This window comes from Dermacentor andersoni, chromosome 2 (genome assembly GCF_023375885.2).
Source record: "Dermacentor andersoni chromosome 2, qqDerAnde1_hic_scaffold, whole genome shotgun sequence".
Lineage (NCBI taxonomy): Eukaryota > Metazoa > Arthropoda > Arachnida > Ixodida > Ixodidae > Dermacentor > Dermacentor andersoni.
Window position 1 is genome coordinate 138,667,813 of NC_092815.1, and position 55,219 is coordinate 138,723,031.

Sequence of the window (55,219 nt, forward strand, 5' to 3'; positions counted from 1 at the left end):
GTCCTACCAAAACTTTGTTGGATGTCTTAAAACGTCTTGTAGCCGTCGTGAAGACCGTCTAATGCTCCGCCAAAACGTTTTGCAAGACATCTTGTAGCCGTTTTAAAAGTGGCTATAAGACGTTTTGCGAGATGCTTTGCAGCCGTTTTGGAAACGGCTATGAGATGTCTTGCAAAACGTCTTATAACCGTTTTAAAAACGGCCGTAAGAAATTTTGCGAGACGTTGTGTAGCCGTCCTAAAGATGTTTTCCCGACAGAACAAACGAACAAACTTGACGAGCAAGGTACGATACCTTCGAGTCAATACTTGTGTAACGTAGCCCTACAATTTATTAAAGCAATTTGTTGAGTGACAGGTCGTTTAAGGCCCCAAGCTAACGAACGTACAAACCATTCAAAATCTTCAAAAAGTGGCGGAACTTCTAGTCAGGAATATTATAACATTAATTTCAAGCATCAGCACCTTAAAATTGTATCGAAAGGTACCACTTGCTCGTTGGGATAGGGAGTAGTTGCAAAAACGACACCAAGACCAACAACCTGTCATATTACCGTGGGAACACCATTGCCAGGGGAAGCACTAGCACAAAGGCGACATTTTAAGTAGTCTCCTGACTCTAAGATTTAGTCATAACATTGCAATCCAGTGTCTGTTTCCTTCCAAATCAACTGTCCAACGAAATGATGCTCAGATTCAGTGATCTGGCTATAAACGGTATACACTGCACGTATGCGATGTTCTGGCAACACCCAAGGTAATTTTCCTTACCTTGTCAACATTGTTCGAGATTTGCGGGTGGAATAATATCAAGCACTCCAGCAACACTATCACAGAAGTTTTTCTTCTATGGATGCTTGGCACAAACATGAATTTACGAACACAATACACCCTTCCACTATAGCATTAATTAAAGGAATTGAGTGGCTCCTGACCGGCTACATGGGCAAATCAATGGGAATGTTCCTAATCCTCGCAATATTGAAAAGTTTGGCTGCACCGACAGAACCAATGCCTATGGCCTATTTCTTACAACCCACCATAACACCAATGAAATATTGGCAAGGCCACTAAAGCGACAACGCATGTTAAAGCCACGCTTAACATAAAGAGTGATTAGTCACACAAATGAAGCGCTGAAGTGGCCAAAGGTTTCAAAGAATTTTTAATAAATAAAATCAATAAGACCACTACATAAGCGAAATATTTCTAATCCACCTTCTAGAGATTTTCTTTCTGATTATGTTATCACAGATTGGTCACTTCATTATTCAGGGAGCTGGCTTAGACAGTTCCACAGGCTGATGCACCTACAGACAATGTAGCTTGTTCCTTATGTTGCTTGAACTCAGATTTGTCACCTGTAATTAAAAGATAAGACAAGATATCAACACATGTTACAATCAAACTTCGTTATAACTAAACGGAACATAACGATTATTGGATGTAACAAAGTGAAATCTCCGTAGATATGCACGTTTTAAAACCTTCTTTCAACGAAGTAAAATTATCCTGCCAATAGATTTGCCGAACTTGATTTGTTCCCGAAATACTTTATTTGTCTCTCAAGCAAGAAATGCCCGACCTTTGCAGACTCAATCGCATTCCGCGGGGTTCGGCACACATTCGGTTCCAAGATTTTTAGGTAATTGCGTTGAATGCACCATCGAACACTGTTCCTTCTTACCTGCGCGTAGCTGCGCATAAGCAGAGGCTGATAGTATCGCCATCGCAATTTCTCCAACTACGGCACCGCGCAGGCCACTGCAGCTAGGCGTGGCCTCAGAGACTGTACCGATTCAATCTCAGAAACCACGCCTCCTTGTGTGGCCCGTGCTGCTCGAACGCGACAAATGTTGTTGGCGTCGCAGTGTGCAACCTATTCAACCGCGCCGCCATTTCGCGATGCTAGAGACAAGCCAATTGAAAACGGAAACGAAAGACCATCACATTGGAACAGAAGGCAGCTATTTTAAAAGCAATCGTGTCAGATGCTAAGAAGTTGTGTGTTGAGGACGCCGAAATTTCTTTTGCTGCTTTCTGTTCAGCGCACTTGGTGGTGTAAAGTTTCTACTGGCCGCAAGGCCGTCTTCTTTGCAAGTTGAAATTTGTGCATTTCATTACGCATACAACGCAGTGAACGGCAGTAATGAATGTAATGAATTTCGGCTCCCCTTCAACGTGGTTATAAAGAGATTTGATAGCATGTGACTGATAAGAGCTCCCACTCATTTGTAGGAAGCACCTAGGATACTGACGTGAAATTCAGATTCTTGGCGATAACGAAAGCTATATCCAAGGCCAATATCATGGTTAGTGCCTGCCACGCCCTCCGCAAGTACGTCGCCAGCGACATTTTTTGTTTTCGCATCATACACATGCTGCTTGATGCACTTTTTTAAAATGCATCTTTGTTCAGGTAAACGTAGCCAAAGTTTGCGCACGGCATACGTATACCACGCCGGAAAACCATTTTACAGCATGACCTTCACGCGTTTTCAAAAACCTCCATATCGCGCATGTGAGCGCTCTGCCATTAAGCTATGGGCGCCATAGTAACCGGTTGTGCGTGCTCGGTTCATTATTCGTTGGGAGTGCGTTACGCATTCATACTTCGTACTGGCGACGCGGCCTTGGTGGGAGAGGTGTTCGTTAACCGAGGACGCACACATCGCACGTTCGGCACGGCAGTTGTATCACGGTGCACTCAATAAACTGAAACTTCCTGGCTTGTAATCAGCTACTTTGCTGTGTTGCATCTATCTGTGTGTACTCATAACACAGCGGACTTGTAGCTCGGCCATTTTACTAACTGAACTACTTTAGTACGAAAGTGGAATTGCTCAATTGGCTATTAGCATTCCACATGGCTGTATTGCCTTAAGTCTCTTTGTACCTTTATGTGACTCGCTTTACCGCTCCGGACGCGCAGTATTTTTTCGGGTGCGCTGGTTTACTCAGTGTGGCCGTGGATGGTAGTAATTTGTTCGTGAGTGGTCGCGTGCATCGGTTATCTTCACCGAGAAGAATATCAATGGTGCGCGCCGGTACTCTGGAACCACTTTTGATGCGTAGGAATAATGTCCAGCCGATAACCATTCAAAATTGTGGTTGACTGCTACAAAATCAGCTACAAAGATCTTGCCCATTCCTACCAATGCATCATAATAATGGAAAGGTTTTAGGCAGTGATATGACAGGCCCCTTGCGCATGTCCTCGTTTAGTCTCAATTTAATTGAGTGTACTGTTACTGGCAAGCTAAATCTATACGGCTAAGTATCTTGAGTTTACCATTGAGGCGACGATGCCAGGAGAATGTAGATAAGTCATTGCGGCCTCGATAATGAAGTTGGACTTCAGAGAACACACGGATGGAACGTCCTGTTGTGTGTACTTATGTTGTTCGCGTCTTTAAATAATTAAATTGATAAGTGTGTCCTGTATGTGCGGCATATGTATTTTTGTCATGATCTTTTTTGTACTTCATTATGGAGGCCGCAATGACGTATTTACTTTCTCGCATATTCACCTCAATGGTAAGCTCAACCTACATCGCGGTAGATTTAGCTTGCCGGTAACAGCACACACAATCGAGACAGAACGTGGACATGCACAATGGGCCAGTCATATCACTGCTTCAAACCGTCACGTTATTAAGCTCCTTTCTATGAGCACTGGTGGTAATGGTCGAGAGCTTTGAAACTGAGGAACCCGCCGTGGTTGCTCAGTGGCTATGGTGTTGGGCTGCTGAGCACGAGGTCGCGGGATCGAATCCCGGCCACGGCGGCCGCATTTCGATGGGGGCGAAATACGAAAACACCCGTGTACTTAGATTTAGGTGCACGTTAAAGAACCCCAGGTGGTCCAAATTTCTGGAGTCCCCCACTACGGCGTGCCTCATAATCAGAAAGCGGTTTTGGCACGTAAAACCCCATAATCTAATTTTTGAAACTGATGTTCTACCAGTCAATAATAATTTAGATGGTTATCGGCCGGACACTTCCTATGCATCAGAATGGTTCCAGAGTACCGGCGCGCACCATTGCTATTCTTCTCGATAAAGATAACCGACGCACGCAACCACTCACAAACAAATTACTGCCATCCGCGGCCACACTGAGTAAACCAGCGCACTCGAAAAAATAGCGCTGTTCCGGAGCGGTAAAGCGAGACACATAAAGGCACAAACAAACTCACGGCAATACAACCGCGTGGAATGCTAATAGCCAATCAAGCAAATTAAAGAAAATTAAATTATGGGGTTTTACGTGCCAAAAGCACTTTCTGATTATGAGGCACGCCGTAGTGGAGGACTCCGGAAATTTCGACCACCCGGGGTTCTTTAACGTGCACCTAAATCTAAGTACACGGGTGTTTTCGCATTTCGCCCCCATCGAAATGCGGCCGCCGTGGCCGGGATTCGATCTCGCGACCTCGTGCTCAGCAGCCCAACACCATAGCCACTGAGCAACCACGGCGGGTCTCAAGCAAATTCGCTTTCGTACTAAAGTACTGCAGTTAGTAAAATGGTTGAGCTAGAAGTCCGCTGCGTTATGAGCACACACAGATAAATACAACACAGCAAAGCAGCTGATAACAAGCGAGGGAGTACGTTTCAGTTTGCTGAGTGCACCATGACAGAGCTGCCGTGCCAAACGCGCGAAGTGCGCGAAGTGCGCGTCGTCGGTTGACGATGACCTCTCCCACCAAGGCCACGTCACCAGTAGTGAGTACGAATGCATGACGCACCACCAACGCATAATGGAAAGAGCACGTACTACTAGCCCTGATGGAATTTCATCCTAAACTACGCACAACGCGTTATTATGGCACACAGACCTTAAGGCAGAGCGGTCATACAGGTATGCGCGACATGGAAGTTCCTTCCTTCATAATGCGAGCGCACGTACTGGCACGTGGTACTGGATTAGATTAGCTCAGTGACTCTTAAGATCATTAAGCCTTATGAATGGCAGATGTCAAGACACTCTTCGCATTAGCTGGTAGCGAGTGCCACCTGGCGCCGACCATAACTCACCTTCGCCGTGGCCTCAGAGATTGCGCGGCGCGGCTCATTCTGGAGAAGCTTTAACGGAATGTAGCAGATTTGAGCAATCGTAGCAGCAATCCCACCACTGAGTTTGTGTTGTCATTCTACATGGCACTTTCTTAACTTAACCAAATTTTTAAATTGTCTGTGGCACAGGTAGCACAATCCTAACCCTTGTACTAAAATACTCACTGAGGCGGCGTAATACTCTTGCGAAAATTAAAAATGCTTAATTGAATCATTGACATAATTATGCTAATTAACTTTTTATCAATTACTTTACTGCCCATATATTAATCTACGTATTGTAGGTAGTGATATGCAAAGCATATCGACTTGGAACGAATTCTGAGGATGGCACTGGTTTCAAGATAGACGCTGTCAAACTTGCGGTGACAATGCACTGTTTAATTTAATTTTTAAGGAAACGCTGTTTGATGCACTGAAGCACAAACTACTTTAAACTGCAATGCACTTCGTTAGACACTATAAGATTTATCTCCAATTACTTGGAAGGATTTAGAACGTGCTACCTGCCACAAGCAATTATTATAAACCTGGTGCAGCTAAAAATGAAGCATCGTTTATATCGGAACACATAATCCGCTTCGCAACAAAACAATGACATCGAGTCAACACAAATATATTGCCTAATGAAATGCAGACACTTGTAAATTACCTTTCCGCATGCCTATGACAGAAGAGTATTAAGAAATGACCTTTTCGGCTTTGCTAATAATCTCCCGATAAGAGTGGCCTATCGTTATCGGAACATCACAGGGAACAGCTCCCTCACGCATCGTTCTGTTTACCAGCGCTTGAGGTTGCTGATGCAACGCTACAAGCCTCTGATATTTCTCAACGCTTGACGCTACGTGCGAGTAGGCACAGATACCTTAATTTAATTATTCAGATACCTCACAAGTACCCACCGGAACACTGATTGGAGAAACATTCACCATATGCCACTCGACCACTGCGCTACCGTTTCCGCCAGCTACGAGCTGGTTTACGTGCATTATCTAAACCACGCCACGCATGCAGCTGGCGCAGCTTAGTGAGCATGCACCGACCGGGCTTGCGCCATAGACCGTCTCGGCAACGGTATAGAACGCTAAGGTGACTGGGCGTTTTGGTAGGACATGAATACAAGTGTTTGCTCAAAAGACGAGGACAAACACGAGGCTGTGACACACGCGCGCACACTCCCAACAGTGGTTTATCTTGAAGAAAGTGACCACGTCTACAGCAGAATCTGTGACACATCGCGTGTGCGCCACCCGCAAAAAATTCCCATCCCTACGCAAGAAGGATAGCTCCTTGCTGGAAAGGGCGATAGACGCTTTTGACATGTGCATAGGTGTCACCACACCTGTCAGTCAATTAAAAGAAAAAGTAAATTATGGGGTTTTACATGCCAAGACCACGATCTGATTATGAGGCACGCCGTAATGGGGGACGCCGGAAGTTTGGACCACCTGGGGTTCCTTAACGTGCACCTAAATGCAAGTACACGGGTGTTTTCGCATTTCGCCCCCATCGAAATGCAGCCGCTGTGGCCATGATTCAATCCAGTGACATCGTACTTAGCAGCCTAACACCACATTCAGTAAGCAGCCACGGCGGGTATCAATCAATTCCGCTTCGATGATTTCTCGGGTTAACTGATTGCGATTTTTGCTGACAATTGAGCATGCACTAAATACCGGTTCACACGTGACCGTATTTGTGGCGTCTGCCTCATTACGCACACAATTTCTACAGTGGGCATCCAAAAATCCGCCTCTCACTTGGGTCCAATTATGTTGATCAGAGCGGACGATGTCTTAATGACAGGCTATAGTATACGGCAGCATCGCTACAATGTGACAGAAATGAGAGGGGTTTTTTTGGATGCCCACTGTAGAAATTGTGTGCGTAATCAGGCAGACGTCACAAATACGGTCACCTGTAAAGAGGATATAGCGCATGCGGAATTGTAAGCAAAAATCGTAATCAGTTAACCCGAAAAATCATTGAAGTGGAATTGATTGACAGGTGTGATGACACATGTGGCGTCAAAACCGTCTATCGGCCTTTCCAGCAACGAGCTATCCTTCTTGCGTAGAGACGGTAAGTTATTGCGGTCAGCTCACACGTGATGTGTCACAGATTCTGCTATATATGTATGTGGTCACTTTCCTCAAAATAACGCACTGTTGTTTGTCCGCACTTGTGTCTCAGCCTCTTCTTTGTCCTCGTATTGTGCGCAAAAAGCTGCATTCAGGTATAGAACGATGTAGCGCTATGCTAAACGTTTGCAACAACCTTAAAATTGCAGTTCCTGTCCGCATCGCGCTATATATTTGCTATCGCCACAGGAGTGTAACACTTCACCGGCCATCCCATGAAGCGCTGCTAAAATAAAAGGCAAACAAGAGACGAAGCAGCAGTTAACAACAGCGTGGAAACGCGTTGCTGGCCTGGCAGGATTTCCTCACCCAGCGAAACCCACACGAGCACAAGGAATCGTACAATGGGAGCGAGCTGTAGATGCATATGTGTGCACCTCTCCAAATTCACAGATCAAAGAAATGCCCGTCCGTAAGATGACGGAGCATGTATCGCAGTTTATATCTGGCGACAGCTAAACCATACAGCATGTTTCATTCTGCATGGCATCAAAGCATTCTGCAAGGCATCATTCTGCATGGGTGGCCTTCAATGACATCGGCTAGAAATTCTAAATTGCGACATGTGCCGTAAGGTAAGTCTTTTAAATGGTTATTCAAAATTGTTAATTATTCAAATATTTTGATTTCTCGAGCAAATAATGTCGGCTACAGAGTACTTGAGCTCAAGAAGCAGAATTGTGGTACATGCCACGTGGGATTCAAAACAAGATAGCCGCATATTACGTACGAGAGCGCGCACGTCGGCACGGCGCTATTAACACGCATTTCGTCGGAAGCAGCTGCTGTACAGAACAGCAGCCCTGCAACTGATCTTACCCCGAGGTCGCCTAGAAGACGTAGGATCAAATCCCGGCCACGGCAGCCGCGTTTCTGTGGGGGCGATATGCAAAAACACCCGTGTGCTGCGCATCGGGTGCACGTTAGAGAGCCCGAGGCGGTCGAAATGTCCCCCACTAATGTGTACCTTAATATCGTACTGTGATCCTGGCACGTAAAACCCCGTATTTTCATTAACTACAAGTTCGCCTAAAGTTTCGTTATCATGAGTCCGCGAGATTGAGCAGATTTAGATTCGTGACTGGCTGTACGAACGCCGATGCCAATTAACGTAGGCCAACCACAATTAGTGGGTCAAATGGGTGGCGCCAAAGAAAATCGTGCGCGAAGTGGCGTCCTCTCATCATCCTTCCGAGAATGCGACCATGAGCAGTCAGCCACGAACATCGCAGTATTTTGGTAATGCCGACCACCAATTAGGCGATTCGAAGCGTGACTGTAGGTCGACCGAATGTGCAGTACATGGTCAAAATAAAACAGGCGTGGCACAGGCAAGGAGCACAAGTTTAAACGAAACACGCTGCCGTAACAGCAACATTACGTTAGAGGCTGGAATGTTTTTGAACGGCGCTGCCGCAGCAGTCAAGTCCAGATGTACAGCGCAGACCATGAGTAATGCGTTTGCAAAGTTCAAGTTGTGAGGAGGTAATTGGCGCTTTTGGAATAAATTACATACGCAAGTGCACCGGAGCGTTATGAGTGTATTACAAATGCCACAAGAATACAAAAACCTAATTTACCAAGATAGAGCTCACTACCTATTATGAAAAATTTCTTATTGAAGTCACATGCGCGTGAGTCATATAAAGCCTTGGCAAAACATTTTTTTCAGCGAGTGTTACAAAGTGTCACGCAGCCGTTTTCAAATACGTTTCCCAAATGTCCAAACGAAGTGTGCATTACAGAAACGTTATATTCAGTAGAAATGGGAGCCACCTTAAATGCACTGTTTCGCAAAATTTGAGTAATTCGTAACCAATGATTAGCGTGGCAAATTATTATTTAGCCCATCCTATTTTTCGATGTCTTATTTGGACTTCTCCCCACGTCATCGGTGAACTAAGCAAGGCACATTCATGTTTGCTGGATGTAAGCAGCGGGTGTTGCGTGATGCGCAAGCAAGATTCAATGTGCGTGACGTAATTGTAGCCTTTGCAAAAAAATACGTGTCCAAACGCAACGGGCCATTATAAGTTCGGCTTACAAGTGGTGCAGAATTTAGTTTGCTCATTTGCCAGAACTATAACTGCAACCTAGATCAAGCTCAGAGAAAATTGGTGGAACGTGACAGCTAAACTGCGGGCGATTTTAAATGCGTGTTCATCAACTACAGCTTTAAAAAAAAAACCTAAAGCAGTGGTTCTAAAGTATCATACAGCCGTTGTCAGCCACGTTTGTCTATGTCCTGAAATACGTTACGCCATCTTTATACATTGTTGAAATGGAAAAATGCTAAGTGCTTTGTGTGATAAAGCTTTTGCGCTTCTGAGCTAATTAGAAACGCTACAAATATTTATAACCAAGATTTTTTTCTCCTATATAAGCGTTATACCAGCTACGTAGTAGGTTTCAGAACTGTTCTCGACGAAGTAAACAAGACACATTATTTTCATTTGTTCAAATTTAGGAGTACAATATGGGTGATATCTAGGCGAAGTGCACAGTGTGTGGACTAATGCCGCCTTTCTAGTAGATGGCGTGTGCGAACAATCCGGAGAGTTGTAGGTGCGTTTTAAGAAGAATTCAGAATATATGCCGCTGCCTCGGCAGAACTGTGAGCGCCACTGAGATAGAACTTGTGGTGGGGAGGAGAGGACAATAATGTAGTGGGGAGGAGAGGACCCTATAACCAATGTTCTGGCGGAGTAAAATGGCCATGTAATAATTCCTTTCATTGTAAAACAGTTTTCTATAGGACCTGTCATAAAGTACATACGACAACATTCTAAAGGACGTGATTTAATTAGCGGAAATTGATATGATTTCTGCAACTACTGAATAAAAACTGCTTCGCTAGAAATTGGGTTCTGATCCTTGAAGGTCACCCAAGCCTGATGAATTTTTTCAGGTAAACAATGCGAAAGGTGAAGCCTCATAGAAATTTGGCTTCCGAAGATTGCCTATGTTGGTGAAATACACGTGCAAGAAGGGATTCACGTTTTGGACAGGCACACTTAAACATGCAGCCTTCTGGTGGCTTTCATATTTGGTACCTTAGTTGCAGCAAAAAAAAAAGCGTATTTGTTTGTAGGACGGCAAGTACTGTTTGAGTGAGCCAATGAAGTATTTGGTGACCTTCTTCATGTGTAGCCCTGATTGCATTAGAGTCAAGCAACGCCCAACACGCCGTAACAACGCATTTGTTTGGTGGGCCCCAAATAAGTAGAATAATAGTGGGCTAAAAATAGTTACGGACAGTGGCTGCTTGGTGTAGTTTTGATACCACAGTAATGGTCGATTCGCTAGCATGGCGCTGACAAAGCAACAACAAAGAACCATGCGCTAGTATGCTATATCCTAAACCTTATTTATTTAAAGAAAGCAGGAACTGCTAAAACATCAAGTGGCTTTTCACCAACGTATACAATAGTTGTATATTGTCACTGCTTACCATAATATCAAATTTGGAATTACGTATGCAGAGTGAGCCTTCCAAGACAGATTTAATTTCTATTTAGCACTGTACTCCCAGAGCCAGTATCTTGCTAGAAATGCTGGCTGCAAGGTACTACAAAGTCATAAAAATGCATGAATGTAGGACAATTCATACAGCATAGAGAACAGCACATTATCAGCTGAAGTGAACGCAATGTTTTCTTGTAAACAATCTAATACTCTAAGAGTGTGAAAGAGAAAACCGTTCATGAAGAGAACTACTTGGCTCATGAACTCGTTAGCATTGTGCAGGTCGTTTATTCGTGAAGATGCATAGCAAGACAGTAGTATATGGTAACATGATTAACACCACTTATCAACGAAAAATATAAAAGCATTTCAAGTTTCGGCCATTTCTGCGCGTCTTACCCCGCTCAAGCCACACTGCCATATTGTGAATAGTTACTGAAAATTTCCTTGAACGCTGAAATTGAACATTTATTATTTATCAATGTGCTTGCTCAATCATGGAAACCCACAGCTGTACGAATATTATTATATACAGAGCGGACCTTATGTGGCACAGAACCATTCCCTTTAGACTTCACCACATTGCAGCAGTTTGTGCAGCAATTTTTGTTGAAGCTATATACGTGTTTAAATCTGCACACAAAGTAAAGGCAATAACATTATTACTCTGTTCATGTATATTTCCAAGCACTAATTTAGCTATGTGCGATAACTACATCCGTAAGCTGACACAGTCTCGGGTAACACGTGCATTCAAAGTAAAATATTGTAGGCGGCAATGACACGTTTCTCTTGTTCTCTTGTGGTCAACGTTGGCTTCTTTTCTTATTTCACAGAAGGACAATCTCATTAGGCACCTTTGTGTGAGGCGATTTTTAAATTACGTTAAGAACCTACAGAGGATTGATAAAAAGTGATGACGGCAAATGTTTCTCGGGTGAGCTTTCACAAGCAACCATCCAGTGTGTGATCGTGTTGCTGTAATTTCCTTCAGAGATCATTATCCAAGAAGAAGCATTACTACTTTATTACAGAAACAATGAAGGCTGTTGAGCGGAAATCGCCGGCAAGCTATTCTCGAAAATTTAGGAATACATTGCAGGCCCCAGAAATGTATATTTTCACGGTGCTAGATCTGGGTGTGAACGGCATAAGAGAGAACATAATAGTTTATTCCCTCTGTTGGAAACATAACGTGTTAGGAAATAAAATAAAGCCAAATCCTACAGACGATGTTAATAATGATGTATATCACTATACAACTGAATACAGCGGTATTGTATTGTGCTAGCATATGTGCTCTGAAATTACAGTACGCAAACGATGAAGAAGGTGGCAGACTATGATTGTTTACGCGCTAGGCACCGACGACTGCCGGAGGAGGGGAGGATGGAAGGCTCGAGCCTCCCCCCCCTCCCCTAGATTAGCGATGGGGTCAGGGGGCAACCTGTCTTCTTTCGAACCGCTTCGGAGAAATCGACTAGTTGCCTAAAAAGTTTAAAGAACAGCACAGCATTAAATTGCCGCGTCTACATAAATTTTTCTCGCAACAACCAAGGAGAAGGATGACAATGCCAAGAGTTTTAAATTCAGTTGACCATCACGAATTCCGACTGGCAACGACAGCTCTTCGAATACCTACTGTTCCAAGTCTATGTGCGGAATCAAAGGAAATGCTACTTGATAATTGCAGGTGTGTCTTTTATGCACATTCTCTTCTAAAGCTTCCGACCCTTCCCGAACACCCAAATGAAGTCTTTACTCAAAGCATCAACTATAGACTTCACAAATAATCCAGGCAGATAATACACCTCATCGTTGCGAATATAACAAAAATCGTTTACAGCTAATTGAATGGAACTCCGACTTCCGTAATAAACTCCACAAAATTAAACTCATCTTGAGCGAATGGCCGAGCGCCAGACACTGGGAACGGTTCTACGAGGTGAGAGCGAGAATTTAGGTGCATAACTACAGGTTCACTGGCCTTCCACCATCACGGAGTTGATCGGCACTCTATTTTTTTTCTCTTATAACCACAACATGCCTCTGACACTCCATTGTTTGGTGGTCTTACCTTCGTTGTATTGTATTCCAGGAAACCGTGAAAAACCACGGACAGATATCTCATCAAGAAGAACAGACCTCCCAAACAGGATGACTAAAGAACACGCACTTCAACTGGCATGGGACCTTCGGCGTCCTCTTCTGAACCTACCGAGGTTTGCCTTAGCGGCACAGACTTGACATCTGCCATTGTAACCACTGCCTCTGCGCGCATACGAATTGTCAGTGAGGGTCCAGTCCTTAACGTTAAAGCGCAACAGGGACGACATTACCAACCAGCTTGGAAATATGCGTGCATGCGGCTTCTGCATGACGCCTCAGTGGACAAGCTATTTGGTGACACCTGTCGCGCTGTTTGTGTGATGGACATTTTTCTTTCAAATAACCCAAGTTCCAGGCATAAGGACTATTACTTGAAGTTTGTGCAAGATAGGTTTTCTGACTGGAAGAAATCACTTATAAGACTTAGTCATAAGGCCTCGAATCTGCACCATGCGGCCATGAGCGGCACCGCAGCTGTGAAAAAGGGGGTGAATGTAATAAGTGCTTATGTAACTAGGAAGCAAAACGAAATGAAAGACGCAAGGAAAGCGCTGCCAGCTGCATCTTCACGGTAGTACTTATCATTCCAGGGATTTGCAGTACGTGGTCGTGATGATGCACAAAATAATCTAAGAGAGCTTCTGCAACTTCGTGCCAATGACAATCCAAAACTGTAATAATATGTTTCTGAAATCAAGTGCAGGTGGCTCTCCCACAAAATTTTAAACCAAATGTTGGAAATCTGGGCTCATGATGTTCTCCGTTCACTCACGAATGAGATTCGTGTAGCGGAATGCTATGCCATGATCATGGACGAGACTGCGGACTTGTCTGCCAAGGACAAATCTCCTTTCGTATTGTCCAAAAGCACTTCGAAACACATGAGCTGTTCAGTGGATATTATAACGCTGCGGGCACCAGAACGACCAGTCTTATTACCCTTTTAAAGTACGTACTTTGCATTTTTAATCTTAGCACTGACAATTGCCGTGGGCAATGCTATGATGGCACTGCATATATGAGAGGGCAGCATGGTGGGCTGCAAGCCCTCGTACAACAGGAGGAGCCGCGAGCACTGCACATAGTACACTGTCTTGCGCACATACTTAACCTGGTGCTGCAGGACATGAGTCAGAAGGTGGAAATGTGTTGCAATTTCTTGGGCATATCAGAAATTGTAAACGTTGTTACGTGCTCCCCAAGGGACCTAGATATGGTCCAGTCATTTCAGAAAGAAGATGAGAGCGTAAATTTGCGGAAGTTTTGTCCCACGAAGTGGACGCTAAGGGCCATTGCTCTGCATTCGATTGTTTAGAACTATAGCCACCTGCTCTCGTTTGTTCATGGCCTATCGCATCAGAAGAGCGGAACGGTGCCAGAGCCGAAGCCAATGAATTTTTGAAAGTGCTGTCGAAATTAAACGCACACTTTATCCTCAACCTCCTGGCACTCGTGGTTTCGCGATGCAGAGATCAACTCTGCGTAGAAACACATTATTGATTGAGAGGCAGCCTTTGTATGAAAGTACAGTATGTTTACCACAGCATAATGCGCCAACTTTATTCAAGCTTTCACAGTCCTTGACTTTAATTCATCCCCTCCTATAAAATGCGCATTTTTATGTATATTTCTATATTCGCAAGCATGACGTGTAGTCTCTGCTGGTATTATTTGTAAAGGTAAATTCACTTTTGATGTTTCGAGTAAAGAGTTGATTTGGTTGTTCGGGAAGGCTTCGAAGTCTTAAAAGAGAATGTGTATGAAAGAAACACCTAGTCTTATCAGGTGGCCTTTTATTTCATCCCGCAGAGAGAATTGGAATAGGAGAGGTTCGGATAGCTGCCGCTGCAAATCGGAATCCCTGATGGTGACCTGAGTTGAAAGCTCATGGTGTTGTCATCCTTCACCTTTGTTGGCGCGAGGCAAATATTTGTAGCAACGGCAATTTTAGGGTGCACTGTTCTTTCAACATTTAGCCAACTGTGGTGATTCAGCCGATTTGTCCAAAACCGTACTAAGGGAGACATGATGCCCCCTGACCCCATCACAAATCTCCGGGAGCGAGGGGGAGAGGTTCAAGCCTTCTAGCCCCCTCCGCGTAGTCGATACCAAGGACGCAAACACGTATATTCTGTCAGCTTCTGCATCATTTGTGTTCCACAATTTCAGAGCAAATATGTTAGTGCAAAACAGTATCGCTGTATTCAATTGTCCAGTGATATACAACATTATTACATCGTACCCATGATGCGCCTTTAATTTCTAACATGTTAGCTTTTCAATAATCTCTCATAAGCCTCTCACACCTCGACCTACCGCTATGAAAGTGGGCATTTCTGCAGTCTGCCATATGTTCTTAAATTTAGGAGAATACCATGCAGGCGCTTTCTGCTCAACATCCTCCACACGTTTCGTAATAAAGTAATCATGCGTGTCATTGGATAATGATCTCTCAATGAAAGCATCACAGCCGGGATCATATGCTTGATGGTTGCTTGTGAAAGCTCTCCCGAGAAACATTTGCAGTCGTCAATTTTATTCATCTTCTGCGAGTTCTCTAGATAACTTACAGATGGTCTCACACAAGTGCTTCTAATGAGATTGTCCTTCTGTGAAATAAGATATCGTCAACAGTGACGACAAGAGAATTGTGCGATTGCCGTCTACATTAGTTTACTTGGCATGCACGTGTTACCTACGAGACTGCTTCAGCTTCCGGGCGTAGCTAGCGCACATAGCTGAATTAGTGCTTGGAAAAATACATGAATACAGTAATAATGTAACTGCCATTACTTTCTCAGCAGCGTTAAACACGTACCTTTAACAAAAATAGTCAAAGCGACAGCTTTTTACAAAAGACGTCGCAAACGAGCTTAAACAATTCAGCTGCGCCCATGTGCGCTGACAGCTAAAATTAACGTCGCCTACGTTGCCTATAAAAGGGCAGTTAGGAAAGCGTGAATATCCGGAGTACCACAAGTTTAACTGCCCTTTTCTAAGCTCCTTGGTGACACGACAACACACACTTGCTCAAGCCTAAAATGCGTGGAGCTTAAAAAATTCAGCTACGACCGCGCGAGATGGCTGTGCACACACATTAACGTCGCCTATACGTCAATAAGAAAGCGTTTATGTAAGCGTAAACATCGGAGTACCACAACTTTAACTGCCCTTTTCCAAGCTGCTTGGTGACGCGACAACAAACACACTCGTGCTCAAGCATAAAATACGCGTAACTGCAACGTTTAGAATGTAAGCTGGCACTTACCAGAAATGAAATGAACGCCGCGCACTGTGCAGTTTGGATAATTTTTGTCAGATAAGACCCTGGCCTCCATGTAAAATATGAGAACCATGTCGTAGATATCGGCCAAACTTTTTGTTTCGTTCTATTGTGCGCTATGGGGTAACCACTAAGCGAAACGCTCTACTTACAAAAAAATATGCGGATCCCACGCACTGTCGGCATCGAAGTAAGCGAAGCTTTCTGTGCTGTTTGCTTTGATTGACGATAATTAGCGGTGATGTTGACTGCGATGTTTAATTTCGTCAGTGTTTAGTGCGAGACGAGAATGGTGAGTTGATGCTAGTACTTTGCGTGCACCACTGCTGTTTGTCTCCGTATACAGTATACATTACACACAGAGAGACGTGTCTGCTTGAGGTATAGTTGTGCGCGGCTGCTCATAACCTCCGAGAAGGTTAGTATGCGATTGCTTCACACGGCAGATTTTATCGTTGCGGAAGTGTGAAACATTGCTTGAATTATGGGACTGCACCTGCCAAAACCACAATCGAATTATGAGGCACGCCGTAGTCGCATACTGCATAATACTTTTGACCCCTTGAAGTTATTTAATGAGCACCTAAACTCGAGTACACGAGCGTTTTCTTTTTTATTTCGCCCCCGTGTAACTGAGGTTGCCGCAATCGGGATCGAACCCGCGACCTCTAGCAATAGCATAGCCGCAAAGCTAACACGGCGGGCACAGAAGTGATGAACTGAATTGCGTTGCCTAAACTCTCCGATGCTGCGATGTCGCTGAGACGCTATGGTGCTTTAATGCAGCTTTGAGTCTGCACGCCGTGCGTCAGTTGCCCGCTTGAGAAATTTACATGGTGTTTATTTTTGAGAAATAGCATAAATGTAACATACTGTACCTTGAACTTAAATTCATCCAGTTGGTCCGCAACTGCTGTCGTGTCTAGGTGGTAGCTAGGGTTTCTCGGGGGCGCGCGCATGGAAGCACCCAAACAGTAGCGTTTCCTCGCCTTCTCACGTCGCCTTTTCCCTCTCCCGCCCTCCCCTAATGTGTGCTGTGGAACTTTCGAGTGAAAAGTGCCAAGGCACTCGTTTTACTCGATTTGTGGGTGCGTCGGTTCTATCTACTCTATGCCTCCTCTCCCTCTTCCTATCTACCATTCTATTCATCTCCCCTCTGGACTTACACGTTAGTAGAAAGGCAAGCGCTACAGTTTCTGCAATGCTCTTGCGGGGATCACGCATAAATATAGCTGTGAAGAGGGTATTCTTGCGACGATCAGGGAACTCCAGAAGGCGCTGAGCATATTCTACGTCGTGAAAAGCTCCAAGCGAGTTTCTCGCATTGCCTTTCCTCTCGGAGACGCTCCTACCGTGTTTATATATGCAGGCTCTGAGGCACCTCCAGGTATGGCGTCCAATACAGCGACAGTATCTGCAGCAGCAGTGGAAAAGTCGAAGCATGAAGGAAAGAAATGTTCACTTTCAAACCGCTTCACCACTTCCTCCGCCGCACCGGCAGTGGTGGCGTAGTGGCTGAGGCGTTGTGCTACTAATCCCAAGTGCGCAGGATCTAATCCCGGCCGTGGCAGCCGCATTTCAATGGGGGTGAAATGCAAAAAAAAAAAAAGCCAAGTGTACCATACATTGCGTACACGTTAAAGAACCCCACGTGGCCAAAATAAATCCGGAGTCCCTTACTATGGCGTGTGCCTCATGACGAAATCGTGGTTTTTGCATGTAGAACCCCAGACATGAATTTTGCTTTCTTCGCCATCTTGACCATATTTAGAGGGACACAAAAGCCAAATATTAAGTGAAGCTAAAGTGAAGCTAAAGTGATTATCGCGAACAGATCCTTAATAATTGAGAAATTAAGGTAAATGCAGGACATGATTAGAGGCCCTCCCGGAACATTCAAGTACTTGCCCAATGACGAAAGCACTCCTCAGTTAAATTCGGTCACTGGTACTCAATCACTCGTTGCAAAAACATCCTTGTATTGTATTCCGAGATTAAATAAAATGCTGCTTCTTCAGTTTTATTTCATTTTTAGAAAAATGAACTCATTGAAATTTTCTTTGACGCGGGTGGTCAAAATGTTTCGTTCTCACTCGACTCTGCACTGTCCACGCTTTCGCGTTTCATTAGTTTCGTTAGCGCGTGGTACTGCGCAGGTTTTGCTGGCTCAGTGAAACTCGCACAAACTCCAAGTAGCATAGAATTCAACTTCCATATGATTTTTGCGGGATGCTCGAAAGGTCTACACCACTTGACCGAAACGCAGCTGCAGCGGCGAACACACCGCTCTGTCTTGGCTCGGTGCCACCTTCTGTCCGGCGCCGCTTTACTCACCGACGGCAGCAAACGGCGGTGATGACGTATGCAGCGTCACCACTCCCCTGGTTGGGGGGCAGGAGATTCGAATTTTGAAAAAGGCCATTCGGACCCTTCAGATGCAATTTTATCCTAAACTAACTCTTTTCTTGGCACGAAACAAGCATTTTCAGGTTTCTGGAATGGTATTTAAACAGTCCACGTCGAGTTACTATTTGGCTGTATGTCCATTTAACATGGAGGCTATGCAGTTTCCTAACACACAATTAGGGTACTGGCCACTTACACTGGACGCCGATGGGAGTGCAGGATGCGTCCAATCACAATCATCGGTTCTTGGTCACTGCTTGTAGGCTTGTTTAATTGCCCTCTTCTGAAACTGCATGTGTGTGTGTATATTTATTTATTTATATATATATATATATATATATATATATATATATATATATATATATATATATATATATATATATATATATATATATATATATATACTGACAGTGCACTTGCCTATGTTTTCGCACAGCGCGGGACGCGCCTGCATGTATCGGAAGTTTCTGGAATGTCGATGCTTCTATCCACTGTCTGTTGTCGCCGAACCTTGCGTTATCTGATTTCATCAGGTGACGCGAATGGTGTAGAGCTTTGTGGAAGACACGCGGGTCCCAGCGATTAGTCTGGAACATTCAACGACTGCTGTATAAAAGCTGACGCGCTTGACCCGCTGATCAGATTTTGACGATCGCCGACGGTGTTCGCCGTTGTCGCCGTTCTTTAAGTGTAGCCTGTTTTTGTGGGCACAGGTTCGCCCAAGAAAAGTTAGTTTCGTCTTTCACAGTTGTGCTGCTGTGTTCTTCATACGTCACTACACGTGTCAATGTGTATATATATATATATATATATATATATATATATATATATATATATATATATATATATATATATATATATATAGAGAGAGAGAGAGAGAGAGAGAGAGAGAGAGAGAGAGAGGTGCTGTATTCACTGACGACACGCCCAGGCTGTGGCACACGGGCTGATGGAAAGGGCGCGAGCTGTTTCCGCTCTTTCGGTGCGCCACGATTTTGGCCTCTTTGCGAAGCTCGTCAGTCCGCGGAGAAGCAGCTGACCTGTAGTGCAGTAGCAGTGAGTCGCAGCAAGCGTGGTAATTTGCGCGGTTTATGGATGCAGCAATAGGTCGTGGCGAAAAAACAGCGAGAACACAAACGAGGTTAGGTTCTATGGGGTGCCTTCAGTCACCTACAACCAACGCAGCAGGACGCAAGAATTGTCGGAAAGGCGTCGTGCCGAGTGGTTCCGCCGCATTCGCGCTGACGTCGACAAAAATTCTCCAAACTGCACAGTGCGCGGCGTTCATTTCATTTCTGGTAAGTGCCAGCTTACATTCTAAACGTTGCAGTTACGCGTATTTTATGCTTGAGCACGAGTGTGTTTGTTGTCGCGTCACCAAGCAGCTTGGAAAAGGGCAGTTAAAGTTGTCGTACTCCGATGTTTACGCTTACATAAACGCTTTTTTATTGACGTATAGGCGACGTTAATGTGTGTGCACAGCCATCTCGCGCGGTCGTAGCTGAATTTTTTAAGCTCCACGCATTTTAGGCTTGAGCAAGTGTGTGTTGTCGTGTCACCAAGGAGCTTAGAAAAGGGCAGTTAAACTTGTGGTACTCCGGATATTCACGCTTTCCTAACTGCCCTTTTATAGGCAACGTAGGCGACGTTAATTTTAGCTGTCAGCGCACATGGGCGCAGCTGAATTGTTTAAGCTCGTTTGCGACGTCTTTTGTAAAAAGCTGTCGCTTTGACTATTTTTGTTAAAGGTACGTGTTTAAAGCTGCTGAGAAAGTAATGGCAGTTACATTATTACTGTATTCATGTACTTTTCCAAGCACTAATTTAGCTATGTGCGCTAGCTACGCCCGGAAGCTGAAGCAGTCTCGTAGGTAACACGTGCATGCCAAGTAAACTAATGTAGACGGCAATCGCACAATTCTCTTGTCGTCAATGTTGACGTTATCTTATTTCACAGAAGGACAATCTCATTAGAAGCACTTGTGTGAGACGATTTGTAAATTATCTAGAGAACTCGCAGAAGATGAATAAAATTGACGACTGCAAATGTTTCTCGGGAGAGCTTTCACAAGCAACCATCAAGCATATGATCCCGGCTGTGATGTTTTCATTGAGAGATCATTATCCAATGACACGCATCATTACTTTATTACGAAACGTATGGAGGATGTTGAGCAGAAAGCGCCTGCATGGTATTCTCCTAAATTTAAGAACATATGGCAGACTGCAGAAATGCACACGTTCATAGTGGTAGGTCGAGGTGTGAGAGGCTTATGAGAGATTATTGAAAAGCTAACATGTTAGAAATTAAAGGCGCATCATGGGTACGATGTAATAATGTTGTATATCACTGGACAATTGAATACAGCGATACTGTTTTGCACTAACATATTTGCTCTGAAATTATGGAACACAAATGATGCAGAAGCTGACAGAATATACGTGTTTGCGTCCTTGGTATCGACTACGCGGAGGGGGCTAGAAGGCTTGAACCTCTCCCCCTCGCTCCCGGAGATTTGTGATGGGGTCAGGGGGCATCATGTCTCCCTTAGTACGGTTTTGGACAAATCGACTGAATCACCACAGTTGGCTAAATGTTGAAAGAACAGTGCACCCTAAAATTGCCGTTGCTACAAATATTTGCCTCGCGCCAACAAAGGTGAAGGATGACAACACCATGAGCTTTCAACTCAGGTCACCATCAGGGATTCCGATTTGCAGCGGCAGCTATCCGAACCTCTCCTATTCCAATTCTCTCTGCGGGATGAAATAAAAGGCCACCTGATAAGACTAGGTGTTTCTTCCATACACATTCTCTTTTAAGACTTCGAAGCCTTCCCGAACAACCAAATCAACTCTTTACTCGAAACATCAAAAGTGAATTTACCTTTACAAATAATACCAGCAGAGACTACACGTCATGCTTGCGAATATAGAAATATACATAAAAATGCGCATTTTATAGGAAGGGATGAATTAAAGTCAAGGACTGTGACAGCTTGAATAAAGCTGGCGCATTATGCTGCGATAAACATACTGTACTTTCATACAAAGGCTGCCGCTCAATCCATAATGTGTTTCTACGCAGAGTTGATCTCTGCATCGCGAAACCACGAGTGCCAGGAGGTTGAGGATAAAGTGTGCGTTTAATTTCGACAGCGCTTTCAAAAATTCATTGGCTTCGGCTCTGGCACCGTTCCGCTCTTCTGATGCGATAGGCCATGAACAAACGAGAGCAGGTGGCTATAGTTCTAAACAATCGACTGCAGAGCAATGGCCCTTAGCGTCCACTTCGTGGGACAAAACTTCCGCAAATTTACGCTCTCATCTTCTTTCTGAAATGACTGGAGCACATCTAGGTCCCTTGGGGAGCACGTAACGACGTTTACAATTTCTGATATGCCCAAGAAATTGCAACACATTTCCACCTTCTGACTCATGTCCTGCAGCACCAGGTTAAGTATGTGCGCAAGACAGTGTACTATGTGCAGTGCTCGCGGCTCCTCCTGTTGTACGAGGGCTTGCAGCCCACCATGCTGCCCTCTCATATGTGCAGTGCCATCATAGCATTGCCCACGGCAATTGTCAGTGCTAAGATTAAAACTGCAAAGTACGTACTTTAAAAGGGCAATAAGACTGGTCGTTCTGGTGCCCGCAGCGTTATAATATCCACTGAACAGCTCATGTGTTTCGAAATACTTTAAATCCATGATGTGACAATGACGTATCAGCACAGAAATTTCGGGGAGATGCTCATACAATTTAACGTTAAGCTTTATTTTCTCTAATAATCAACCTACTAACAAGAAATTACCAGTAGTATATATTTAAAACGATGCATATTTAGTTTCACCCTTTCAGCCCTGGCATTTTGTTAACATGCAGATTTTTTTCATTGTTTTGTCTGGATTTACTACCGCCTAAGAAACACCAAAATATTTATTATATTCGGAGTACTCCATCAGTATAAGATATGGCGTCATGTCCTATATATAGGACACCAGGGCTTAGTAGTTGTAAAGAGCAATATAATGTATTTCAAAGTTCCATATTCTTCTCAGACGCATCAACACTTAAATTTTAAAAAAACTTGCATGATGGAAATTTGACAGTGGTTGTTTGGGGGAAATGCCTTAAAAAACATTCTTTGTGTTCGTTATACAAGCTCATCATTGCACTTGAATGGCCTCCATCTACTTGATAGTCACTTAGCCGGACGTACTTTCGTTATAGGTGGCGAATTCTCCGGGTACTATGCAGCAAAACTGCTCCCCAAGCCAGCAAAAGCAAACTCTATATCCTTTTCTTCATCCTCATCGTATTCTACATCCAACACGCACACATCCTTCATCATTGCACTTGAATGGCATCGATCTACTTGATAGTCGCTTTGTCGGATGTATTTTCGTCATAGAGGGCTAAGTCTTCCCCCACTGAGCAGCACTTACTACTCCGCAAGTCTGCAAATACAAACTGTGTATCCTTATTTTCATTGCCTTCTACCTCCAACACACACATTACCCATGGCGCAGCAAACATATTTGGGTACTTGGTACACAGACGTTTCCTTATAGGAGTCCCCTTGCCATTGAATACAGCGGTTATCGCATCTAGAATGAGAAAAGAAGAAATCGAAAGATGTCACAAGCAACAGCACCCTCACTCTATATTCAACTCATGCATAAGCCTTGACAACCACTGATCCCTGGTGTCCTATATTTAGGACACACAGACCATGGCGTGCTGTGCGCTATACGCAAAAGAGAAGCGAAAATTCCCGATATAAGTACACCTCGAAACACATCAGAAACCACAAAAAATTACGAGCACCACCGAGACAGAACGTATTGAGTAAAATATTACCAAAGGACGTGGATTCCGCTGCAGTCGTCTTTCTTGCCTTCCGCCATTTTCTTTTCACCACTAGGGCTCTCTTAGGTAGACAAGGACGAAGAAAGTATCGCCTGTGCTGGCGGAGATGTATGGAAAATAGCTCAAATTATTTTTTGAGCTTGCCAACTGTTTGCGTCACCGTATAGAACAATTTCTTTTATGTCCTTTTTATAGGACACCAGGGTCTAAAGGGGTAAATTGATTTAGGGTGTAATTAGTGTCCCCTTAATACAAAACAATGAATGCGCTTGGCTGAATAATAGGATAACATGCGTTACTGGTTCTCCTTAAGCTAGGATTGCCAGTATAGCGGAGGGAATGTACTGTCTGATCCAGAGAGGAGCCCTACCACCTCCCCCCCCCCCCCCAGCCTCCCAATTTCCAATTAATTTATGAGCAGCGATCCGGTTTCTGCATCTTAAAGAGACACAATACCAAGGAGATTCATGCCACGCTTGCCACAATATGTAGTGACCGGTACTGCACACCAGCTCGGTATGAATGTTTTTAGTATTTGGCTCTTTAAATGCAGAAAGCTCGCATCACTGCTCGTTCTTCAGCCAACTTTCTCAATAGGTGCTACTGTTTTCGGTTTGACGCCCTTAGCAGTGCACTGCTGTATGACATAGGACATAATACATTTATTCTGCTAGAACTACAAAGACGTGCGCTCATATTGACCCTTAAAGTGTACGCTAAGTTACTGAACGCCCCTCATATATCAGGAATATACTCTGAAAAGGCACATTCTACCCTTAAATTGTTCACAAATGACACTGAAATTTACTCCCAGTTCCGGCACAGTTGCAAAGTCTCTGAGCTGAGTGCTTCAAGCCATCATGTCTGATGTTAAAGGCACTGTGCACCAATTGATCACTCGAGGAAATGCCTGCGGTTGCATCAGCAATGTTCTTCTGGTCCCTGCAATGCACTTTCACGGCATCACTGCATTTGATCACGATGACGCTGGAGAATGAATGGCCAAAGAATTCACCTTTCGCGTTGTGGCTGAGGTGCCTGCCAGCTCATTTTGAATATGAAAACAGAGGTTTGTATTAAAATATGAAGTCACAATGCGCCAAAAGCAACAATAAGCTGACATAAATGGACGAATGTAAATGGCTGATTGAAAGCATTAAAGTGCCGCTGCTCTTTCCACTGGCAGTGTGAGGTGGGCAAATAACTTACTTCTAATTGCTGTCCTTACTTTAAATATTATTTCTCCTCATCTACTTAAATGTTGTGGCCACATCTTAAAGGCAGCTCCATCATATAAAACCACAGTGCTGCATTTTTTACGCTCACTCTACCTGCTGCTACTGAAGTTTTACTTACCCTCAATAAACTATTTCTAGAACTGCTCCACCGACAAAGCACTGTTCCAAGCTGGTGGCAAAGCGTCATTTAGTTCACAAGGACGCGCTTCCCTTTCACTCTGTTCTCTTTATAGTGTGCGAATTCAAAACAGCTTTTTGACATAAGTATTTACTTCTATGGTCGCAAAAAAAAACTTTTATAATTTTTGACGTTCATGTTGTCGATCACGCATACACGCCGTCTGGAAGCACAATGGGACGAAACGGCAGATATGCCCGGGCATCCCGTTCGTTACTGCTTTTAGCACTTTGTTAAATCAATCAGTTAATGAAATGTCAAACGCTGAAATTTCACGCGATTACATTATTTTGCATGTTCCATCCCACTAAAGTATAACCTAGAGTGCCATGGAATCTGCCTTTTCCGTGAATGCAAAGAGCGCCTACGCGAAGCCGTTTGAGCGAAGTGCTCTCCAGAACGGAGACCACAGAAAACAGGAAGTTGAACGCGCGCGAACTGGTCGAAAACAAAACACACGCGGTTTGCAAGGCGCATAACTCGATGATTTGCACCATTCGGCGGCACCACCCCGATTTTATCTCACCTACCATATAGAAACGCATGTACACCCTTGAAATTCTTCATTATTATCGCGCCATGGCCTGCTATATGTTTTCTGATCACGCGAGCGTCAACCGCACGGCGTGTCAGCGGCCTTGCAGCAACGCGGTCTGAAACTAACAGCGCAGCAGAATACATTTTCGCCGATCCCACCGCCCCTCGCTGCAACAAGCCCGCTCACACGCCATGTATAAGACGGCGCAACACGAACGAAATATTTTTCATTCCTGTAAAGTTTGCATAATTTCACGTAGCACTGTTCTTGCGTCCATTATTAAGGCTCACTCAATCGGTACTCGAATACCGCACCAAAAATCGTGGCATACAATACGCCCTGTTTTAGCTGGCACCACATTGCTGCTTTACGCCGGCAGAAGCGCACTGTGGAGTTAAACCAGGACAAAACTTCATGTTCAATACCACAAATCTACTGCGGTACAACCGATTCTCGCAACGGAGTGGTAGCACGAGGAACGAAAACGAGCAAATAGGCGCGCGGAAGACATGCACAGGAGCTGTGCGCACTTTCGCGCTTTTGTTCACCGCGTCGCAATGGACGAACAAGGGGAATTCCGAACACTCACTCACCTTTGATGTGGCTGAGTCAGAAGCGGTCATGGTGATCTCCGAGGAAACAAGAAGCTCATAAAAGCGAGCAACACGCAGGAATATTCCAAAGTTGCAGAAAAGTACGCAAAGAGAGCCGGAAACGCAGGATGCTGTCAAGCAAACAGCGCGCAAGGATCCGGGGAATGCGCCAAGGAGTGAACAGCGCAATTGCGCATTCATAAAAGTACAAGCATTCAAATACACGCTTACATTAACATGAATTGTAATATTTATTACCAATTATGTAATATAATGTTACTGTTAATAAATGCTGCGATTTGCAAGTCTATGAAAGTTTTCTGCATGGCTTCTTTGATGAACTACTTTCTTAATCGCAGTAACGAAGTGCAGCGGCTGAAGCTAACCGAGTGCGAGCGAAATGGCGCAAAATTCAAACCTCGCAAACGCCGCGCCATGGGTACGCGCACAGTTTTCATCGTTTGGATTTAAAATAAGAATAATGCGTGCAACAACCATGTGAACTAAACTATTGACCAGAGAAGTAGAGAATTGTCGCTGTTTGTGCTTGTTAGTTCGACATCATGGCAAACTGCAGACGGTCTGCCATCCCGTTCTTTAAACATTCGTGCGTGTGTTTCTGCGCTATAGGATTTGTAACCGAAAAAGTAAAGCAGCGCAAATTGTGTTTGTTGGCCAAGCAGATTCCCATTATCAGTGGTTGTCAAGGCTTATGCATGAGTTGAATATAGAGTGAGGGTGCTGTTGCTTGTGACATCTTTCGATTTCTTCTTTTCTTATTCTAGATGCGATAACCGCTGTATTCAATGGCAAGGGGACTCCTATAGGGAAACGTCTGTGTACCAAGTACCCAAATATGTTTGCTGCGCCATGGGTAATGTGTGTGTTGGAGGTAGAAGGCAATGAAAATAAGGATACACAGTTTGTATTTGCAGACTTGCGGAGTAGTAAGTGCTGCTCAGTGGGGGAAGACTTAGCCCTCTATGACGAAAATACATCCGACAAAGCGACTATCAAGTAGATCGATGCCATTCAAGTGCAATGATGAAGGATGTGTGCGTGTTGGATGTAGAATACGATGAGGATGAAGAAAAGGATGTACAGTTTGCTTTTGCTGGCTTGGGGAGCAGTTTTGCTGCATAGTACCCGGAGAATTCGCCACCTATAACGAAAGTACGTCCGGCTAAGTGACTATCAAGTAGATGGAGGCCATTCAAGTGCAATGATGAGCTTGTATAACGAACACAAAGAATGTTTTTTGAGGCATTTCACCCAAACAGCCACTGTCAAATTTCCATCATGCAAGTTTTTTTAAAATTTAAATGTTTGATACATCTGAGAAGAATATGGAACATTGAAACACATTATATTGCTCTTTACAACCACTAAGCCCTGGTGTCCTATATATAGGACATGACGCCATATCTTATACTGATGGAGTACTCCGAATATAGTAAATATTTTGGTGTTTCTTAGGCGGTAGTAAATCCAGACAAAACAATGAAAAAAATCCGCATGTTAACAAAATGCCAGGGCTGAAAGGGTGAGACTAAATATGCATCGTTTTAAATATATACTACTGGTAATTTCTTGTTAGTAGGTTGATTATTAGAGAAAATAAAGCTTAACGTTAAATTGTAGGAGCATCTCCCCGAAATTTCTGTGCTGATACGTCATTGTCACATCATGGATTTAAAGTATTTGCATAAACTTGGGTCGTTTTGGTTCAGTAAAAGTTCATGACGCTTTTTAATTTCGGTCTTTGGCCTTTTTGAAATACACTGAACAACACCTTTATTTGTAAAACACTTAGCTACACCTGAGCAGGCACCATCAAACTCCATGACTTCATAGCCAGCTGGTGCGGGAACTTCAAGGCAGCAGTGCCACCAATCTTTCCTCTTGAGTTCACTCAGACCCTTGTCACGGTACGAGTTAATATTTTGTATTGTAGGAAAATCACATAGAAATATGTCTGAAATTATTTTTCTCTTTAGTCCTCACCTTGGTGTGGTCGGTAAGCGGCTTTGGCACTGCGCTGCAAAGCACAAGGTAGCAGGATCAAATCACCACATCTTGATGGATGCGAAATGCAAAACTACGTGTGTACCGTGCAAACCCAGGTGGTCAAAATAATCTGAAGTTCCCCACTGTGGCGTGCCTCAAAAATCATGTTGTTATTTTGGCACGTAAGACTCTGGAACTTAATTATTTTAATGTTTCTTTAGTGCTCATTTAACCTGTAGTATTCATTATCTCTGCAATAACTCATGCTCAAAATATTCTTCATAAAGATTTAACAAACATAGCAGATATAAGTGTCTACCTATAATTGTATTTAGTGGTGATATGTGATGAGTATTCTTCTGATGGTGGAACTAACGACACAGATAGAATTGTGATACAGAGTGTGAGGGCGCGATGACGCAAAGCGAAGAAATGACTGTCTCCTTCGAGGTCCCTGGCGTGGACATCGACTGACTGCAAGTTGATGGTGGCAAGGGTTTCGTGCATCTCAAAGGTGTGCTTGTCCACAATCTTCTGAGTCCGCTCGGTGACCTTGTGCAGCCTGTGCTTTGCGAGTGAATTAATTTAATTGATGAGGTGGTGTTTGCAGCACGCTGTCTTTGTTGCTTATGTACAGCTCGTACAGCAGAGTAGAATCTCACCTACACAATCTCTTCTGGACCACAGCAAGCCAGCCTGATGTGTAATGGTAATCTTATTAACATCGACAGTCACGTTCCTCTTCGAGCTCACACTGCTGCTTGCCAACACAAGCAGCAGCAGTTGCCCAATATGGCGTGAAAGAGGTTCATTGACGGGTGGCACATGCGCAGGGTCACGTAGCCAGTGACCGTAGCTGGTCCGACAGTTGATTATGAACCCACTTCCCGCAACAAAAGCAGCCCGATCTGTACCTATTAGGCCATGGACAGCCTATTGACACAAGTTGACGGGAAAATAGAGAGAGGCATCCGAAAGTATGAAGTACCCTAAGAATGCTAATCGCATTAAATAATACTAGATGTTTTGGATACTTTGGTTTACTTATTTTTCTTGTTTGTGCTGGATAAATCCTCGTTTTTCTGAAGCACGTGGCATCCAAAACAGGATAAGAAGCTCGTAAGAAGTCAAGTAAGATTAGCATTCTATATATGACACAGGTACTATTGTGATTTATTTTCAGTAAGGGTGTTGTGTAAATGTGTTTAAAAGGCTTAAAGCTGCCTTGCTAACTTTTACTTAAAGATGCAGGTTCACATATTTCGGAGGAGTGCAGACTGAGAAGGTTATCCTGGCACAGGTTACCATGACCTGCCATATTGGACCAGGAAAGTTTGCAAGGGACTTGCTTGACCATATGTTCACTGAAGAGGAGCTCATGGGCTATTTACTGTTGGGAAATAACACCAAGGGGCAAAAAGAGGCCCTTGATCCAACTGTGATCAACGCTGTCATAGGCAAGCACTGTGCATCCTTTCCCGTTGCGTTTTTGCATTCGCATTCTGTATCTGAATTTAGCAACTTGCCATTAGCAAACAAATGGCTTCAACTAGCCCGTGTCTGCAACTGTGTGCTACAATAGCCTACCATTGGGAATGACTGTTCATATGATCTTAAGTGTCTAATCCCTCCATACTCAAAAGCTTCTAAAATTTAAAAGCTGCCTTCACTGAAAGAAGATTTTGCCGACTCCACCAGACGAAAGAAGGTGCATTTGCGCATTATTACTGCTACTTGATTGTTATTGCAAGGATTAGTCTGTAAAGCACGTTCCAGATCTAGTGACATTGATGACATATTTAAGTAGCCTGAAAGTGTTATTATAATACAGGAATTGTGGAGAACCTATGCTCAAGTGCAGTTACTGCTCAACTCGATGAACAGCACTTCCACCAAATTTCAGCAATAAGAACGGCTCTCCATGTTCTCTAATGCAAAACGAGGGTTGGTCGAATTTTAACTGGCGCAAAAGCTGACTACCTCCTGCTCCCCCTTGCCATCGTTACTCAAGTGGTGGCCAAGTGCAAAATAATGTGATAATGTGTATTTCCGTTTTGAGTACAATGTTATTTTTGTTCTGCAATGTTTTTTTTTCTTTTTTTCAGTAGTAATGAACATGTAGCGCATTTCATATACTTTTGTGCAGGTTTATAAGTAAGTTCTTGTTATTTTTGCTTGGTATGGCTGTCAATAAAACAATTTTAGCAATTTATTCCGTTTCTGAAGTATTTTGCATGTCATTTTTCTTGCCATTGTCAGTGGATTTTCCCTTTCTTAAGTTGCGCGAATTCACCTGCGTACTGCATCACGCTTCAACGCCAACGAAGGGGCACGAATACAACGCTCACAATAAAGAAAAAAAAAGAACGCAGCGCTCACGGAGCTCTCAGCACATGCCGCACGGGCCTCGTGGCCGCGCCAGACGTAGCCGCCGCGGGAGCACGGTTGATCGCGGTTCGTAATGGTTCACTGTACCTAATAAATGTTGCATATATTTCCTTCATTTGGTACATCTCTCTTGTCATTTCATTCTACGTCCACATCCACTGCGGGCAATCTCTAATACCAGTGATAATTGCTTCTACTCGCTTCTTCTACGCCGTCTCGTGCAATTCTCACTGAACAGTACGGTGCGCAACCACGCCTCTCCGTTTCACGGCTCTTTCGCGGTTGTTCTCGCAAATATACGAAACACTCCATTATACTACCACGAAACACCACGTCAGTACTAGGAAGGCTCGCGCATCACTCAGCTAAATCCCAGAGAAGATTCCGCGCGGTTTTTTTTTCTTTGTGTGTGTGTGTGTGCGTGCGTGCGTGCGTGCGTGCGTGTGTGTGTGCGTGCGTGTGTGTGTGCGTGTGTGTGTGTGTGTGTGTGTGTGTGTGTGTGTGTGTGTGTGTGTGTGTGTGTGTGTGTGTATGCGTGTGTGTGTGTGTGTGTGTGTGTGTGTGTGTGTGTGTGTGTGTGTGTGTGTGTGTGTGTGTGTGTGTGTGTGTGCGCGTGTGTGTGCAGACGTTCCGATTGCCAGTTCGCCTCATTTTACTTTCTTCAATGGATCGGTTTTGCATTTTCTCTACTCGTGAGCCATTTTCCGGCCTTATTATTTCGCTTTTCTTTTTTGTCACGAACCGGTTTTTGCAGCACACACTCTAATCAGGAATAATAAATGGCGCGAAATACAGCTGCGCGCGCACTCTTTCGATGCGGTGCTAGCAGAGCCGAGATTTTGAAATATTCTACGCCTATTCCATTGCTTATCGCGTTTCACGCGTGGGCAGAGCGGCGCTTCGGCCGCGCTGTCAAGGGTTTTTTGTTATCAAAGTGGTAAGTCAGCCGTGAGAGATGGATAATAAATGGGCCTAGAAATGAAAAGAAGGGGAAGCTGCGAAGCCTGCTGTTGGTGTTCCTTCCACAACATTATCGAGGTGATGTGCTGTCTCTTCGGGTGCCCGACAGGCAAAGCAGTTGCTTTCAATCAGCTTGAGGGCGCTGCTTTATCATCCGGAGGGGAGTGCAGTTACGTGGTATTTTTAATTTTGCGCAGGGTTTCATTACCAGTCGGAAAAAGATAGTGTGTGTAGTGACTTTTGAAGGAGAGGAAGAGAGAAGTGCAGTGCCGTAACTGTCTCTCAGAGGAGGACACCTCAACAGCACTGCACAGGGAAAGGGGAGTGGGAGAAAAAGATCAGGGAGAGAAGGAAAAGAAGGCGGAAAAATAAATAAGAAGCGTGAAGAAGCAATGCGGGGCTTACAGCCGCGCTCTCAGCTGCGTGTCACAGCAAAAGTCAAGTAGGGCAGGAAGCACTTTCTTGACAATGGAAGGGTGGGCTGCCGGAAAGAGAAGTGCTCCCTCCGAGTCACAGGGCAGTCCCACACTACGGTATGATGCAAATAGCGCAGTGCGCTCAACATCGAAGGCCGGGAAGCGGAGCAGAAGGTGCTCAAGCGTCTCCTCGCCGCAATCCAAGCACGCGGGGCTGCCTCTTCCGTTCAGTCTGTGCATTCTGGCGGCCGTGTTGTAGCAGCCGACGCGCAGCCGAAGGAGAAACGAGCAGTCCCAGCGGGAGAGACCCGCGCGGGGGAGGAGGCGAGGAGGCGTACCTGCAGCAACGCGCGGAGGATGCGCAGCATCGCCGTCTTGGCCACGTCGAAACGGGTGACGGAGCTGGCGAGGGGGAAGCGAGTCGAGAGAGCTTGCTTCGCGAGGGCGTAGGCCGCTTCTTTCCCGGGCAGGCCGATGTGCGCGGGGACCTACTGCAGGAAAAAGATAGTACGCAATTAGTACGTCCCTGAAAGCACCTGAGTTAGATGTCATTTGGGAGTGGTTACAGCTACGGCGCGCTTATTTCGGCAGCACTCGGGGTGTCCTCTTCTCGTCTCGTGCCCCGTCTACGTTTTGCGCTGTTAACACCAGGATGGTAAAACCAACAAGCCCAAGCTGCTATTCTAGGGAATTCTTGCCGCGAAAGCGCCTTTCGCAGCGCGCGTTTTTAAGTGCGCCGCCTTGCGCGCGCTTATTTGCGCAAGTGAGGACGCACGTAATGCGGACGACGATCGTGCCGCAAACGTCAAGCGTATGTACCTTTGGTTCGATCATCGCTACCGGCTCTCCGCCCATCTTAATTGTGCGTGATTTCCACATAGGCGTGTCTCCGCCAGACGGAATGTGGTTCGTGGCGTTTCTCTTTGAAAGATTGGGCATTCAGTGTTACACAAACATCAGTGTTCCCACGACGCGTCATCGGTCAGGTATAGACTTCACATTCGCCAAGAACCTTTCCAGTGCAGCCACAGAGCCACCGGCCGCATATCGTAGCAATGACAAAGTGGTGGTCACCGTGGTGACCGAATAATAAATTCAGAAAAGCAAAGAGAATTAAGTTAAATATCAAAAAAGAATTGTGCATGAAATTTATTAAAACAACGAAAAATCGTGAAAGAACGAAATTCATTGTTGTATGTGTCTTTTATTTAAATTACATATTTATTATTAACACATTTATCGCCATATATAAACCTCAGCTGGTGGTGCACCTTCACAGAGTGGAATGGCTCTGAGTATTTTTCATGAGCATTTCAAAATGTGTTCATTGCTGACAATTTCTAACGTGGTATTTATCAAACCCGTGTTGCTTATCATAATAATCACCACAAAAGGTCAGGTGCAAATATAGATTTCAAAGCACGTCATTTAGATGAGAGACAGTGTCTTCAATATGTTCTGTTAAAGTGCGTCTTATGTGGGTTTATTGCAGGAACGATCTTAGTAGAAAATGTTTAGTCATAGTTTTTAGTCAGACTGACTCAGCGGATTCTCGCTGTTGTATTGTTATTGTTATAACAGACTCTCATTTGTGTCAGAGTCAGCAATCAGTTATGACAGCTGACGAAAATGTCAACCTTGACATTTTCATGCACTGATTCTAAACGTATATAAGCTGCTTGGATGTTATCATTATGAATCTTTGTGAACTGCTCCAGTGGTCAACATCAGTAAGTGTGAGTTTTGTTGGCTTGTATTCTCTAGTATTGACAGGCGTGTCCGCGTGGGGAAGTGGAAGCGAAGAAAAGCTGCCAATAAGAAACAACTTGTTCTACCGCTTTATCGTCCCTACCTTACTGTTAACGAAATATTTTTAGGGAACAATTCAATCAATGTACTACTAATGCTAATTGCTGCAAGTATCCGACTTTGTTAGATATCATGTATTGCCTAGGCTGCACATCATGTTTAGTAATATACTCAATGACTTAGAATATCACTCTTTAGCATCCTGTAGGATGTATCCTGTTGATTTCGAAATTATTTTATTAGTCGCGAAAGATAAAACGGTTTATTTGAGCAGTTATAATACGTTATTACTTGGGTGTTACGCTACGGCAATATTGGACAGTAACAATTCCACTCCTAACTTACACAAACGAATTCGAAAATACGTATGCACATAGCAGCTGTCTCTTTTTGTGAGAAAGAGTTTCTCTGAAACAAACTATAACTAGACTTATGTCGTTTCTGTAGTTAAATCTGCGTACTTAGAAGAATGTAAGCTACAAAAATTTTTTTCGATAAATACGCTAATTACCTCAATTACACTCATAAGATTCTTAATTCCTTACATTAGGTTCTATGTTTTAATCGGGAAATTGAAGCCCAGGCGAATTAAAGTCATGTCTGCGTAGCAGGAATCTCAAGACTAGAGCCACCTTCGACAGAAGTGTCTTCACATTTTGCCAAATAGCAAAATGCCTCGTCATTCAAGTTAAGATCACCTGTACCTGTTAGAGGCAGGCATGCTTTTCAGAAACTGTTAAGTGGAATGCCATGCCATTTCGTAGCGCAGTTTATGGCTGGCTGGGGCCTATATATGATAATCACATTCAAAAGTAAGTTTTCCGTATAACAATAACCACATGGTATAGTGTATGAGCTCCAAATAAACAAGAACTGTTGTGTTTTCAGGTTGAAGTGTTGAACTGCATAATTGTATATAAACATTCCGCACTCGACACTGTAAATAAGATTCGAACAGTGCATACTCATGGATGCCAAATTACTATAACATAATGATAAGAAACCAACAAACACTGACACCGAGGACAGAATAGGGGAAATTACTTGTGCTTAATAAATAAAATAAGGAAATGATAATTTAATGGAAATGAAAGTGGATGAAAAAGCAACTTGCGGCAAGTTGTTTTTTCATCCTCTGCCTACTCTGCCTACTCTCTATCCTCGGCCAACTCTGTATATACCAAAGCTGGTAAAAGAGACCTCACTGAATACATGTGGTTTTATGCTAACTACGCACTCAGAACAGCACTTGATGCGGTATTTTGCTCATTGGACACTTCGCCTTCACTTTTCGCACTTTGTGAAACAACGTAGAAAATTACGAGGAAAAAACTGCTCTAACATCACCCAAACAGTGATGTGTATGCCATAGAGTATGGCAGCCGACTTTCTATAAACATTTGCAGTGGCCACTGACAAGAACGTAATAAAGTAAAATAAATTTTGCCACAATGTCGCAACTTTTCTAACATGTATTGCAATATTGCATTACGAGGTTGCAAGATTCACTAAAAGGTGCGGCTATGCCGAGTTCCTGGAACTGTACATGCAGACAGAAACAGCTTCTTTTTAAATATCTTTCCTAGGGTTCACGGCTTTGCAGCCATTTTAGAGTACCCTGAAGCAGTCGTTCATGCTTGTCTTTCTGCTGCCTTGTTCATGAGGTTGTGTACAACGTTTGATGCCAAAACGTACAAGTCTATACCTTAAAGGTGTACCTTAAAATACTTAATATAGTAAGCGAGTCGAAGATGCTACATACGTCACTGTCATTCGTTAGTTCAATGTATAGTATCTATTTACAAAAAATGTTTAAAACCCTATAAAATCAACTCGATTGTCTCGTTACGCGTAAATTATGTGCCCATGTGGGCATAACTTCTATAACTGTATTACGGGGGATGCTTAGAACTTTCTAAGAATGTGAACGCGAAAGCCTAGTTCGACGTTCTGTTGATCTGCTGCTGAACTTTGCGGCTCGTCTTCCACGTGCTGCAACGGCCTCTTTTCCCCCCAATTCTGCATTTTCAGGAGACCTGCATAACATTAGGACCGCACGTTGCTCTCGTCGGGCCGCTGCCGCTGCTTCATCCATAGCCACTTCCTCGAGACGGCGCTTACGACGAGCTGTATTTGGTGCTGCTCTATCTTCTTCCGCTGTGGCGTAATTTCTCAATCTTCCCTGCCCACGATAGAACCTGGTGCGTCGCCACCCGTAGCGATGTGGAATGACGCTCTCATCCCTCGCGGCGACGTATGCAAGGCGGGCGAGCGTGCGGCGAGCGTGCTGCCGCTTCTCCAGAAGGTTTCACGGGCGCCGCCGTTGACATTTGCCTCCTCCTTCTCAGCGCACCGTTGCCTTTTCCCGCAAACACCTCCCGAGCCACCGTTGACATTTCCCTCCCCCTCGCAACCGCTGCTGTTGCCCTTTCCCTCAACGCCACCGCCGCTGACATTTCCCTCAACTGTCCGATTGCGCCCCGTCGCCCTTTCTGAGAATCCTCCTCCAGCGCTGTTGTATCCCTTTTCCGACGCGCTCCGTTTTTCTGCACCTCGCAACGTGACCTTGAAATATAGACATCTAATACCTGTGTCACACGGGCACATTTGGAATGCCTTCCAGTCGACGGCCTCCGAAACGCCACAACTCTATCGACTCAAAGGAGTTGTCACGCTGCTACACAGCACTTTCGAAAGGCCGCTGAGTGGTTCAGGTGTTTCTCGCAAAATTATGTGGCGCTGTGGATTTTTATTTTCGTTTTCATGTCACGATAAGTTAAACAACATTAAAACTACTTAAAAGCACTATAATTTCTTTCATGTTTGTCAATACATCTAAAAATATTGTTTATACATTGCCATACATATATGTTTAGTTTTTAAGTTTTTGAGTAGCGGAACTGCGGCAACGTTTGCGTCGCTGCACGCCGCTGTTGTGGAGAGTACGTGCAGTTCGCACATATCAAGTGGCAAAAATACTTTAATGAATAATTAATAGCACTCATATATAGTATTTTAGAGCATTTTGGTTTGATCTGTTCTTTCTAACCGTGAGTACGAGCACCCTGTGAACGAGAGGGCATGTTCGCGCTGTTTCCGTTTCCGTTGCTCAAAGGCCATCGAGATTTCGATAGAGTTGTAAGGTGCTCCGTTGACTCGATAGTCTATTGACTCGGTGGCCTTCGAAACCGCCCGTGTAGCAGCTCAAACTTGACCTTTGAGCCAACTGACTATTGGTTGGAAGGCCTTCCAAACGCCCGTGTGACACGGGTATAAGGTTCTTGCCTTAAAATCACAAAGTATGTTTTTACTATTTAAAGTAAGTACAATAATTAACTGTGCGTTGCCATCCTGGTGGGCAACCGGGCCCGGTCATCCGGACAAGCGGCACCGGTCGTGTGGACAGCCTCCTTCTCTATATTGTGAGGAAACAACGCAAGAACACGCACATGAAGACGAATTGTTTATCATCTTCTTTGTCTGCGCTGTTCGCTCACATTACGAAACCAAGCTAACTAGCCCCACTCTCATTCATGACTGCTTTGCTGCATCATTCATCAGGTTGCTGTAACCACTTTCGTGTACACACGGGGACAGGAGTTAGCCTGCTTCTTGCCTGCCTACAGGATTGCCACTTAACGCAAAGGACGTCTCCACTCCAAGCGGTGTTAGATACGGGACCTTTTCCTGAGCCTCCTTCGAGTTCACCAGACCACATCGAATTGCGTCACACCTTACTAAGGAACGCAGAAGCACATCTACCACGTTCCTGAGGCGCAGCACGTTCAAACAAGTTGGCGTCCCCCACCTCGTGCGCCGCATGTGGAGCTATTCACTGCTTGATTCTTCCCGAAAGTGTAGCGGGAGCCTGGCACGGTTCCAGGTAACGTGGGTCCCGAGCAAAGCTGCTTTGTGGCTCTGAAAAGTCGCTCAAGAACAAACCGCCTACCCCCGCTGAGCGCTTGCAAGCCGCGATGCAAGACGGCTGTAATGCACCGAGAAGCCCTGGCAGCAACCCCCCCATCCGCCTTTGTGACGGCAGTTGCAGACCAGGAAGGCAATACCGCAGAGAAGTGCTCCCTCGGACAGGTGGAGACAATTGAGCGACCCTCTGCGCCGGGTGTGACTTACATTCGCACGGGCGCCTACCATTGGCCGAAAATGGCGCCATCTGAGCGGGCTCGCCGATTGGCCGAAAATGACGCCACCTGAGCAGGCTCGCCGATTGGTCGAACGGGACGTGACTTCGAGACACAGAAGGGGTTAAAAGCCAGAAACCGGGAGCAGCAAGAGAGCATAGCTTCATTCATCTCTTTCGAGCTTCTTGCCACGGGCCGCAGCGTCCGAGTTGCTGCCGGCCTGTAATGACTTTATGCCTGTTAATTTCTTTGTAATCTCACTGTAAATAATGTAAATAAACCTCCAGTTTTCATCTCAAAGTCCTCCTCAACCTCGGCCAACTCCCGCACCCAACGGCAAGGTCCAATATCTGGGGGACAGCAATTAGGATTGTCCTCCAGATCCAACAGCGGCCAATTCCTCGCAGATTTCCACATACGATCAGCGCTCCTTAACTTAGAGCCTTATACTGCGCCGCAGCCTGCGCTGGGTTTTAATGGCTCTTGGTAGAAAACAAGCAGTTACTGATGCTGGCTTTCTTGCGTATACAAAAGTGGTCGTGGACGTTCATGCGTGCCACCTTTTCTGACATCACCCCTTTCTGTTAACGGGGTGCTTTCTTCTACCTGATCAATAGGAAGAGGACAACGTTCTCGGAATTTTGCACTTGACAAAATTATAGGTGATTTACCTGTAATTCTAAAACCTAAACCGAGGGAATGCCTGTCAAAAACACCATCAATCATCACATTGTCTCTACCCTGCCCTCTCCCGTCGGCGAGGCTTTGCTATCGCTCGTCATGAATTCATTACAGAGTTATACATAATACGTCCAGCCTCTAGCGACTAGCCCTTACCTATTCATATGGTCCCAAAGAAAGTGTATGGGGGTTATTGTAAAGCTTAGCGCTAAGACCATCCACAGCAGATATCATTTTCTTCTTATTCACGCCTACACCGCCGGCTTTTACCGCTGCACGTTTTTTTTTAAAAATAAACCTTGTGAAACCGCCCATTAGATTCCTCTACCGCCAACTGACAGTCCCTAGACGGCCATTACGAGTACATCCTCCGTCACGGCTGTCAGGAGCGTTAGAGTGGTGTGCTGCTGCTTCTGATGCTAATGAAGATCATTTAATGACATACGCTTTGAAACGGGGCGGTGACAAATAGCCACCTAGCCTGCTTGAGCTAATCAGGTATGCTATACATGTTTTTCATTCTATCATCCTTGCGCCTCAAAGTCTATTAGCGCTACCTACTGGAGGAAGCTTGAACGATATACTTGCGGTGTATTAGCGGGCATGCCTTCATCCCTTGCAGTCCTATATCAATTGCTTTGCGCAGCTCCTCCTCTTTGATGATTCGGCCCGGGGAAAGGGGGAGCCCCGATGGGCGCCAGGCGGCTGAAACGGCTTTTTATAGGCGCAGGACTGGGGCACGATAAGACGCTCTGTTACTGACATACATTCGGCTGCATGGCCGACGTTATGCACCCTGTTCACTCTCTGGAATGTTGTCGCGAGTTCCCAGATAAAAAAAGAAATGTCGCAGTTTCGCCCGAAAGGAGAGGCATCGATTGCGTTAGCAAATCTATACGAAGTAAGGATAGTAGTTTTATCAGCCGCATAAACATTTAAACATTATAAGCATGGTGTCACGCGCGCAAAGGCAACATCAACACATCTGACCTCAAGACCGCGGAAAATCGCTGTCAGTAAGCTGGAGTGAGGAAGCGCGGCAGCAGCAGCGAGCGAATTGACCTTCGTGCTGCCTCTTGCACCAACGTGATCGAAGCCTCGAAAACACAGCGCCCGGCGGACTCTGCCTTCGTCGCAGGTGGCTTTGAGGATAGCGTGGCTCGGGCGGGCGCGCGCGGATACGCAGGAGCCGTTCGATTAGAACGCCCCCCCCCCCCCCCTCCTTCCAGAGCTGTGTGCTCGACGGAAGACGGCGCACTTCCTCTGCGCTTTCCTCCCTTGCTTGTGCGAAGTTGAGCCACCATCGCCGGCTCAACGTCGCACGCTTACACTCGCACATACAGGAAACGGCGCGCGGTGGCGATTTTATCGCCCTTAGACTTTATACGGAACCTCACGGTACCCCGAACGGCGATGGCAAAAATGTGCAGGGAGTGTCTGTATAATTGCTGTCGCAATAAAGAAAGTCGTGTCGCCAAAGGGAAGCATTGGCAAAAAACGTTCTGCGTTTTCATCAAGATCACAAAATATGACTTGGAGCTGCAGACGTTTTTGACGAAAATTATTTTTTTGGCTTTGACAGCTATATTCTGAATAGAGCGCTCAGAAAAGAATTTAGCGTTAACGCGCAAAAGTGCAAGCACCACACTTACAATTCCGCGAATTCATGATAGTGTTCACAGTTAGACACGATGTCAGTTTGTAGACAGGCTGAAATAATGTCAACGTGAGAAGCTTCAATGAAAAGCTAATTTTTTTAACGTCACTTTGAGGCTGCGCAATATGGCGCTGAGCGGCACTGCACAGATTTGGCGTCATAATTTCTGGTGCCACGGGCCGCGCTAATGAGCGGCCACAAGCAATGACGACCTATAGGGATGTGTATCACCGCATTTTCATCGTTGTCTCGAACAATCAAATTTGTCCGTTCGAATGAATGAATGAAACCACGTTTATTCCACATTAAAATGCGCCGAATACGCTGCGGTGGAAAGGGGAGGGGTGATATTGCAAAAGGGAAGGGTAAGGCTGCCTCCGTTTTATTAACGAACGTCCTGGAGGCAGCTAAGTGGGGGCCGCATGACGCTTGTGGCTGTCGCGGAGCCGATCGCCGACAGGTGGTGCCGCCGGGTTCGAGCTGAGCGTTTTCATCGCGGTCGGGTTGCATGAGGTTTGTTAGAAGGTATCGTTTGCTAAAAGAAACGTTAAAAAATAATATTGTTGAAATGGCAAAAAGCTTTCGCACTTTTCACATGTCATTTGTACTATAACCAAAAATAATCCTTTTCTTTTTTATTAGAAGGCATGACAATGACGTTTTCTTTAATATAACAGAACTGTACGCAAGGCGGAGCGGTCAGATTTCCTCAGGTATAGGTGCCTGAACCTAAGCAGCGAACTGAATCAGAAATGGCGGTACCGGCGCTCGAGGTGTTGAACCTGTGGTTTTTGCTCATCATTATAGACAATATTTTACAGATTTTTATAACTCATACTCCTGCTTTCATACAATAGAGTCATGCTTCTTTTCAGAGCTCTACACTGAACCTGACGAAAGCTTGCACTGGGGCTAACAGGTAATACTGTGTTGCTTGCGTGGATGTTGCATCCAGTCATGGGGTGAAACTTATGAGCTATTTGCTGAAATAAGAGGGCACACGTACGTCATTTGTATGAGCACGTCTTATGCTGCCCTCCATGTTTAAAATATATAAGCAAATAAATTCTTTGTAATCCCGCAAAGAACGTATCATTGAGGGAATATTTTTTATTGATCCGAGTGCAATGTGAAGTCACAAATGAAACACATACGGGTTTGTCAGAAAGACATTCCACGGGAAAAATTTGTCCGGGTATGGGATTTCAGCCCATGACCAACTCCTTTCCAGTGTGGTCGCCCTACTATCTGGGCTGACCAGTGGGTTAGGAGATCGCAGTGCGAGTGAGAATTATCCGATAACTAGAAGCACAAGGGGGCAGTGAATATGTTAAATTGGTTCTGCGGAAATCCCGCAAGGGGAAGGAAGCATCATGAATGTGAAAAATCACCTTTGTAGCTTTGTGACCAATTTATTGGTCCCGAAATTTGGCCCTCTCTCAATGTTATGCGCTTATCTATTGATTGTGACAACGTTTACGCTCGCCTAGGATTTCTAGCTGTTGGACCTTTCTCGCGTTCTGTGCATTTGTAGGCGTCTGTTCCTATTTTCATGCATTTGTGAAACACATTGCAACCATAGCCTGTTCACTGACCGTACTGCTCAAAATGTTTTTTTAATGCGTAAGCAATCTAGGGCGACTTTCCTCGGAAATCTGTTCGTCCGTCCGTCCGTCCATCTGATCGCTAACGCCTGACACGATGCGTTGCATGGCACACAAGGAGTCCTACCGGGACATCTACTGCGTGTCCCAGCTAATGGCTGTCAAGCTGTTGAAAGAAAAATTCAATGGTAGCTCCTAGAAGCAGAGCTTAACGCTTCACTATTGCAGCATTCACTGTTGCACTGCTGCACTCTATGTCATGCAGGGCAACAGTGGCGAACACGGAGGGTTTGGGGGAAGAGGTCTGGGCAAAATGCTCATTGTAGCAAAGAATTTCAAGTGTGTATTAGGAGATAGTAAGCCCTGTCCTTTAATTTAAATGCTGCACTTTTTATGAGTCGATGTTCACGTTGTGATTATAAACTGAGTGCAGAAGGAATAAAGCTTTGAAACAATTCTTCAGAAAGGCCACTGGGGCACACCTTTAATACTTCTGTCTTTTCTTTTCAGCCAACAGTGGTGTACCAAGCGGTCATTTACCATGAAAATGGTCCTAACGATACTCCTTTTTGCATGCAAGATTTCATTTGTCCATCCATGTAAGTAATTTTTATGGAAGAAGCGCAGAGACACTGTTAAAAGAGTGTGGCAATTATGTAGTGTTGTAATGCTGATGACTGATAATCTAAATAAACTGAAGCCACGCAAATTCCTGAAGGAGAAATTTCTATAAGCACAATAGGCACAAAACAAGAAAGATGACAGTAGCAAGATGGTGAGTTGAAGAAAGCAATAGTTTACAAAGCAAGTGAACTTTAAGTGGAACTGATTATCTGGCTTTGCAACTTTTCTTTGTCAGTGCAACAGCTCTTTTCCTTGGTAGGGTAAATAATTGCATCTCCGCCTTAAACCCGAGAACCCTACGCAGCTAGCGAATAGTAAGGTGGGAGCTTGGTTAAGGCAAGCGAGCATTGTTTGCAAATGGAAAACTTCAAATGTTATTTTTCTAAAGCGGCCAAAATAGGCAAACCAGCTGCAGAGAACCATAACGAATAATTGCCGATACACCGTTATATGGAGCAAGGGCACTAACGGTGGCCTTGTAACTTATCTTATGTCTGTTTTGTTTGTAGTTTATTCGAAAGGTATTAACAACGTTAAGGGAACACATCATGGAAGGCCACACTTTTAAACCAAACAGATTTCGTTCTTGCGGAATATGAAACACGTGGCATTTCTGAACAAAGATAAGTGAATTATTTGCGTAATCACGACGTTTTTTTTTTGCGAGGAATTCATCATTTATGTATACAATAGAAGGCCGGCAACGCCCCCTTTTTACCCTTTCCGCAGCATGTAGCCAAGGCTACATAAAATTATTCTAAACTGCAGCACCCCATTTTTATATGTATAGTGCGGTTAGCAACGTTCTTGTACAGTAACAAAAAAAAAAAAACTACAGAAAAAAACGTTCTCAGGCCAAATTAAACGTCTGACTGTGCCTTATTTTACTGTACCACTTTGTTGACATGCTGGATTCTTTCGCGTACCATTTCGTGACACAGTGTGATTTGTTTGTGGCTTCGCTTTCCTATCTAATGGCGCAGTGTGAACAACGCCACGAGGAGGTCAGGCGACAACACGATACGCTAGATCGTTTGCCTTCTTTGTGTAGCTGTTCGCCCTACGCTACTCTATACCAAGATTTCATATGAATAAGTGCGAAATTTCTATTATTTTAACGTCCATTCTGGCTCCGAACTTACAGTTTGTAGCTTCATGACATGACCACATAAAAGAAGAATTTCCAAAGCGGAGCTTCTGGGGCAATTTGTACGCTTGGAGCCGTCATCGTTGCAGACACTGGCAGTGCGGCCCGAAATGATGCGCAGCTTCCACAACTTTCCAGCCTTCAGAGCTCTGTAGTCAGTAGCGCTCATGGACGGCGACGTAATGACCGTTACTAACTATGGCTAAGCGCTACGTAACATTTGGCTTGTATGTTCTGTTGTCACGGAAGGTTCTTGAACGTCAAGCCATAAAGAAATGTGACAATGCACTTTGGAGTGACGTCTACTGCGAGCAGCACTGCTGGAAAAATGTATAATGACATTAGTCAGTACACATTATTCAAGCACACTAAAACACGTACAGGTACACCCAGGGCTCGGTGGCTTTGCCGCGAAACTGTCCGCTAAACTGCTGCTGGTCAATATATATGCAGGTGTTCATCATCGCACTGATCGGCTCAGCTCTGCCCGTTACCATTTCAGCTGTCCCGCAGGCAACCTCAAGCTGTCTGGAACCATGCCTTGGCCGTATCCCTGCTGCCTTTTGTCAAGTCACGCTAGCCACTCCAACGCTTCTACGAGCGCCACCTGCGACGAACGCGATCAACCCTGCCACCAGGGAGTTGCTTACATCAGCAACATCCGTTGCCGGGTCAGCTATAAAGGAGTGTACGCTGTTGCGCGAACCTGTGGGCTCGGTGGCTGTGCCACGAAACAGTCCGCTAAACTGCTGCTGTTCAATATGCAGGTGTTCATCATCGCAGTTATCGGCGCAGCTCTGCCCGCTGCCATTTCGGCTGTCCCGCACGCAACCTCAAACTGTCTGGAACCGGGCACTGGCTGTATTTCTGCTGCCCTTTGTCAAGTCACGCTAGTCGCCCCAACGCTTCTACCAGCGCCACTTGCGACGAGCGCGATCAACTCTGCCACCATGGAGGTGCCTACGTCAGCAACATCCGTTACCGGGTCAGCTTTAAAAGAGCAACACCCTCGCGCGCCAAACAGTGAGCTCGGTGGCTGTGCCACGAAACACTCCGCTAAACTTCTGCAGTTCAATACACAGGTTAGTCAATGTTATAGCATCTACGCTAACAAATGAAGCGACTATATTTTGTTACTGCTGCCGAGCCCCCAGTGTCTGTTTGCCATCGCCATGCGTTGTATTCATGTCTCGCGCTCCTTGCATGCTACTGTCGGGCGACATCGACACTCACCCCGATCCTGAATTTAATGCTGTACTAGCTCAACTACAGAAGTGTCCGCTGGGCAATCGCAGTTAATTCACGAAATTAAAGGTCCAAAAAGCGAACTAGTACATAGTTTGCTTAGTAGTAGTAGTAGTAGTAGTAGTAGTAGTACGATATCCAAACTAAACAGAAGCATGCATGCCGTTGAGAGCCACTGTCAACACATAGATCTGCAGCAGCAGGTTGAAATGTTTACGACTTCAGCGGCCGTGACGACACGGGAAATCTCCGATATAGAAGCGCGGATCAATGACGTAGAATGTAGAGCCCACCGCAACAACCTAATCTAATCTTCGGCATCCCCGACTCAAGTGCATCCGAATCCGCCGCTCAGGCAGAGTAAAAAATTATTCGGCTTTGCGCAGATCACATTAACATGACCGTGTATCTTAAGGAGATTGAACATGCGCATCGTCTAGGCCGCCATTCCAATAACCGAAACCACCCTATAATTGTAAAATTCGTGTGTAATAAAACAAAGTAAAAACTTCTGTTTAACCGGCATACGTTGAAAAGGCCTATTTATAGAATCGGCAAAGGCTACTCTTGTACTGTACAAAATGCCCGCAAACATCTTTTGGCTTTTTCGTCGACGAAATCGGTTCCATTTTCATTACGCTACAAAACTCTGTTCGTAGCATTTGCTAAGTACATGTACGACTAAACTATGAAATGGGTAAAAGAAGTCCAGTAGCAATCGCTACATCACCGTCAATCAACACAGCGTTTGATAGCGACAACCCACCCTAACACAACTATTTCAGCAATCTATTCTAGCATACGTAGTTTCCTTTCCAAACGTGACGTTGTACCTAATCTGATTTTATCATCTAGATCTAACTTGTTGATACTGACCGAAACCTGGCTAAGCGCCGACGTATCCCACACGTGGGTCATGTGTGACCTACCCAGTTTCCATGTTTTGCGTAACGATCGCCAGCACTCTAGAGGCGGCGAGGTGCTCATCGACACTACGCCGCCGGGGTTGCAGCGCCGTCCCGGTGAAAGCGATTATGGCCAGGCAAAGGCACGCACGTAGGGCTTTAAACGGGAGACATGAACAACATCGGTTCTTTGCTGCACGGACGACGGGACTGGCTCTTCGGGAGCGATCTCGTACGTCACATCCGAAAGCTGTCGCAGGATTCGGTAAGGACATGAATATCGCTACAGAAGTTTTTCTGATAGGGCCACATGACGAGATCTTGACCAAATGAGCTCGGGAAGCCAGGTAAATATTGCACGTCCCAATGGTGGGTATCGTAAGGGGACTTATGGGAAGCCTGGGAATCAGCGAGGTGAGGGTGGGCAATCTGGCTGGCCTGTGTTGCCACAGAACTCGCATCGCGGGCATAAGCGGTGTGCGACTGCGTGACTTGTGGAAGTACAGTGTCCAGGGGCAAAACGGGATCACGGCCAAACAGTAGATAAAATGGCAGTAACCTTAAGGTGACATATGGCAGAGCGACGTGTCGGCGTGTACATGGCTAGCATGTCGTTAAGCTAGCCATGTACACTCGCTCTGTGAGACTGTCTCTGTGGATGGTAAGCAGTGGCTATGTGATGCTTAGTAGAGCATAATCGCAGGATATAATCAGTGACATTTTACCAGAAGTAATGTCGGCGATCCGTGAGGAGCTAAGGTGGAGTACCGTGGTGTAGGATGGCGTTGGTGTCGGAGGAAATCCACGACGTCAGTGGCATAAATTGTAGGTAGAGCTCCCGTAATGGACGTCAGACTCTGGAGTTTTGCAAGACGCGTAGCGCCACCTGCCGGTGCGAAGAGGCAGTAATTGAGTAGTGCGAAGCCCGACTCCCTTGCTAAGTTGCCTATGCAGCTAGCGACTGTGAAACAACGATTTAACTAGATTTTGGTCCATATGGCGAGCGTTTTGCGCATTTAACACCCAGACAGAGAGCTATGAATTTCTACGCTAGTCGGACGCGCCTCCGAACTGCCATAAAGCGCTTGCTGGCTCATTCGTCAGACTGATGGCGGAAACGACGGCAACAGCGATAGCTCCGCGCGCTACAATGAAACGCCGCAATCGACGCTACTGTTGGGTTGTAAATTGCCATGTACGTGAAGGACGGAATAACAACGTTCAGTTTTACCGATTTCCATTGCGATCGTATGAAGGGGAAAGGTGAGAGCGCTGGATACGGGCCGTTCAACCTGTTGGGTAATCGGATTACTTGCATTCCCCACAACACAGCGGCTCGCATGAGAAAGTGCGACAATTTTGTCCTTCTGTAATTGTGTTGCGTAGCCCTGACGGAGGACCGTGGTAACTAAGCGAAAACTCAAGAATCTACAGCCGCCACTTCGTTGATAACAGAAAAAACAACGTTGCGAACCATCTTGCTTATGTGCCATCGATATCTCCGCCTCTTAACAGACGTCCGTCTCCACTTGACTCAACAAGTGGAACGGAGAGATCTGGTAGGTCAGCTTAACCAAACATTTTGGTTCGTTTATGAATTCAAAATCCTGTTCTAGAGCATCGTTGCATCGCGAGCTCATTTCTACTTTCGATATCTTGTATGTCCTGCGTCGACACAACAAGCACGTTTCGCAATGTGCTGAGCCTGCTCGACTGCGTTTTTCAAATGTGAGCAATAAAGTTGCTGTAGGAGCACTGGATGAGTAATTGCGAAATAACGCACATGTGTAAAAAAAACATGACGCATTTATTTACATTTATTTGTGCGCGCTTGTTGCTCGAAGCGTCTGCAAAAAGTTCAAATTAAGCTACTGAGCGATGCTGTAGCTCCTGCGAGAAAGAAAGATGCAGCGCGTAGGCAGTGTAGGCGTACTTTCGTTGTGATCGCACGCTATTTGCTGCCTCGGAAAACGTTTTCTGTTTGCTGTCCTGGAAAAGGCTATGATAGGATTTACTCTCTGTAAATAATTGCGAGAGAAAACATTACGATAAAATACATAAAAATATAGGAGATAATAAGTCTTGTGGTCAGGACATATTCAATATGAAACAATTTGAAATGCTTAGATTTTTATGCTGATATGCCTAAAGACAAACCTGATGCTCTCTGTACTTGCGAGTTGCAGCACGCCGAAATAACAATTGAGACTTTATTTTATATTGTACACGTACTTCGCCCTGCTAAGCTTTCTTTCCGAAGCGTGGATGGGCGGAAGAAGCTTTCCAGGTCCTTGATTTTTAGGTAACCATGCCTCAACACAAACGAAAGAGAAGGGTCCATTGTGGCCTATGCACCTTCGCTTGCGGACAGCTCTCCTTGCACTACTCAGTTCGCGCCAAAGCTCCGATGGGGGCGCTGGTGACGGGTTTTTCCGCAGCGCCGCCTGGGCAGAGTCTGAGGTCTATAGCGAAGCGCGTGCCATAATCAGCTGCAACGGAAATCCATTTGTTGCCCTTAGTTCAGGAAGGGAAAGGGCCAAGTAGGTGGAGTCCCACGTGAAAAAAAAAATGCTCTGTGGGAATATTGAAGAGGTGTAAGAGCCCAGCTGGAGCAATACGAGTGGGTTTCCGGCGTTGGTACAGGTTGCAAGCAGTCACATACCAGCGCACAGGGCGGTAGAGGTCGGGCCAGAAGAAACGGTGCCGGACTCGGTCAAAGTGCGAGTAAAACCGAGATTACCAGCGGTGGGTGCGTCGTGGAGTCGTTGAAGCACGCCGCCTTGAAGGTGCCCTAGTACGGTCCGCAGTAGGTTAGCATCATTAGGGCACAAGTTGCGTTTGTACAGGACTACGCCGGAAATATAGAAGAGACGCAGGGGTTGGCGAGCTTAACCGATATATGCTGATTCGCAGAAAAGTATCACGGCGCTCTTCATCGTGAATGTTGAGGAAGCCTGAGATGGGACATAACGCTGGTGTCGGATTCAAGGTCTGTGGCTTCCGGTGAGTCAACAGGGTAGCGGGAGAAGCAGTCGGCGTCCTGGTGTAAACGGCCCGATTTGTACACTACAGAGAAAGTGTAATCTTGCAGGCGCAATGCTGAACGTCCAAGACGCCCTCTATTGTCCTTCAGCGGGGAGAGCCAACCGAGCACGTGGTGGCCGCTAATTACACAGAATTGGCGACCAAATAGATATGGGCGAAACTTCACTATCGTCCAAACCAGCGCTAGGCACTCTCTCTCCGTGATAGAATAGTTGCGCTCGGCCATGGACAGAAGACGGCTTCCGTAAGCGATAACGCACTCTTGACCACGCTGCTAGCTGGGCAAGAAGAGCGCCAATGCCGTGACCACTAGCACCTGTACGAATTTCAGTGGCTGCTGAAGGGTCAAAATAGGCTAAAACTGGGGAGCTGGTTAAGAGTCTAATAAGTGCTGTGAAGGCTCCGGCCTGCCGCTGTCCCCACGTGAAAGCGACGTCGTTCTTGAAAAACAAACACAAAATTTGACTGGCTGAGAAGGTGCAGCCCATGATTGGTGCCTCGCCAGTTCGCAAATTGTGTCATATAAGGGGTGAGCAAATTGCGGATAAAGCAAGCCAACTCTCCACTTTTATTTCATTGAGCTGCGACTAAACGTATATGCCACCTAGTGAAGCGCACGCTTCGAATAAAAGCCGCCTAATGATGGCGACAGAGCAACGCCATATTCGCCAGTTAGCACTAATAGTAACAATTTATGCCATCTATAAACGTTGGTGCCAGGTTGAAGCATGGTGACAGCCACAGTGAGCAGAGAGTTTCCGGCTTTGCACAGTACTTTCCCAATTCTTCTGCGCTATTCAGTTGAACTTGAACATCATGATGTTGATGACATTTTTAGGAGCTCGCACGTGTGTTCTTTCGTAATACGAAGGGGCAAAATGGAGTTCCTATCAGGGTCGTACTAATAGAACATCACAAAAACAGCCTTCGGTTTCCCTTTCCGTTTTTTGAGTTTTTTTTTAAATGGTGGTGAAACATACACATTTTTTGCAGCATAGAAACCCTATTTCAAAACCCAGTATTCAGTGTCCAGTGACATGGATGATGGGTCCAGTGTCGCTGGATTGGATGCTTAGGCGCTGGGCAGGCCTGGCATACTGGGAGGCGCTGGATACTGATGCGAAAAGCAGCTTTAGAGCATGAAATACGCGGGGCTTGATCACCGTATATATTGTTTTGAATACAGACAGCAATAGAGAGCGTACTAGTGCAATAAAGAACGAGAAAAATGTTTGGACCAGCATTTGAGCGTCTGACCTGCAAATCTTAAGCCTGGTACTCTACCACCACGCCATGCCGTTTTCTTTTCTATATTGCATGGAATTATGATTAGCGTCAATCCAAAATTGATGCATTACATCTGAACATACATAAGAAACAAATGCACACATGGTACGCAGTCCAATGAAAGATCAAAATTCGGGCAAACAAACACAAGCGTCAAGACTCGAAGCGGTGCGGAACGGCTGTGCTCGAAAATGCTCTCTCATGGACCAGGCCGAGAGAAGATGCGTATGAGAGAGAAGGCCGAGAGAGGCGAATGAAGATGCAAGTTACAAGGTTGTTCTCCCCCGTCTACCAACCAGTAACGATGTTTTGAATTCCATTTTTCTTCATGCGGACTTGAGCGGCAGAATACAACGTGATGCTCACTTCCGAGGCGCTCTGCTTGAAGTAGTGAATACTGCAGATATTATAGATGTCGGGCAGTATCAAATCAGTTATGTATGGCTGGTTACTTGCGCTAGTAGTGTGGCGAAACAGACTCTCGTCGCCTGTGGTGAGCACCGGGTCAAAGGGCTGAAGTGCACGGTGATAGATCCGGAGACTAAAACATCAATCTCAAATTCCCATGGCTTCCACCTCATCTTGAACCTCGACGCGTTGAAGAGGCGTTCCAGGCCTATGGTCAGGTGAAGTCGGTGGAGAGATAAGTATGGAGATGCACTGCTATGGAACAGTGGGAGACAACAAACCGGGAGGTTTCCTTGGAGCTCAAAGACACTATCACCGTAAGCTCAATATCGCACATTATGTCCATTTATGGACACCAGTGCCTTGTACTTATCCCCGGTAGGCCTCCGCTGTGCCTTCGTTGCAAGCGTGTGGGACACATTCGTCGGCAATGCAGAGCACCGAGATGCTTACAGTGCCACCAATTTGGTCACTCAACGGACGCCTGCGTGTCCACCTACGCCAATAAACTTCGTTCTAGGCAATATAGCGCAGGCGAGCCATAACTGGACCATCTCATGGATTCTACAGAGGTAGTAGTTGCCACCGGAGAGACTACAGGTGGCATCAGGGACGAAGAACCGGAGGCCCCAAAGCAAATGCCGAGCAACCTCAGCGGCTCAAGCAACACTAACGAAGCTAAAGGAGAGGATAACTCGGTTTGCCCAGATGGCCTAGCAAACCTTAAAGAAAATCCCCCTGATGACAAGGAAGAAGAAGAGGCGATGAACAGCAGTCAGGCAAGGAAACATCCGGCACCATGCAACCACGAAGCAGCAGAAAGTGCAGTACAGGAGCCCGAGAAAGTGCCTTCTAGTGGTCAACGAATTCCCTCCCCTGGTGATGATGTGCCGCACCTGTTTTATCAGCATAGTGAGGAGAGTGCCACAAAGAATTCCAAAGGTAACAAGACCACAGATTTACCTTTGGCCAAGGGCGATAAAAAACAAAAGCTCTAGGTGAGCAAAGTGGCTAGCGCTTTCACCGTCCCTTTATATGTAGCGACACTGAACGTGCGTAGGCTGCAGAATATAAGGCGTCAGCAGCAGCTACTCCATGTGCTGAGGCAGCACGAAATTGATGTTGGTGCAGTGCAAGAGCCCAAGATTTTGTCTGATAGTGATGTCAGTCTTGCGCTGCAAACCTTTAAACCAGATTACGAGGAGTGTAATAGCCAAGCATGTGGTGCTTCCGCTAGATGGCTTTGGTTAGTTGGAAAACAGTTAAATCCCTTTTCATTGGCGCTACGTGTTGATGGGGAAGGCCACTTTATATGCTGGGACTTCTCTTTTCGTTCCCGTAATTGGCGGTTTATTTGCGTTTATGTTCCCTCGAAAGTGAGTGATAGGGAAGGCTTTCTTCCTGTCTCTTGCTCCACTGCTAGATGCTGATATAGATTTGGTAGCGTTGGGAGACTTCAACTGTGTTTATCGTTCCAGAGATCACTCATGCCCAACGAATCGTTGTGCTGCAAGTGCTACTTTCCTACATCAGTTAACGAAGGATCACAATCTAATAGACGTAGGAGCCTACGCACCTTCTTGGTTGTGGTCTACGCGCTTTCAAGGCACCTCTCATGCTCAACTTGATCATGTGTACGTTTCGACGAATCTCTGGTCTCAGATTCACAACCGCACCATGAAGCCTGTATTTTTCACAGACCACTGTTTAATGGGGTCACCGAAAGTTTCGCAACTTTTCTCCAAACTGGGAACTGTGGAAACCTAATACACAGCTTTCACGAGATGAAAGTTTCGTAAACAAAGTGAAAGAATTATTGCTAGAAATAACACAATGTCCACATCTTCTATTGCTTGCTCAATGTGAAATGTTCAAAGAGAGGATAAAAAAATCAGGCAATCGCCATTTCATGTCATCTGTTTCAAAGAAAAAAAAAGCTGGAAAGCATCACCTTTATGATCTACTTGACAAGCTGCACGCTTTCGAAAACCGGGAACCGGGGCTGTATAGCTATGAGATAAATACAGTTCGCGCACAAATTGAGAAATTTGAGACGAAAGTGTACGAAGGGGCAATATCGCGTTCACGCACAACTCGCTTCACAGATCAGGAGCCCACAAAAAGGGCTATCGGTGATGAAAAGCGATACGCGCTTTCCAAGTAAACATTACAAATTGAGTCTGGTGGTTCCACATACAGAGAAATGTCGCAAATAATAACCGTATTGCAGCTCATTATAAAAATCTTTTTACTGCAGTTAGGCCTCAGAATGGTTACGAAGAAAAAACTGATCAGTTTATTTCCTTTATGCCACACTTACAAGGAGACGATTGGTTCAGTGTTAATGGGCCAATAACTCCAGAAGAAATTAAGTTTGCCATCGTAACTCTGCAGAAAAACAAAACCTCTGGCCCTGATGGCCCTAGTGCTGAATTTTATATAAAATTTTAGGAATTCATGTGTCCCTTTCTTGAGCAACTTTTCAAGGAAGCCTATCAACATGGTGAGCTTCCTCCGTCTTTCTATCAGGACCCCACAACCTTAATCCCAAAGAGCACGGATAATGAAGTAATAAAGAGAGTAAACGGATACAGACCGATATCGTTATGTAATGCCGATTACAAAATATTTGTAAAAGTACTGACAAATAGGTTGCATACAGTCATTACTAAATAAGTAGGTGACCATCAAGCATGCAGAATTCGAGGACGCTCTATGCAAACAAGTTTTCATACCGCACGTTCAGTTCTTGAGTGCATAGAGGGTAGCATAGATCAAGTAGCTCCGCTCCAAATTGACCTCGCCAAAGCCTTTGATAAGGTTCAGCACAATTTTGTGTTCCGACTACTGCGACATCTTCAGTTAGGGGATGTATCATACAATGATATAACACTTTGATACAAACATTGCACTACAAAGTGCAAACCGTACCCTCTCAGATATAATACAGGTACAGTCATCCGTTCGTCATGGTTGTCCGCTCACGCCTTTACTCTTTGCTATATACTTGGAATCGCTTTGCTTAAGTGTGCTTTGAGACTCAAGCATTAAAGGATACAGGTATGCAGTTGAGCAAATTAAATTGATAGCTTATGCAGATGACATTGCCTTCTTTTGCGTCGATAAGCCAAGCATTAGCAAGGCAATAAACGCTACCCGGCGTTTCTGTGAGACAGCAGGAGCTAGTAAAAAAATATTCATTGCAAGCAGCCTCCGTTGTGACCTCTTGGTGTGCCTCTCGTTAACATTCGTAATAGTGGACCTCATTGGACGTCCACGATAACCACTGTCCGCCGAAAAGTGACAACCTGGCAGGGACGTCACCTCTCCATTTTGCGAGAGCTAAGGCATGCAATATATTTCTTGCTTCTAAGCTTCTTTATGTTCTGCAGGTCTTGCACTGCACACGTATCCATGTTCAGGCATTTCATAGAATATTTGCACGTTTTATTTGGTGTTCATTATGGGAAACCACGAGAAGGGACAACCTATTTCTTCCGCTTTAGAAGGGAGGCCTGATTCTTGTGCGATTGTTTGTGCGACAATTGATCATGCGATTATTTGACCTTAATAATGTCCGTCAGCCATTCCTTCTCGCTGTTAATCGAGCACGTCCTGCTTCACATCTCCATTTTATTTTTGTCACTACAAACTTTGCTCAACAACTGCCGTTATGGGGCTTCCTAAAGGAATTTGTCAACACCATTTCACTTTTAAAATCCAGATTCCCTCTAGAATACTTGTTTATCGTTGATCGAGCCTCGCTAAGTCTAGCACTTATACATAACCTTTACCGTGAACATATGCACCGAAAGCCGTATCTGTCTATATTTGGTCAAGATGTTCTTTGCCATGTCCGTAGAATGTGAATTACGCCTACAGCGAAAACGTCATTCTTTAAGCTGCACATTTCCACCAAGTCAGATAAAACCTGGCTTCAGGAAGAGCGACTATATGTACCCTGGAATACAAATTGTAGACTTTGCAATTAACCTGAGACAATTACACATTGTTTTATTCTTTGTCCTTTCGCATTTCATTTTTGCAACATTTTAGAAAGTATCAAAAGAAGACCTTCCTGTCACATATTATGGTATCCGGTTCCTTCCTTTCAAAGAGACAGCGTTATACACCATACGATTTGTTTATGTTATTAGGACTTCATTCATTATGGAGAAGCGGAATGATCGAGAGATATGCCGAGCCACCACGCTCAACGAGGTCTGTCTTTCTAAAAGAGGCTGCTCAAGTGCGAAGTGTGGTTGCTACGTCATGCCGGTACATCCAAATGTGTGCATAATTTGCCATGTCGAGATCCAGGCAGAGCTTTAGTTTCACAGAGACACGTCTCAAACAGACATCGCAGTTTCACTATTGCCCCGCAGCTAAAAGTTACGATCGTATCAGAAAGAAAACGTTGTTGTCCGTATTAGGTAGTATGCTTGGAAGTGCCACAACACCGATTTTCGTTTGCGATTGGTGTTTCAATTTCGAAAAAAGTCCGAAATCAACCGCCGACCCGGGACGCTATATGGGCTGTTACTGCCGATTTTGCTTGCCGTTTCTTGTTCTTCGCGCAAATGATATGCAACGTTTTCTTCGTACAACGATGCGTTTTAATCGACATCTCTGTCTAGTCACATATCTTCGTCAAAAAGAAAGCGTAGGCTAGTGCTGGCAGCTTTCGGCGACAGCACATAATATGTATGTTTATAACGCGTCACACCGGCGTGCATCGCTTCTTGTGCTGACACCGTAGACACGAAAAAAAAAAAGGTTCATTTAAAAACACCGATGCGAAAGCTGAAATATAGAGGGATTTATCTTTGTAAGACACACTCGGCGGATACGCTAGGCCGAAGCTTCGGTGCAATGGCTCGATGTCGGCGCGGGTACCTGGCGAGTGCTAACATGTGTGGATTTGAGCCTCAGAACCTTTTATCTATTAATTAGTGAACGCGCACGAATCGTCTGAGCTTTCTTATTGGTGCGAT

General features: G+C 45.1%; 1 long non-coding RNA gene across 1 annotated transcript; it reads right to left on the minus strand.

The window, feature by feature from the left end:
- Positions 1 to 1,145: 1,145 nt before the first annotated feature.
- Positions 1,146 to 26,058, minus strand: LOC129387463 (uncharacterized). The gene is made up of 3 exons (XR_008614670.2): positions 25,904 to 26,058; positions 23,348 to 23,453; positions 1,146 to 1,360 (listed from the first exon to the last, which is right to left on the minus strand). It is a non-coding gene; the product is annotated as an uncharacterized lncRNA (long non-coding RNA).
- Positions 26,059 to 55,219: the final 29,161 nt, after the last annotated feature.